At 42.3% G+C, this 60948-nt stretch overlaps 1 protein-coding gene and 1 long non-coding RNA gene across 2 annotated transcripts; both read right to left on the bottom strand.

Moving 5' to 3' along the window:
* Positions 1-26555: 26555 nt before the first annotated feature.
* On the bottom strand, positions 26556-36675 carry LOC123392279. Its single transcript, XR_006606980.1, has 3 exons — positions 36527-36675; positions 36148-36249; positions 26556-27984 (listed from the first exon to the last, which is right to left on the bottom strand). It is a non-coding gene; the product is annotated as an uncharacterized LOC123392279 (long non-coding RNA).
* A 1200-nt stretch (positions 36676-37875) lies between these two features.
* On the bottom strand, positions 37876-57914 carry LOC101693040 (C-C chemokine receptor type 3). The gene is made up of 2 exons (XM_004760810.3): positions 57584-57914; positions 37876-40893 (listed from the first exon to the last, which is right to left on the bottom strand). The coding sequence occupies exon 2, from the start codon at positions 40881-40883 to the stop codon at positions 39801-39803; it is 1083 nt and encodes a 360-aa protein (XP_004760867.1). The 5' UTR covers positions 40884-40893; positions 57584-57914; the 3' UTR covers positions 37876-39800.
* Positions 57915-60948: the final 3034 nt, after the last annotated feature.

The following is a 60948-nucleotide window of genomic DNA, read 5'->3' on the forward strand; positions in this document are numbered from 1 at the left end:
AAGCACACACAAGAGGGGCTAAACCAGAAGTAGTTCATAGGCACGGTGGACTCAATGCAGGAAAATTTAGGTCAGAGGCTGGATGGAAATGAAAAAATAATATTCAAGAAGTTTACAAACTTACAGTCTAGTCTTACAGTTTAGCTTTGGGGGAAAAGACATAAAAGTAGATAAGTAAAAACTTCCAAGGAGAGGAAGCAAAAATATTTTTCCCTGTTCTTCCCACTAAGTATGACTAAAACCCTGATCTTCATATATAAAATATACATAGGGAGACTCTCAAAGTTGCAGAGAAGGCAGACAAGCTTGAGACCTCAGGACTTGTAAGGAACAATACACTGGTGACTTCTCTGGCTTTTCTTTGTGTCTCATATATCCCTGGGTGCTGGAGAAGCTAGAAACCTGGAAATGACAACAGATAGGGACAAAAAATAACTAACTCCAACAAAAGCTGGCTCTCACTAGCCAAAGGACTAGAAAGGCAGAAAAACTTTTATGCATCAAACACTCTACTTCGGCCAAATACCACAGAAAAGCTGTGGCCCCAACCCCACCCATGCAACCAGAGGTCAGTGGGGACCACAAACTTTCACCTTCCACAGGGTGTAACGAGACTGTCCAAACTTCTCCCTTCCTCCCAAGCTGGTGTCATGTCAGAGAAGTTCAGGTAGAAAGCTGGGACTTTCATCCCCAGCAGGTGGAATGAGGCTCATCCATTCCTTCCTGTAGGGTCAGTGGAGACAATGTGAGGAACCTGGACTTCAACTCCCACTCAACAGTAAAAAAAACCATCCTTCCTCTCCCCATTGGGGTGGTGTCAGAGGAGAGTTAGTGCAAAGACAAGATTTCTACCACCACCCATCAGTGACAAGGTCTAGTGGTAATGTGGTGTCAGTGGAGACAGCGTGGGAGAACAGAAATGAGGCACACCCACCCCTCCCATCCAGAATGGTATTAACTGAAACCTAGTAGAAATTCCCAGTTCCACCTGGCAGTATAAGAGTCCCTCTTCCCCTTTGGGTGTCAGTGGAGACCAGAAAAATCTGGACTTCTAGCCCAGAATAAGGTAATGCTCTTTTCTACCAGAGCAATGTCAAAGGAAGACAGCAAAATAGAGCATTTAAATAAGATCCAGAGTCTTATATTATGCTACTTAAAATGTCCAGCTTTCACTAGAATGTCACTTGTCACACCACAGGCCAGTAAAATCTCAACTTGTACAAAAAAATGATGATCAATAGATTCCAACACCGAAATATTTATAAGCAGCCATCATATAAAGGCTTCAAGGAGCAATTATGTACACACTTGAACAGTATGAATAAATCAAATATCTAAGCAAAGACTTAAAAAGTTTAGCAAACAGAGGCACCTGGGTAGCCTTTAGCTCAAGCCATGAGCTCAGTCCTGGGACTGAGTCCTGTATCGGGCTCCCTGCTCAGCAAGCTCCCCCTGCTGCTTCCCACTGTCTGTAATCTCTCTCTCTCAAATAAGTAAATAAATAAAATCTTTTTAAAAAAATTCTCAGCAAAGAAATAGAAGATATAGAGAAGAACTACATGACAGTTCCAGAACTCAAAAGTACAACAACCACAAAACCTTGCTGGAAGGTCTCAACAACACAATGGAAGGAACAGAGGAAAAAAAAAAATCAGTGAACCTGAAGAATAAACAATAGAAATAACCTATACTAAACCACAAAGAGAAAATAGACTGAGAAATAAAGAAAAAAGAACAGGCCTTAAGGACCTGTGGGGGGAAAAATTCTAACATTCACAGCATCAGAGTTCCAAAGCAGAGGATAAAGAAGATGAGGCTGAAAAAAGCACTCAAAGAAATAATGAAAGCTTTATAAAGAATAAAGAAAGCTTTATAAAGTTGGCAAAAGACCTAGTTTGAAATCCACAGATTCAAGAAACTGAGAAAATTGCAAACAAGATAAGCCCCTCAAAATCCATACCAAGGCACATCATTGTCAAACTTCTGAAATTTAAAGACAATATATTTTTTATAAGATTTTATTTATTTATTTGACAGAGAGATCACAAGTAGGCAGAGAAGCAGACAGAGAGAGAGAGAGAGAGAGAGAGAAGCAGTCTCCTTGCCAAGCAGAGAGCCTGATGTGGGGCTTGATCCCAGGACCCAGAGATCACAACCTGAGCCAAAGGCAGAGGCTTATCCCACTGAGCCACCCAAGCACCCCATAAAGACAAAATATCTTGAAAGCAGCTTTATTTGTGGGGGCAAACAACTAGAGTGATAGTGAATTTCTCATCAGAAATCATAAAAGCTCAGGTGAGTGGCACAACATTTTTGATGGCTAAAAACAAAAACAAAAACAAACAAACAATCCTCTATTAATTCAGAATTCTATCCAGTGGAAATATCCTTCAGGAATGAAGGAAAAATCAAGACATATGATGAAAGAAAGAGAGAATTCGTTACCAGCAGAGCACTGTAAGAGAATGACTAAAGGCAATTCTGTAAACAGAAAGGAAATAATAAAATAAGAAATCTTAGAACATTGAAAAGAGGCCAAGAACAATGACAAGAGTGAAAATGTGGGTAAGAACAATACATTTTCCTTCTGATCTTGAGTTTCCTAAATGATGTTTGATGCTCACAGCAGATATTGTAACACTGTTGGATGTGGTTTAAAATATGTAGAGGAAATATTTAAGACAATTTAAATATAAATGGGGAAGGATGAAAGGAAGTTAAAGGAAGTTTCTATACGTCATTTGAACTGGTGAAATGTCAGTACCAGTAAACTGTGTTGTTATGCATGTATCATGTAGTAACTAGAATGACCACCAAAAAAAAAAAAAAAAAAAAAAAAAACCCCACCAAAAAACAAAAAACTGTACAAAAAGAGATACCTTCTAAGGCACCATGGCTAAATCAAAGTGGAATTCTAGAAAAATGTACAAATGCCTCAAGAAAGGCAGGATAAGAAAATAGAGAAATGAGAAACAATAGAAAAAAATAGTAAATAAAATAAATCGCAGGCATAGCACATTAATAATTACATTAAATATAAGTGGCATAAACATACCTATTAAAACACAAAGATAGCTATGATGGATTAAAAAATATGACCCAACTATCTGCTCTCTTAAGACTCTCACTTCTAATATAACAATACATTAAAAATACATGTAGATTGAAAGAAAAAGGACAGAAAAATAGACATCATGCAAGCATCAGCCAAAAGAAGCACTATTGGCTATCTTAATATCAGTCCAAGCAGAGTTCAGAGAAAGAAAATTAACAAGGACAGAGAAGGACATTAACAGGGACAAAGAGGACAGAATAATAAAAGGGACACTCCAGCAAGAAGACACAGAAATCCTAAATGTGTATGTACCAAATCAGAGCCACAAAATAAGCAAAGCAAAGACCAAAAGAAAACCAAAAAGACCAATCTACAATTATATTGGAGAACTCAACATCCTTCTCCCAATAACCGATAGAACAACCAGAGAAAATATGTCCTAGGCCATAAAACAAATCTCAACAAATTTAGAAGAGTTGAAATAATACAGGATGTGTTCTCAGGCCACCACTATGGAATCAAAATAGGAAAATAACAGGAAAATCAACAAATATTTGGAAACTAAGCGATACACTTTCACAAAATCTATGCATCAAAAAGGAGGTCTCTAGGAAAATTAAAAAAAAAAACATTAAACTAAAGGAAAAAGGGAATACAGTGTATTGAAATCTGGGACACTGCTACAGTAGTGCCAAGAAGGAAATCTGTAGCACTAAATGCTTATACTAGAAAAGAAGAGAAATCTCGTACCAAGTATCAAGTATCTAAGCTCCTACCACAAGAAGCTAGAAAAAGAAGAGTTAAATAAACCCAAAGCAAGGAGAAATAAAGAGTAAATATCATAGAAATTAAAAAGAGATAAACAATCAAGAAAATCATTCAAAAACTAGTTCTTCTAAAAGATCAATACCATTGACTCACTCCAATAAGATTAACAAAGAGCAAACATTGTAAAGATGATTCTACAAACATCAGTTTAATTTCCAAGACAAAATGGACCAATTCCTCCAAGAGCACAAACTATCATAATTCACCCAATATGAAATTGATAATTTGAATATTCATATAACTATTAAGGAAATTGAATCAATAATTTAAAAAGTTCTCCAAGAAAGAAATTACCAGGTTCATATAATTTCAGTGGAGAATTAAAACCAATTCTATGCACTCTGTCAAAAAATAGAAAAGGGGGGAACATCTATAATCTTATATTGCTAGAATTACCTTTATACAAAACCAGAAAAGCCCAATACAATAAAAGGTAGCTACAGGCCAATATCTCCAAGGATTATAGACTTAAAAAATCCTTAACAAAATATTAACAAATACAATTTAGCAATATTTGAAAATGACTATTCATCATGACTAAGTGGGGTTTATTGCAGGGACATGAATTTGACTTAATATTTGAAAATCAATCAATGTAACCCACTATATTAATAGGCTAAAAAAATCACATGACCATATCAATAGATACAGAAAAGCATTTAACAAAATTCAACATGCATATGCAGAAAAAAAACACAGAAAACCAGGAATAAAGTAAAACTTCCTCAAATGATGAAGAGCTACTACAAAAAACCTACAGCTAGCGTCACACTTAATGATAAATATCTTAATGCTTTTCCAATAAAGTCAGGAACAAAGTTAAGAATGCTCACTTTTACCACTCTTATTCAGCATTGCACTGGACCTTTTGTCCAATAAAGCAAGAAAAGGAAATAAAAAATATATGGATCCAAAAATAAGAAATAAACTGCCCTATTTGTCGATGATTTGATTATGTACATAGGAAATCTCAAGGAATCTACCAAAAAAAAGAAAGAAAAAAAAACACCTAGAAGTAATAAGTTAGCTCAACATGGTTGCAGTATACCAGATAAGCAAAAAAAATTCAATCATGTTTCTATATACTAACAAGGAACATATGGACACAAAAATTAAAAGTACAATACAATTTTATAATTATTCAAAATGAAATATTTAGGCATAAGTAACAAAACATGCCCAGGATGTATATGCTGAAAACTATAAAATGCTGATGAAAGAGATCAAAAAAGATCTCCATAAATGGAGAGACTTACTGGGCTCATGGATTAGAAGGCTCAACAGCATAATGACCTCAATTATCCCCAAAATGACATACAGGCTTAAAGCACTTCCTTTCAAAATTCCAGTTGGGTTTATTGTAGATATGAAGGAGATTATCCTACACTTTATATGGAAAAACAAAGGAACTAGAATAGCTCTAAGGAAAGATGCACTAGAATAGCTATAACAATTTTGAAAATGAGGAATAAAGTGGAAGGAATTAGTTTACCAGATTTCAAGACTTGCATCACTACAGTATCAATGTTACATGAGTTAGTAGAGATATAGTTACTTAGATAAATGACCCAGAATAAAGAATCCAGAAGTGGACCACACAAATATAACCACTGATTGTAGACAAAGGCACAAAAGCAATTCAGTGGAGAAAGAGTAAACTTTTCAAGGACTAATGCTCAAATTGTTTCATCCACACAAAAGGACCTTTATATCTTATATGAAAATCAACTCAAAATGGATCATAGACTTAAATGTTAAATATAAAATAATATAGATTTAACAAAAAAAAAATCTTTGGGATCTGGGGGTAGGCAGAGTTCTAGACTTGATACTGAAAGACAATCCACAGAAGAAAAAAAATGATAAATTGAGCTTTAAAGAGGTCAAAAACTTTTGGTCTGCAAAAGAGTCTCTTCAAAGGGTGAAAGACAAGTTATAGAGTAGAGAAAATATTTGCAACTCAGGACTAACATGTAGAATATACAAAGAATTCTCAAAACTCAACAGTAGAAAACCAAAGAATCCAATTTTTGAAAGAACAAAACACATTAACAGACATTTCAACAAAGAGGCTATACAGATGGCAAAAAAAAAAAAAAAAACACATGAAAAGATGTTCAATGTTGCTTCCCATTAAGCCATCATGAGCTATCACTACATATAGCCCAAATCAAATGCTGGTGACAATGCAGAAACAGTCCTCAGACCCTGCATTGCTAGTGAGAGCATAAAATTTTACAGCCATCGGGAAAAACATTTGGCAGTTTCTTAAAAAATTAAACATGCAAATACCATGTGGTGCAACTTTTGAATTTCTAGGCATTTATTCCCAAAGGAAAACTTAGGTTCATACCAAAACCTATACATGAATATTCATAGTAGCTTTATTCATGATAGCAAAAAACCGGAAAGCACTCAGATGGCCATCAGTTGTTGAATGGGAAGCACACTGTGGCTCATCCACAGTGTGGATGTAGAATACTACTTAGCAGTAAAGTAGAATACTACTTAGCAGTAAATAGGAATAAACTCTGATACCCCAATATGGACGAATCTCAAGGAAATTATGCTGAGTAAAAGAAACCATTCCAAAAGGTTACATGCTGTATGACTCCATGTACATAACATTCTTTAAATTAAAACATTATAGAAATGGAGACTAGATTAGCAGTTGCCCAGGCTAAGGACTATGGGTAAGGGAGGGATAGGGAGGGAAGGGGTTGGGACTTTAAAAGAGAACACCAGATCCTTGTGGAGATGGAATGGTTTTGTATCTTGACTGTATCCACATCAATGTCCTGGTATGGTATTGTATTTGATTTTTCCTTGAGGTTACCATAAAGGAAATGGTATGTTACCATAAAGGGTAAAGAGTACATAAGATCTTTCCACATTATTTCTTATGACTAACTGCCCCTGAATCTACAATTACCTGAAAATTAAAAAAAAAAAATTTAATTTACAAGAACACATAAGTGGACATGGGGAAATGGAGAGGAGAAGTGAATTGGGGGAAATTGGAAGGGGGAGACAAACCATGAGGGACTGTGGACTCTCAGAAACAAACTGAGGGTTTTGGAGGGGAGGGGGGTGAGAAGTTGGATGAGCTTGGTGGTGGATATTAAGGAGGGCACCTATTGCGTGGAGCACTGGGTGTGGTGCATAAGCAATGAATTCTGGAACACTGAAAAGAACTTTAAAAATTTTTTTTAAATTTTTAAAAAAAGAACACACAAGTAAAAGGATAATTATGAATTTTAAAAATGGATAAAATACATGACTGGGGGTCTGAAAATAAAGAAGTATGCTTTATTAGAATAGCAACTGTCACAAAGTTGAGGGTGAAAAGTGATGATAAAAAAAACAGAATTGGCTGCCTGGGTGGCTCAGTTGGTTAAGCATCTGCCTTCAGCTCAGGTCATGATCCTAGGGTCCTGGGTTTGAGTCCCACAGGGAGCCTTCTTCTCCCTCTGTCTCTGACTCTCTGTCTCTCATGAATAAATAAATAAATAAACAAACAAACAAATAAATAAAATATTAAAAAATAAAATAAAAAAACTTTTAAAAAATTAAAAATAAAAAAGAACAGAATTAAAATTCAAAAACCTATAATAGGCTGGAATAATGGACCAAAATGAATGTGATGAAGTATATTGGATTTTAAGGTAAAGCCCTGTTTTTATACACATAAAAACTATATGCTCAAAAGTTGAAGTAATGAAGTTCTTCTCCTAATCTTGAGAATTTAGGTCCTCTTATTAATTTCAGTGAAAATTTTCTAAGAAACATCAGAATTAAGAAAGTCTTCTTCCCTTTCTTTCTCTACCAGCCCCACCTCTCAGCAACTGTAGAAGGCAAAGTTATGAATCATTATGGAAGTACAAGGGTCAGTTCTATAATGTATTACGTTGAAAACATTCACAAGAATATTGGTCCTACTCCTTTGTCTGTTAAGAAACAGGGTGAGAAAAGTCATTAACCACGATCATCTTTAACTTGTATCATAAAAAGTCATTCTTGCTTTGCATTTCTAACAGATTTTCAAGACATCTAGACTTTAGATGTTACTATAATTGCTATGAAATGTAGCTTGAAGTATCTAATTGTCAAGTTTGTGAAACTGATTCTTTTTTTTTTAAAGATTTTTATTTATTTATTTTGTGAAACTGATTCTATTGCTTCATCATCTGCTGCCCTTAGTAATAATATTCAAACTGGCTTTTCTGATTTCAGAAGGTATAAATACCCATAATGAAAAGGAAACATATAATTTCTTTCTGAGCCAGAAGAGTGTAGAAGGTAAAAGAAACTAATGAGGCAGATAGATTTATTCTATCTATCTAGAGTTATTATATCTAAATCTATTAAGATAGATTTATCTTAAAACATTAAGCATGGTTGGTTATTGTCATGTCATTATCTTACCTCTGGACCTCCAGTTTTATGAAAGAATGACCCTCCTTTTTGTTGAAGTTGTTATTTTGGTTAGCTTTTCTGTTACTTGTGTCTAAAATTATGCTGCTTTAAATGTACTCAGGATGAAATTAATTATTAATTAATTGAAAAAGACTTTTTTTAAAAAGACTTTATATTTAGTAGTTCACAGCAATATGTCTAAGTACATCTTGAATGGAAACAAAGTATGCCCAACCAGTTATTGTGGAAACGTAGCACATCAATAGTCCAGAGAAATTCTTCCAAGGTGTCAGAGAGAAAAGATGGTTTTTAAGCAGATGACCAAAGGAATAATAACATCCAAGTGTTTACATAAAATGACAGTTAACTTTGAGGTTTGATACCCAACTATTTTATCAATCAAGAGTGAAGACAAATTTAAGAGATCTCAAGACATATAAGGATTAAGGAATTTTACTATCTACAAACAATAAGAGAACTATCAAATAAAAATCTATTGGTAAATTTAAATGCTGAAGGGAGAAAACTTGGTTGTTGTTGTTGTTGTTGTTTACAAATGTAAAACAAACAGGGGCGCCTGGGTGGCTCAGTGGGTTAAGCTGCTGCCTTCGGCTCAGGTCATGATCTCAGGGTCCTGGGATCGAGCCCCGCATCGGGCTCTCGGCTCAGCAGGGAGCCTGCTTCCCCCCTCTCTCTCTCTGCCTGCCTCTCTGCCTACTTGTGATCTCTGTCTGTCAAATAAATAAATAAAATCTTTAAAAAAAAACAAAAAAAAACCAAAAAACAAACAAACAAAAAAATAACAAACAAATGTAAAACAAACATAAAAACAACCTGCAAGGCAGTGATGATTATATATAAGGAAGCGATGCTTGATGAGTGAAAAAATTGTACAAAAATCTATGCTGTGTTTAGGCGGAAAATAAAAATATTACATAATTTTAAAATCTGTTGGGAAAATCTGTAAATATGCATGTTTAGGGGTACCTGGGTGGCTCAGTTGTTTGAGTATCTGCCTTCAGTTCAGGTTGCGATCTCAGGGTCCTGGGATTGAGCCCCACTTCGGGCTCCCTGCTCAGTGGGGGGTCTGCTTCTCCCTTTCCCTTTGTCCCTCCCCCCCCTGCTCATGCTCTCTCTCTCTATATCTCAAATAAATAAAATCTTTTAAAAAATGTACATTTAAAAACATAAGAGGAGCTGTGAAGAGAATTAAGTAGGATATCTAGCTTCCAAAATAACATAGGAGAAACAAACAAAACTAAAGACAGGGAAAGAGATTTAAGGATGAGCTAAAGGAAAAAAGCTCATAAATTGAAACAAAATAGGATGGCTAGGGTCATTCTGATTATACTGGTAATCAAAAAATAGAAAAAGTAAATGGATTGACATCATTTATCAAAAGACATAAATTACCCGGCACTGCTTACACAGAACTGTAAGAAAACCACATAGGCTGAAAATAAAGGGTGGGAAAGAGGTATTCTGGGAAAAAATGAACCAAAAAAACATGCTGAAGTAGAATATCAAAATAGAACTTAAAGCGAAATCCATAAGAAAAGAAGAAAACTGTTTAATTTTAAAGGAATGATTAGGAAAGTAATACTCATTTTGTTATATTATAGTTATAATAAACACTATTATATAAGTAATTAGAAATTATCATAATTTTATAGGTTTTTTTTAACTTTCACATTTATTTTTCTAATTGTATTATAATTATTATAAAACATTAAATATTGGGTTTTTATCAGTTCTACACATAAGGTGTTTTCCCATTTTTAAATGAGAAATGAGGCTGCCCCTACAGTCATAAGCCTTTATGGTATTTAATGCTAGAGACCACTAGGCGCCTTGCAGATCAAGAGTTTTGATGATAACAATTTCAAAATCTTGCTCATCACCATCAATGAGAAATTTATTCACTTACACAGGGGATAGAAATTAAAGCAAAATATTTACAAGCAGACAAACTTTTGCAATATTGAAATTATGTTTGAGAAATCGAGCAGTTCTTTCGCTTTCATGAACACAGGTAATGTTGAAATTTCTTGTCATACTGAAATACGAACAACTATCAGAGGCCATCAAGCGCTTTATACTAAGAATTTTAAAAAATGCTGCAGCTTTACTTTACAAATCATAATTACATGGTGAGAACAGACTCCCGTGGCTGGCTTGGATGCCAGTAAAAGGGCGCATTAGCCACAAATGAGCAGAAGTGACCAAAAATGTAAAGTAGAGAGTCAGCGCTGTTGCCTAAAGCTGTGTCGGCGGGAGCCCCAGCAGAGCCTCTCTGTTCCCCAACCTCTACTGGAGCTGTACTCTACCTCCAGGGCCCCTGGAATATGAGGGACCTTTTCTATAATTCTGTAGACCCCTTGTCTTTGATGGGCAGCCATGAGCTCTGCTGGTGATGTGAATGTCCACTGAAGGGCGCCTCCTTGCCCAGGCTCAGCTCATGACCATAGAGCCCAGAAGCTGCAGGAAAGTCATGTGCTTACTGCGCATGGGGTCACCAGGTGAGCTTTCTGGACTGAGAGGCTGACTGCCAGGAACCCCAGATGAGGTTGCTTAGGGTAAGCCATCTGTCCCCACCCATCTGTCTGGAGGGCTGAAGAAATCCATCTCTTGTGACATACCCACAGCGCGTTCATGGCTCACTGGCTGGGAACTTTGATGAAAAGCTGGGCGTGTGCAAGTTCCTAATAGACTTATTGGCAAATGGTATCACACAGACTGCATTCCCTGACTGCAATTTATTGAATTAAAGACCATCCTAGTGTAAATTCTAAACAACATGCTTATTGTTGTTTCCAAAATTCCAAAAACACGTTTTTGGGAATGGCAAAATATATTTCTAAATGCACTGTGAGTTAAAAAGAAAAGCAGAACAAAAATCACCAAGTAACGAGAGTTGAATGAAAATGAAAGCATTGATTTGTAATCCATGCAGTCCGCGATTCAGAAATCCAAAGGATTCTGAAAACTGAAACTTTAGTTCATAACTCACTTGGTGGCAAAAATCTGACCTGAGGCTATTCGATCTTTATTTTCCCACCTCTCGCAAGACAATAAAGGGGAAAAACCAACCAACCAAGAATAAGCATAAATAAGCAATATTAGCAACCACAACCACAAAACATATAACTACATAAAACAGAGAATAACCATCTAAGAGAGTAGTTGGCGTGACTTTCATGCCAATACATTTGGAAATTCAGACAAAATGAATAATTTTCTAGAAAATTGAACATTGCCAGAATCAACTCCTGAAAATTATATTTAAAAAACAAACAAACAAACAAACAGAGGTAACGTTTTAAGAAACTAAATTGTTAAAATTTCTTCTTTACCCCAGCAGATTTCCAGACTAGAAACTACAGATGATCAAGAAACAGGCAAATACGCTGAATTTCCATCATAATCAAGAAAATAGAAACGGAAACAGTATTGGGCTAACACTTCCCACCTGTCTGATTAGTAAAGATTACAAATCTTTAATAGGCAAGTGCTACAGATGATGTGGAGAGCATGCCCTCTCCTGTCAGGTAGGCAGGAGTGTAAATGGACAAATCCATTTGTAGAGCAATTTGGTAATATCTAGAAGATGCACAGATGCTCTGATTCAGCACTTCCATTTTTAAGTATATATCTCACCTGGAGAAATGCAAGAGTGGTGCCCAAGGAACTGCCAGGAGAGCAGCTAGAGTGAGAGGGAGTGGGGAGGGGGTGGGACTGACACTCCGCAGAGGTGGAGTTGGGAGCCACGTTAAGTGGGGGCTGGCGGGCATTGGGTGGGGCTTTGCCTTTTATTGGGGCACCAGGTGGAGAAATAGTGCAGGTTCTGGGGAGTGGAGGGATTGATGTTTTAATGGGATGGCTCTGGCAGCTGCATTGGACATAACCTGTTTAGGCACACAGAAGGGGGAAAGAAGCCCTACCCACGGTGGCATGGCTGCAGCGCAGGTTGGGGGAAGGGCTCAGAGCCTGGGTGCAGCCGGGGCCGCATGACTGATGCTGGGCACATGCATAGCCCTGGCCTTACTCCCACACACTGTCCAGTCGCGTGGCTGAGAAATTTTCAGATATCCTTGTGGTAAACTGGTTTCTCTTGGGACGAACAGCTTTCCTCTCCTGTTCCCCGTGGAAGTGAAGAGGCCACTACTATTTCTGTTGGCTTGATTTCGACCATGTAAGGAGTGGGCGTTTGAGAAGGTTGTCTAAGGGTGAAGTGGTCTGACAATTCCTAGTCCCATAAAGCATGGAGGTGTCTTGGAATGAGGTAAGAAAGCAAATCTTGAAATAGATTATCAAAGTCCCTGAGATTTTCAGAATATTAGTGACAGAAATAGACAAGATGAAATTTTAGAAAGAAATAATAATGATAATAATAGTAAGGAGAGTTTTTGACAGGCCCCACACTGTAGTTGGGGCTCCTTCCTTAGAGCCCATCTGGTCACTCACAGTGTTCTATCACTTTGTTCCAGGATACTGATTCGAAATGGTTGCTTGTATCTCCTAAGTTTGGGACTTTATAAAGAAAATACATGAATTATTTGAAAAGAGCCCAAGTCAAGTTTTGGGGGCTTGGGGGTTTGTTTTGTTTTGTTTTGTTTTAAAATTTTTAAAAGATTTTATTTATTTATTTGACAGACAGAGTTCACAAGTAGGCAGAGAGCCTGGCAGAGAGAGAGAGGAAAGTAGGCTCCTTGCCCAGCAGAGAGCCTGATACGGAGTTTGATCCCAGGACCCTGAGATCATGACCCAAGCAGAAAGCAGAGGCTTAACCTACTGAGCCACCCAGGCGCCCCAGTTTTGTTTTAATTTTAAGTGAATGTGTTGTCGGTTACTTTGAACATACATACATCAAATTACAAATCCCAAAAGGATTTGTATACAACCCAGCAGTGTTCAGGGTACAACCTACACAACTGTTCTTGGACACCCCTCCTCCAATCTACAACTTGATAAAACCCAGCAGTGAAAGCCTCCAGAGATTTCTTGGTTTGGGTTCAGTCCACTTCCTCTTTTATCCTTGTTTTTTTTTTTTTTTTGCTGTTTGCTCACCTCCTTCGGCATCCCACACCCACACATGCCACGATGATCTACCCTAATTCAGAATGGACTTGCCACTTCCTTTTATTAAGGCTGGCACCACGAATATTTTTCTTTTTGTAGTTTCTTAAAGGCCGGACTTTAAAGTAGGTCATTTCCACGGCTCTGTCCACGGTGTCTTAGCTACTTTCCCCCGTGGGACCTGTGAAAGCACAGATCCATTTAAATCTGAGAATTTAGAGGCTTAGCTTTCTGTTGCTATGGCTCTGCAAAACCTCTTCTCCTTCCCTTTCTTAGGAAAGCCTTATGAATATTCTAATTTTGAGGTAGCCTTGAGTTTAGGCTTGCCCGGTTTATGAAAAGCTCTTAAATACAACAGTGGCATCTGAGGCTTGATACTCAGTTGATAATTCTGGCCCAGGATTCCACAAGGTGACACGGTAGATGCAAAACCTTTACACCAGCTCCATTGGCTGGTTCTGTATGGCTCTTAATTATTCCTGCAGCTGTCTCACAGGGTTCTGTTCTATCTGTCTTCTCAGTGACTTTTCTCTTTGACCGAGAGAAGTTCCATTTTTCATCATGATGGGTTGAAGCCTGGGGGCCCAAGCTTCTGTCCTGCCTCTGCTAATGAACGTGAGACATAGGCTGTGGCATGTGGTTCCTTAGGACCTCAGTTTCCCCGACAGTGCAGAGGTCAAGATCAGACTCTCCCAGCCCCACCAGTCCATGGCATTGGGAAGTTGGCTCTTGCTAGGCATCCTGCATTAAAGCAAGAAAAGTCAAGGGGAGCCAACCCCCCTCCCCCGATGGTTTTTCCTCTTGTGTCTTTTCTGCTTATTTCACTATGACTTTTAAGGAAGTGGGGTGATAGATGAGGTTATAGAAATGATCAGTGGGGTTTTTGCACCTTCTCCGAGCCCACCCTGAGAGCAGTTCTTTGCCACATCCTTGCTAAAGCCCAGATGGATAAGCCCACCGGAGAGCTTCTGGTTCCGTAGGTCTGGGGTGGTGGGGCCCTAGACTGCTTTTTTAATGGCATGTGACTGACAGCACTGCCCTGTAGGACTGCACCCAAAGTTTATAACTCCTAAATTTCATTTCCTGACCTCGGCCTCCCATGCACCTGATTGACATTCCAAGCATAGGAGACTCACACTCACTTCCATCCACTTGAGGGGTGGGGGGTGGGAGTGGGAAAAGCCCCTGGACTCCGATGAAGTGACACAGTCTGTCTCTGGTATGGCCACTGAGCTGCTTCCAGAGTGACTTAAATAAGAATTGAGCCTCCTGGTCGGGCCACTCTCTGTGGTAGACACCCCCCATCCCCCAGCCTATGGAAGGGGACTCAGAAGAATCTGCTTTGCAGCTGCAGGGGAGGCAAGGCAGAGGTGGGGAGAGGAGAGAGGAGGCTCCTGTTGTCTTGGGCTCCCGTCTTGGCTGCCTGTGTTCAAGGTCCTGCTGTAGTTCTGTCCTTGGAGGACCTGAGGAGCCCCTGTATCCTTCAAATCTATTCCTCCGTTGGCTGAGATCAGCAGTTTCACATTTTTTAATGCACCTCGGCTTCCCCCAGAGGGCTGGTTAAAATGGGGTGCTACCTCCAGAATTTCTGACTGCGTAGGTCTAGTCAATCCCCCCACCCCCCATCACCAGGTCCTGGTTGTGAGAAGTTAGTCACCCGCCCGAGGTTCCTCTCTCCAAGGGTGCGGAGCAGGGAGGCGAGCCCCCGGCTGCCTGACTCAAGCTCCTGCTCTTAACTACTGCTGGATTTCACTTCCCCCTCCTGCCAGACTGGGTCTGTTGCCACCCTCTGGAGCGCTGGTCTGCCCTGTCATCCTCAGAGGCTGTTCCAAAGTCTCCCTCTCTCAAGAAGCTCCTCTGGATTTCCTAATCTCTGCCCACTCACCGTCCAAACTGTGGATAACGTGGTCCTCAAAGCCTTGCACTTTTTAAAAATTTAAATTCAATTAATTAACATATACTGTAGTATTAATTGCAGGGGTAGAATTCAGGGATTCATCAGTTACATATGACATCCAGTGCTCATTGCAACACATGCCCTCCAGTTACCCCAGCCCCCCAGTCCCCTCCCCTCCAGCAACCCTCAGTTTGTTTCCTAGAGTTGAGAGTCTCCTGTGGTCTCCCTCTCTGATTTCATTTTATTCTATTTTTCCCTCCCTTCTCCATCACCTCACACCAGTCAGAATGGCTAAAATTAACAACTCGGGAAACAACAGATGTTGGCAAGGATGTGGAAAGGGGAACCCTCCTCCACGGTTGGTGGGAATGCAAGCTGGGGCAGCCACTCTGGAAAACAGTTTGGAGGTTCTTCAAAAAATGTTCCTCATCACTAGCCATCAGGGAGATTCAAATTAAAACCACATTGAGATATCACCTTACACCAGTTAGAATGGCCAAAATTAACAAGACAGGAAACAACGTGTGTTGGAGAGGATGTGGAGAAAGGGGAACCCTCTTAGACTGTTGGTGGGAATGCAAGTTGGTGCAGCCACTTTGGAGAACAGTGTGGAGATTCCTTAAGAAATTAAAAATAGAGCTTCCCTATGACCCTGCAATTGCACTACCCCAAAGATACAGATGTAGTGAAAAGAAGGGCCATCTGTACCCCAATGTAGCAGCAATGGCCACGGTTGCCAAACTGTGGAAAGAACCAAGATGCCCTTTAACGGACGAATGGATAAGGAAGATGTGGTCCATATACACTATAGAGTATTATGCCTCCATCAGAAAGGATGAATACCCAACTTTTATATCAACATGGATGGGACTGAGTGAAATGGATTACTCTGAGTGAAATAAGTCAAGCAGATTCAGTTATCATATGGTTTCACTTATTTGTGGAGCATAAGGAAAAACACGGAGGACATATGGAGATGGAGAGGAGAAGGGAGTTGAGGGAAATTGGAGGGGGAGATGAACCTTTAGAGACTATGGACTCTGAAAAACAATCTGAGGGTTTTGAAGGGGCAGGGGGTGGGATGTTGGGCCAGTCTGGTGGTGGGTATTGTGGAGGGCACATATTGCAGGGAGCACTGGGTGTGGTGCATAAACAATAAATTCTAGCACACTGAAAAGTAATTAAAAAAATAAAAAGTTTTTAAAAAAGTTAAAAATAGAGCTACCCTATGACCCAGGAATTCTACTATAGGGATTTACTGGAAGGATACAAAGCTAGTGATCTGAAGGACTACATTCACCCCAATGTTTATAGCAGCAATGTCCACAATAACCAAACTATGGGAAGAGCCCAGATGTCCATCAGGAAATGAATGGAGAAAGAAGATATGGTGTGATATTCCACATAATGGAATATTACACAGCCATCAAAAAGGATGAACGGTTATCATTTGCAACAACATGGATAGAACTAGAGAGTGTTATGCTAAGTGAAAAAAGTCAGTGAGAGAAAGACAATTATCATAGGATTTCATCCCTTGAACCTTATGTTTGCTTGTTTTGCCAGCTCCATTGCATGAGCCTGAGCCTGTGAGCTCCTTGAAAGAGGCTGGTGGTGATCCTTCTTCATATTTGTATTCACCGCCCCTCCCAGCGATGGCTCTAAGCCTTTGATATATCCTGCCTTTGGCAGATGCCTGTTAGGTTGAACTAGAGAAAGAAAGAAAAGGCTTGTTCTTGGTGCAAGCTGTGCCACTGGCAGCCAGCAGGGTGTTTATTAGGAGTGGATGACTCTGGGGGGTAGGGAAGGGCAGGAAGCAGGACTGGGAAAAGGGAGGAGCTAGGCTGCCCTGGAGTCCCAGCTGTCTCCTTGAATGGGCCAAGACAGTGGCGGACTGCTGTCCTGGGAAGGGGGTGGGACTCTTTTCAGCCAAGCGTGTGCCAAGAAGTCTGACAGCTGAGAGCTCTCCACACCAGGGGTCACGAGCCCTTCAGCCTCGTGGGGTGCTTGGGGCGTAGAATCCCCATATGTGGCTCAGCCACCCTCTGGGTCCTAGTGCTCCCTTTCCAGTCCCTGCCACCTGCTTTCTGCATCTTAGACGCATTTCAGGCACTTGAAGTGGTCTCTGGTGTTGGGGAGTACCCCAGCTGACTGCCCCTGGTTGTGAGAGGTTGGTCACCTCTCCTTCTTCCTTGCCAACTGCAAATATGCAACACATGGCCTGGAGCTGCAGGTCACAGATCACGGGTCTTGGACTTGGGGAGCTGATGAAAAGTCTTGGAAAATAGGGAAGGGGTTTTACAAGATATCTTGTGGAGGGAGAAGCATAGGGAGAAGGAAAGATTAACCTCCATCATGCTGGTTCAATTGTCATTTCCATGGGTCCCACAGGACTAAGGAGGTGGCAAGGCAGACAGTGGGCATCAAAGTTGGACAGAGCTGAGTCCGAATCTTGGATTCCTCACTGATAAGCTGTGTGACCTTGCCAAGTCACTTGGCCTTTCTAAGCTTTTGCTTGGAAAAAGATTTAAGGTGACTCGGAAACAGAGGTAACGTCCAGAAAAACAACTCAAGTACATGAACGAGGAAATGAGAGAGAAGAAGCAGATGCTATTGAGTCAGGCCACAGAGGCTGTGCTCCGAGGCTCTACACATTTGCTAGAGGACCTCTGACAGTCTGGATCCCAGTCCAGCAGCCAATAAAAAGAGCCAAACACATCCAGATTCAGATTCTCGGGACTCACAGAATCAAGCAAGGTAGTCCTGGATTCAAGGACAGAAATGTCTCCGTGGGTCTTCTTGGAGAAGACAGGCTCATTGGGGAAGTCTGTTCTGAAGTTTAATGCAAAAGCATCTTAAAAAAAAAAAAAAAAAGGTTAAGTTTGGAAAGTCCCGTCTATCAGACATCCTCCTCGGAGAGTCCCACATCGACGTGTTAAAGGCTCCGTAAATCTCCGAGCGAACAAACCAGGTTCCAGAGCTTCTCGAGCACAGGAGAGTATCTTTGTCTTCTTGCTTCTGTCCTTGTTTCTCTGTAACACCTGCTAACTAGGGCATCATGGCCTGAACCACAACAACTACTGGGGCGATGTGATCAATATTCCTAACAAAATCTACAGAGTCCATATGGCAGTGCGCTGGAAGGAGCCATTTTAAAACGAAACACTCCTCAGTGTAGGTCAGTGATGACACGCCATAGCACAAATCAGGACGGGATATTCGGGAGCTGGTGGGGGTGGGGGGCGTTGCAGATGGAGGGCAGCACCTGCCTGCCTCACACCAGCCTCATTAAATGTGTGCAGATTAATCTCCCCTTTCGGGACCCAGAGGGCAGTCCTCTTGCTAAGGGATTAGGGCCATTCTTAGGATATGAGCTCTTTCTTTCTTTCTGGATTACTGAGTTGAAATTTGTCATTTATGGGTTTCCTCAAGGCAGAAGTAACCATCTGGGACCTAGTGGAGTGGAACCACACACACATTTTTCCTGACAGGAAGGTCCCACGAGTAGGAGAAAGAGAGGCCTGGTGTGGTGGGGTCATTCCTGGGGTGGGGGGAGGGGCTCCTGCAGAAACCCTGGACCTGCTTCTGGAGTGCGGCCAGCACGGGAAGACAGTCTGCGGCCTTGACCTTGGCAGTCCAGGCCCGTTTCTTAGGGCGGGTCAGGTTGGGAGCTTCCACAGAAGCAGGAGGCTGCCTCTCAAAGTCATCCCACTCTCCAGCCATTGTCTTTCCGGGCTTGGGCTGTGGCTCTTCTTGGGTCCAGAGCGTCAGGAAGCAGTGGAGTCCCATGGCCCTCAGGTAGAGGAGAAGACGGACCAGCGTCTCCCGGGAGTGGGACTCAGTGACCTGCCTCGCCTCGGTGGAGGGACGAACTGAAAGTCTAAATCAGTGACGTATGAAACTCCCCTCCCCCACCACCACACCCGGGCTCCTGATAAAAAGTCAGATGTCCAAGGAGAGGTAGACTTTCAAAAAGCAAAGGGAGTGATGAGTCACAGATAATTTAAAACCTGCAAGAAGGAAATGACTTGAAGCAGTATATTCCGCTCCACTATGTCCCAGGCCTGCATGGGACATGAATCTGAGTTTCCAGGGGAAGAACCTGGACACCTGTAGTTAAGCAAGTCTCAGGCAGATCTTGCAACGGGGCGGGGCTGGGGGCTCGCCATCCATCCTGCTCCTATCTCTGCTGTGAAGATGGCTCCTCATTGTTGCTTCATATCTGAAAACCAGAGCCATCTCCTGGCTGAAAACATCCAGTGACGTTTGCTGGGGGCAGCCCTGATGGAGGTGTCCTTCTGAGTTCTCAGGTGCGCAGCGCTCCCATAGGCCTTTGTGGGCTCGCCCTGTTCCCCCATCCCAGGACTTCTCAGCATCTGAGGCCCAGCTTGTCCATGGAGCTTTTGGTAGGACCTCGAACCCCAGGCGCTCTGTCCCTTCCACCTTAGTGTCTAGCAGTGTTTCTCCAACTTGAACGCGCCTACCTGCCATCTGGGGATCTTGCTAAAATGCAGAGTCTGATTCAGTAGATCTGGGGTGGGACTTGAGAGTCAGCCTTTCTGATCAGCTCCCAGGTGAGGCAGACGGTGTGGGTCCACAGACCTCCCGCTGAAGAGGGAGACCCCGGGCCCTGTAGCACTGTTGTTTAGGGCCCTCTGATTGTTCCATGTGGAGAGTAGGTCTTCCATTGCTCCGCCCCTCCTCTCCCTCCCCTTCCCCAGCTCAGTACCACGTCCATGGTCATGCTTGCTCAACCTTGGTGGGTTGGTGAACAGGAGGAGAGCTATCAGAAAATCATAAACCTGGCCCAGTCGGTCTGCAGGGTTCCATGGCCAGGAGGGAAATTCAAGGAAAGCCTCATTGCCCCTCTCTCACCCCTAGGCTGCCTCAATTTTGATTCCTGTCTCTAAATCCCCTCACCCTACTTGTTCTCTGCCCCTTTGTCTTAACTTCTATAGAAGGATTGAAACTAACAACCTTCAATTTTCGGTGCTTAAAGTAGTTTTCTTCTTGCAGGTTTTAAATGATCTGTGTGACTCATCTCTCCCTTTGCTTTTTGAAAGTCTACCTCTCCCGGTCCCCTGCCCATCCCCACACCCACTTACTCCTGGGATGTGTCACCTTGCTTTGTCATGACAACCTCCTCTTCAGGGCACAGAGCCTGTTGTAGCTTCCTCCATCCACACCCTATTAACCCCAGTTCTTGGCTGTTTCCCCACCTGGCCTCAGCTGTCACTCTCTTCTGTTACTGGCTGCCCTTTCTGCAGAAGACCCACACAACCTCCAAGAGGAAGGGGACAATTCACTGGTCCTGGAGGCTCCCCACAAGGGCTGGGACCAGAATGCAGCTTAGAACCTCATGGATTCTTACCACTTCATTGCTGTTCACCTCACCCCATGTCACCGGGCAATGTCCACGTTGTCCTAATTGGCATCTGTGCATCAACCCATAATGGGAGAAAGTGGGGACTGGCCTGGAGCAGGGGTCAGGGAAATGGCTAGACTGCCTAGCTGCCCCCAAAGGAGTGTCATATGGAGCAACTTACCCAATGTCCATGAGGGTATCCTGACCCAGGTCCCAGATTCCACCCAACCAGCTCAGTGCAGGGGTTGGTGCCTGGTGGCTAAAGTTACAGACACCACCTACATGCATATCCCAAACCCACACGATCCGTCCTTTAGGGCCACACTGTGGCTCAGGAATATCAAGAAGGCTGGGGACATCCAGGGCAAGGGGAGAGTGTCCCCCGTAGCTCAGCAGGATTTCAGGGTCCCACATGGATGAACGGGATGTACTCTCAAGCCAGAGCCAGAAAACATGGCTCCGGAGAATTAAGGGGTGTGTGCCAGAGTTTCTCTTTTCCCCGCAGTGAAGACAGCCTGGTACAAGATACAAGACCAGCATTTGAAGGCACACTGTTTCAGGTGGCATTGGTGGAGTTTGGAAGGGGGTATATGCTTTCCCCTTTATATTATTATTTTCAGTATTATTTATGTACTATTTATTATATTATTATTTATTCCTATGTTATTATTTTTTTTAAGTGTGTTGAAAGCGGAGTTGTAATCTGATTGGCGATCTAGCCTGGTTTGCTTTGCTAGAAGCCACTATTTGGGGGGACACCTGCTCTCTGTGGTAGAAAGACAAGCTTCTTATCTCATCAGGTTGTGACTTTCAACAGGTGTTTCTATTGGGTTGTTTATCCTTTTCTTGCACCTTTTTTTAGAACTCTCTACATTGTAGATTTCAACACTTTATTGGACGTGTTAGCTCAAAGGTCTTTCTCAAACAATTATGTTTACACTAGTTTGCGATGGTTCTAGAGAAATTTGAAAAAAATTATGTCATCAGACATGTTTATCTTTCTTTAACAGCATCTGAGTTCCTGGGCCACTATGGGTAGTCTAAGGAAAAGTGATTGATTTTTGTGTGTTCTGGAAGTTTCTTTCGGGTTTTCTAGGTGTCTGGACATGAAAAGTTTTACCAATGTTTTTCCTTGTTGTACTCATCATATTTGTTAGAACCTCTAAGATAATATTAAATTATAATGATGCTGGCAGGTGTGTATATGTGGTTTCTGAATATCATTGGCTTAATTTTAATATTTTACCATTTGGAGGGATATTTTTCGAGGATTTTTGGTAATACATTTCATCTCAAATAGTTCCACGATTTCCCTTATTTTGGAACTAATTGCTGCACTTTTATCCAATAATTCCTCAATTATTACAACAATTTGGGTTTTATCCTTTTATTTTTTAAAAGCTTTTTAAAATCAATTAATGCAATCATTTGGATTTTGTTCTTTAATTTTTTTTTGTTTTACTTATTTATTCATTTAAGCAACCTCTACACCCAGTGTAGAGCTTGAACTCACAACCCTGAGATCAAGCTTTTCCAACTAAACCAGCCAGGCACCCTGGTTTTTGTTTTTTTATTTATTTGTCAACCAAATGTATTAAGAGAATGGAGTTCCTAACTTGTACTACCTTTTCACATTTACATAATATCACTTGACCATATATTATTATCCTTTTGATGCATTGTTGAATTTTATTCAGTCATGTTTGGATTTGTACAAACTTATGTAAGTAAGGTCCATATATATTTGATTCTATCTTTGCAACAGGCTGACCTCACAAAATTAAATAAGAAATTTTCCTTCTTGTTCTATGAGCTGCAAACATTGGAGTATCATTAAAAAAATCTATTCTTAAAAGGTTAGGTAGAACTTAGCTGTGAAAACATCTGGTTCTCATGGGCTTTTTTTTTAAGTAGTTATTACTTCACTTTTCTAATTTTCTATTATTAACTGATCTCTTCATACTTCCCTCTTCTTGGAAGAATTTTGATAATGTAAAACTCTCCAGGTAGTCTCCTGTATCCTCAAGATTTTCAAATGTATTGCCATGATGCTCTAGTAGAATTCACCTATAATCGTACAATTCTTTCCACATTTATAAGTATGTCTCCTTTCTTATCCCTGATGAATGGCCAATTCACAGAAAGGCAAATCAAAATGGCCAAAACAGAACACACACACACACACACACGTGAAAACACACAAAAAGTGTTACATCCAAAGCAAAATACCACTTTATGTCTTAGACTAACCACAATGGGAAGAGTGGGAATGCCCGGGTAAGGAGTTTAGAGGTAGAGGCAGAAGTGGGATCTTTCCTCATACACAGTCTGTGGAAAACATAAATTATTGTGATGGTTTCAGAAATTAATGGGGCAGGGTCTTTCAAACTGAGAACATGTATCCTGTGGCTGCCCCAATCCCATTCTTGACATTGACGCCATAGAGATAAAAGTAGCACAGACTGGTGTTTAAGGATATTTAAGTAGGGGGAAAAAAAAAAGCCTGGAAACTGATTAATTCTAAATACTAGAAAGGTTTAATCAATGAGGGTCCATCCACAGCCTAGAAGTACGATGCCATTAAGAAGAAGGAATTCAAGCTAAATCAGCTGATTTGGAAATTTTTTCTGCGAGGTATTGTTGAATAAGGAAGTCAGTTGCAAAGAGCTATGTATTAGTGATTATAAACAATGGGGGAAAAAAAGCAAAACAAACAATCCTGTGTATTGGTTTGGTGCATTGGGACAGAGAACATGGTCCTCCATGAGATGTGGGGTCTGTAGCTGGGAGGACAGGGAGAGACTGGAGAGACTGGTAGGAAAAAGAAAGAAACAAAAACTATGCTAAAAAGAAAAACATGGGGTGCCTGGGTGACTCAGTGGGTTAGGGCCTCTGCCTTCAGCTCGGGTCCTGATCCCAGGATCCTAGGATCGAGCCCCGTGTCGAGCTCTCTACTCGGCAGGGAGCCTGCTTCCCTTCCTCTCTCTCTCTCTCTGCCTGCCTTTCTGCCTACTTGTGATCTCTGTCGAATTAAAATAAATAAATAAACAAAAACTTTAAAAAATTAAAAAATTTTTAAAAAAAGAAAAACATGCTCTCACCTGTGCAGGTATAATGTAATACCATAAGTGTAAAATTATGTGTGCAAATGTGTTTTTTTTTTTTGAAGATTTTATTTATTTATTTGACACAGAGAGAGAGATCACAAGTAGGCAGAGCAACAGGCAAAGAGAGAAGGAAACGCAGGCTCCCTACTGAGCAGAGAGCCCGATGTGGGGCTCGATCCCAGGACCCTGGGATCATGACGTGAGCCGAAGGCAGAGGCTTAACTCACTGAGCCATCTAGTTGCCACCATATGTGTATTTTTTATGAAGAAACTGGGAGAAAGATGGAGAGTTAAGTATCTATCTGTTGAATGGAGGGAATGCCCATAATTTACCATAAAGTGACAAATTAGCAAGTTGAAGGGGAATAAGTACCATATAGTTATATATCCATGAAAGCAAGCAAAGAGAACTCTGTATGTGTGGATATGCCCGTGATACTGTTTGTATGAGCAAGGGGAGAGTGGAAGGAGAGATGCTCACCTTTGCCATTATCATCTTTATCCATCTCTATATATTAAGATTTCATTTGCTTCAACATGTATATATTATCTTGGTAATCTGAAAACCACCAAAAAAAAAAAAAAAAGGAAAAGAAAGCACAAAAAAAGAAAGAAAAACTAATCTGTAATTATTACTAACATTTTAAAATATAAGTTTCTGGTCCTTTATTATAAAAGGCTGTCAGATACTTACAGATGGGAGTAGGCTGTCCTTTTTTCTTGTGATGTTAACAGGCACTGATGACCATGGCCTGCCTGTACTGATTCATTATGGGTCACAGAGTGGTGATATTAGCATCCTATTGTTTTTCTTGATTTATTAGCTAGACTCCTTCTAGAAAGAGAAACGTCCTCTCCTCTACGAGTTGATTGCAATAATATATTTTTTAAATTTTTTATTATGTTCAGTGAGCCACTGCATGGTACAGTAGTACGTCATTAGTTTTTGATGTAGTGCTTATGCTAAGTGAGTAAGTCAAGCAGAGAAAGAAAATTCCTATATGGTTTCACTCGTATGTGGAACATATGCAATAGTACTTTCAAGGATTCCACTGGTTAGATCATCTTGCTGTGGCAGAAGTCAGTATTTCGTTTTTACACACGCACACACATACACACAAGCACCCCATTCAACACTTGTTCGTCAGAATGTACACATCCTGAAATCACTCTAGGCTGAACAGCATGCTTGACCGTGTCCTTCTTTCTTATCCCACAAGGATTCTACCCTTTCTCTGAATCCGCCATCTCTAGACCAATCCAGTGTCCTCCAAGACCAGATCGAATTTCCTAAAAGAATCCACCCTTCATGTTCACATCAGTTGCATTTCTTCAAAAAACAGCTGATACTGACACTTGGACTCCATAAGATCTTGTTGGAAGGACGTACAGCAAAGTTACAGAATGGAAGCATGAGCTGGGCAGCCTGGTGTCGGGAAGGACAACAACTGAAAACTCTGGGAGGAGGGTCTCAGCCTCTGAAGTTCATGGACATGTTCTCCAGAGCTTTGAGATGACTCAATTCTACCCACCTTTGGCCCCAGAATGGTTTCATTTGAAGGTTCAAAACGATGTTGTTTGAAATTCTTGAATCTGATCATGCAGTGGGGGTTAGCTCCTCAGCCAGGAGCAGAGGGAGCTTCTGGGAGCTGACTGACACCTTTCTGGCCATTCATCACAGTCCACCCATTGGCTACATGCAAACATACGCTTGACCTTTATTCCCGATTATCCAGAGGTGACCCTGGCTAATAGGTCAACTGCAAAGTGTTCAACTCCTCCATGGAGGTGGTGGGGAAATATCCAAAGCTGTTACCCTCTGCTGCACCTAGAGTGAACCTTGAGTTCCCTGTCCAAGCTCTCCCAGGGATACCGATTTCTACTGGAGTGTCACTGTGAGCCTGTTGATAATCCGCAGCCTGGGAACCAAGTGCTAAATGTAACCATAACCAAAATTACTGATATACAATATGGTGAGAAGTAAATAAGGAAGAGAAGCACAGGCAGAAACAAGACTTACTTATTTTTGCAACTGGTATTTAAGACCCTCCTCCACAACTATTTCATATTTCCCTTTCTTTTGGCCACCACCTCCATGGGTGGAGTCCTTTGGAGTGCCCAATCTGTTATTCCTCAGCCCTCTGAGATATCCCTAGATGGTCTATATAGGACCATAGTAATTTCGGTTAACTCTTATTTGGGAATATAATAATATAAGATGCACAAAATGTTTCCCTAGATTTAACATATATAATCTTCCAGAATATGTATCTTTCAGGGGGTGGGGGCATTTCTCTAATTGTGCAAGGAAATGACAGCAAGGTCAGGTGGCATTCTCAGTTTCCATTGAAGGGGAAATTTGGGGGTCACTTGGGCACTAACACCTTGTGACCAGCAGGGTCTAGAGGTGTGAGGACAGGAAGTCACATTTATGAGTGGATCATTAGGTAAAAACATGAGATATGTCATCATCTCTTGCCTATGTCCACCCATCTCCACCTGTGGTTCCTGGACCTATGTCTTCTGGTTCTGGTTCAGAGGCTGGATCCTCTCAATCTCCAAGATCCTGTCTCAGCCACTAACTCAGCTGAATGTTTATGTGTTAAAAAAAAAAAAAATCCAGGGATTTTTGAGGCACACTAACAAAAAGAAGAGTGTTCTCCCAGTACATCTTTAGGCATCTGTTAAGACTTTCCGATACATCTATAGTTCTTGAAATAACCACACAGATGTTGCTCTCCTTTTTTCATTTTAACTCCTTCCGAGTCGCAAGAAACAAAACAGCACATAGAGCTTTTGATGAGTACCCAGGATGGATATAGTTTATGTGAGAATGCAATGCCATTCAAAAACAGGGTTGAGGGGGTGGGTAAACAGCATGGTTAAAAGAATCTAATTTTGACCTCAACTTTGACCTTAGACACTGGAAGGGAAAGCATCTAGATGCGTGCCTCAGTGTCATTTTGGGAATTTCTGAACTTATGGCTGCTCAATGGTCATGGGATAGTGCTGATTCCCATTGGAGAAATGCATGCAACAGAAGCAGAAGCTCATTGCAGATAATTGGATACTCACGGCCAATATAAAGAAGCATTTAGGTGTCACTGAGAGTGAAAAATCTCCTTACTTGCTTTATGTGTTAAAGTCTTGTCAATCAATTGAATCTTTGACTATGGCAAGAACAAAATGTGGCCAAAACTAATGATAACACCAGCTCTCTCTTTTAGGTATGAACATCAAGATGTTTCAAAAGGTTAAACAAATACACAAAATAAAATGAAGTTAAAACAAGGAAGAAGAGAGAATGCATGTCATCTGACAATATAGTAAGCACACTGTGTCAGCTTTCAGTAGACAGATGCATATGAGCATAGAAATAACATTAAAAGGCAGACAAGAAAGAAAAGAGGTCATGGAGATTCAGTGGAATCACACTGACTTCTCTTATGCTTTTACTTTATTTGCCTGTCAAGAGATTTCTTCTATGGATAACAAAAAGTGAATCTGAAAGAAAAAAATATGTATTTAATGGAAAATGTTGACTGGTGCCAAGTGTTGTGTAAGTATCGCAGAGAAGAGAAAATGCAGGGCAATGCAATGAGTGGTTTAGGGATTACAAGCATGGTATGTTTTGTTCACACCTTTCAGAAAGCACCCACAACACAGCATAATGCAGCAGAATTGCTGGGTGTAAGCAAAATGGTAGAAGGCCACTTGTATTCAGGTTTTAGTTGAAGGCAAGCTACATGGCCATCTCCAAAACAGTGAAACTGGTTTGATACACGTTTATTCCAAATGCTCAAACAAATGGCATAGCATCTATGACATGTTAGAAAGGCTGCTTGATCAAAATAAGCGGAATCAGGGGCACCTGGGTGGCTCAGTCACTTAAGCGTCCCACTCTTGATTTCAGTTCAGGTGATGATCTCAGGGTAGTGAGATGGAGCCCCACGCCAGGCTCCACGCCGGGCATGGAGCTTGCTTAGAATTCTCTCTCTCCCTCTGCCCTTCCACTCACCACCCACCCTGGTCTCTTTCTCAAAAAAAGAAAAAAGAAAGAAAGTGTAACCATACACTTGACAGATAACAGTACTGGCATAGAACCCAAGTTGCTTGTGGAAAAATAGCTGATTTACTGGAAACCTTTGAAGAAGTCATCTTGAAAGCACAAGTATTTTGGACTCCACATGCTGTAAGGTCCTGCTGTCCTTCCACTCCAGAGCTGTGTGTGCAATGAGGGCTGAAATGCAGACAGAATCTGAGACAATTTTTTAAAAATATTGAATGCTGGTCACATTGCTTCAAGGCACAGTATTAGACTAAAGATTTAAGAATAAAGTTTTCTCAAGCACTTGTAGGGAACCCCAAGTGCATGGGGAAATATTAGAAATTTAAAAATGAAAGTGAAGGTGATCATTGCAATCCTGTGTCTTCGCTTGTGTTTTTCAGAAGGCAAAGCCCAAGGTCCAGGCTTCTGTGCCAGAACCTCATCAAGGTATGTGACCTCAGGTGGCAGAGGTGAGGGATGGGGTGGTAAACAGGGAGGGAGCAAGGAGTACAAGGGTGCTCTGTGGCCCCTGCAATGGGTATTGGAAGCTGAGGTGCTTCTTAGGATTGTCCATCTGGGGGTTAGATGAATATTTAACTACACCAGTTGCTCTCTCCCATTGGTCAAATCTCCTCCCACTGGACAACGAGTCCCCTGCATTTGCAGCTTACACAAGTGTGGGTGTCTTGTGTGAAGGAAGCATCCTGGGCTAGGTGGTGAGAGGCATGGCCCTGAGCCGGACCAGGTGCCACCAGACTGCACCTGTTGTGAGGTGGACTGGAGCCCCCAGCAGAAAAAGCTGAGATTGGAATTGGCTCTTAAGAGGTATTTAGATAGTCAGCTTCTGAGAATACTGTTCCAAAGGCATCTTTTTCAAACACTGCTCAGTGAAATTGCATTATAACTGGTGATGGTATCTTTAATTCCAGGAGTTGAGGAAGAGATAAATCTTGGTTGATGACCACGAGAGATAAAGAAAGGAAAGTTTAGTAATTTGGTGATGATGGCACTTCCATGGGCACTTCCCCCCAAATGGCACAGCAAACACAAAACCTTCCACCTCCACCAACCTCGGTTGGAGGCAGTAACTGTATAGCATCTTAATGTGCCACGTACTGACCACAGGAGCCATGGAACACTGATGGTGCAGAGGAGTGATTATCTCTGCACCATGATGTCAGACTTTAAGAAGTAGAGCACTCATTTTGAAGAATACAACTGGAGTGATAATTATACGTTTTGATTTGTTCTTCAATCTCAGCATTTTTTTTTTTTTAGCAATTTTATTCTTTGGTGATGCCCATCCATTCAGGCCTTAGATATGGCTAGGTATTGAGTCTCAGCTAACACTGGACCATTCAGCATTTACCTAGAAGGTGCAGTTGGTTGGCTTCTAATTTAATATTATCCTAATAATCTAATAATATTTTAGTGACCTTACTGGGCACTGTTTGCTTGGTGTTTGGGCTACTGAGAACCATGTGGTCAAGTGTGTTTTCATCTCCATCAATTGTCGGGGCCTTCGTCAAGTGGGCAATAATGAATTCTGTTATGGCTTAATCTCACTCTCCTACTTTTATTTTCTTTTTGCTCTCATTTCCTCATCTAGTAACACCAAATACCTTAAAAGTACTTTTTGTGAAAATTGTAACAATGTATCATTAAGAAATACTTCTCCCCACTCCTGCACATGCCACTGAGGCAACCACTGGCACTCCTACTGGCCATTTCTCCTGGAGCTTACCTACTTCATGTATCATGGTGTATCAATTTTAGACATTTTTTTTTATTGATTTCCTGTTCTTGTAGATGAGGGTTTTGCTCCCTCTCACTTCCTTCCCCTCCCTGCCCCTTCTCAGTAGGGTTATTTTCCAGTTTCTGGTTGAGTCAATACTTAGCATTCACGTTATTATGACTACATTAATAACATTCACTGTGGAGCCAATGTGTTGTGTTCCTGGAATTGGTAGCAAATTCTTCCCCACCCCCTCCCTAAACTGATAAGGGTTTTTTTTGGCACCTGCCACTACTTTTCCAAAATGATCCAATTTGATCTATTATTGCCTAGCAATAATTTTTCAGAGTGCTCAAACCTCACAAATTCTATGTTATTTCTCAAGACTGATCTGGACGGATCGCTCCAGGGGTCCTGAAGTTCCCTTTGCTGCTCTCCTATGTTGAACCCCATTTCTGGGATCCTGGGACCCTCTCTTTTTCACTTACTCCCTCACATTGCTGAAGCATATATGTTGTCTCTTCTTGAGAAATGTTCAAGTCCTTACATGTCTCAAGGTATCTGTTCTCTCCCTTCACACTTGATTCTTTACTTGGGCTCTGAATAGATTTCCAGTTTGAACACAACTTTGTCTGAACACTGCGCAGTCGCTGCCCCACCATCTTTCATCAGTCAGCATTGTTGAGGGTCTGACACTAGGTACATTTCAGTCCCCCCCCCTTTTTTTTAAAGGATTTTATATATTTATTTGACAGACAGAGATTACAAGTAGGCAGAGAGGCAGGCGGAGGGGCAGGGGGAAGGCAGGCTCCCTGCTGAGCCGAGAGACAGATGCGGGGCTCGATTCCAGGACCCTGGGATCATGACCTGAGCCAAAGGCAAAGGCTTTAACCCACTGAGCCACACAGGCACCCCTCAGTCCCTTTTTATTGCCCATTTCTTTTTCTTGTTAAAAGCTCTCAATGGACATGTCTATCCATGCTGTTCTAGAAGTTCATAAGGGTGTGTTTGGAGAGAGTCCGTGTCTATTTATTGAGCTGGGCACCTGGTGCCCCCCTCATTCAAGAGAGTACTGTACTTCTGTTCTGGAAACTTCTCCTGGCTCACTATTACCAAGGTGACATGATAATATGCTTTACAGTGGTTTTTTTTTTTTTTTCCTATTCTATTCCAAACTCCTTTTGTCAAATTTTGGACACCATCCTACATGCCACCCCCTCTTCTTTCCTATGACCAACTTCTGATTTTTTCCTTTTTTCTCTTATTGCACAGTGGTTAAGCATGTGGACTCTAAAGCCAGGTTTTAGTTCTGATTATTACTATTGTCTGTTCAGTTTGTTTTTCTACTCAGCTTTATCTTTCAAGCCTTTTGTTAACTTTTTAAATACAGTTTCTAACATTATAATTTTATTTTCCAAGAATGTTTTCCAATTTCTTTTTTTTTTTTAAGATTTATTTATTTATTTGAGAGACAGTGTGTATGCACACATACAGAGGGGGAAGGCACAGAGGGAGAGGGAGAGAATCTCAAGCAGACTCCACGCTGAGTGCAGAGTCCTGCCCTCAGAGGGGTTCCATCTCATGACCCCAAGATCATGACCTGGCTGAAACCAAGAGGTGGAGGCTTAACCAACTGAGTCACCCACGCACCTTATGTTTTCCAATTTGTACCTACCTGCCTACCTAGTTATCTCTCTCTCTCTCCCTTTTATCTTTGCTTTAGAAATCCAACCCTTTTTTTTTCCTCTGAAAATGTATATTATGTGATTTTGGGTTTTTGTTTGTTTGTTTGTTTGTTCGTTGTTATACCTTCGTATTTCTCTCTCCTCTGAGTTCCTAGTGGCTCTCTTCTGTGTAGGCAGTTGTCTTCAAATGTCTGCGTTCCATTTATATTTAAGATGCCACACCACCACTGATTAAAAGCACTGAGTGGGTGGGTTTGTCCCCTGCTGGGCTTTACCATGGGTGATGGGAAGCTGATCTTTATGTTGGGGGACCCCTTGAACATCAGTACTTGTAGGTGTCTTTCTCTGGGGTCATTTATTTCTGCAGAGAAGAATCCTCTAACCTCCTAGTTGAGGGGCTAATGCCTGACTGCAGAGTTTTTAAAGGTGGGACTGAAGAAGGGGGCTGGCAGTCTCAATATTTGGCACAAGGTCCATTTGGGAAAGACTGGGCCCGAGTCTCAATATAGTAAAGCTCTTCCTCAAAGATATGTGGTTTCAAGAGGCCCTGGCTTTATGAAGACTCATTTCTGAGAATTTGAAGAAACCATATTCTCTACTAAAGTATCTCAAGATTGGTCTGGCTTTTTTTTTTTTTTTCCAGAACTGAAAATTTCTTGAGTAAGATATGATTTAATTTCTGGGGTTCCTATGATAAACAAGCCCTTCAGTCCTAATTACCACCCTTTTCAGACAGCTTTTATATTGGTAAGACCTGTTGTTTCTGGCAGATAAAACATGCAGGCTTTGTTATGTTCTCTACCTCAAGGTCAAAGTTGTATTTCAATTATAGCCCCTCCCACTTACCATTCTAGATGACTTGTGTTCTGTGCTCTAGAGAGAATGAGAGTGAGGTAGATTGGCCAGAATCAATGAGGTGGAGGTAATATGCTCTAGTCTTCCTCTAAGTTATTCCAAGGGATCCCTGACCTTTCACACTCACCTAGCATGAACGAGTGTTTGGTCCAAATCTATATTAGTCTAATCAGCTAACTCTTAGAACCCCAGACATTGAACTCAGTACTTCTGATGAGTGCACACATCCATAAATTCAGCTCAACTCAAAATTCTACTCTGCCCACTTTTATTTAGCACTCCAAATCCAAACCCAGATATTTTTGATATAAACAATTAAACAATTTCTCTAATTTCTTCTGGAATTTTCTTCCCGACTCTGATTTTGCATTTTATTTTCTGGCCTATGTGAAATTAAAATCCTATGGAGCACAAGCATGAGGAGTGCATCATGGGGTGAACTGTTAACTTTATCGTTTTAAGGACAAGAGGAGAGAGAGAGAGCTGTAGGAGGCAGTGAACCAGAAGGCAATGGAGGATGGACGTTTCCCAGGCCCTTGGCATCCTTCCAGATATCCCCATTCCCCCCAGGTTCTCTGTTTGTCTCCACACATACTCTAAGAGTCACACATGTTTTTTGGCAAATGTGCACATTCAATGCATATTATAATTAAGACAGCTGCCAATTTAGGCTCTCCACTGGTTTCCAACATTCTTAACCAGGCAGCTGCAAGTAATAGAGTTTCTTTCCAACATGGTCCCAGAAAGGCTCTAAGTTTTACTCTAACTTGAAGATTAAAATTTCAGTGTTTGGGGTATTTCCCCCTTACTTAAGGTGCTTGGTGCTTTCGGAAACACCCATCCTACCTTCTGGTTCTGCCAGGCTTCATCTTCTTTAGATTGGTGAATGATAACATCTTCCTTCCCCCCCCCCCACACCACCCACTGCTGGCCGGGCTCTGTCATTGGTGGTTGACTAATTGTTTCATTACCAGATCACATAGGTTGCCACCTTCCCACTCTGGGACATCGGTACGAACTTCACCTCTGTGGAAGTCTCTTGTCGGCAGCCTGCTCCCTAGCATTCCCTTCCACCTCCATTAATTTTCTTAATGGATAAACAGCCCCAGCTTCAGCTACAAATGACTGCATGGGTATGGTCTGGACAACTACCACAAAGGAAAAGGGAAGGGAAGGAAGGGCCACCTGGCCTCAGGAGATCATGCAGCCTCTCTCTGGGCATGAAAGAATCAATCCTTCTCAATAGAGTTTTCGAATTCCAAGTGGCCTTGCTTATGTCAGGCTAGGGTCAAAAGCCCTTGAATCAAACAAATCAAGAGGACCTGAGAGGATCCTGACAATGGTCATCATGAGCCAGGCAGACAACCCGCATCCCCCCCCCCCTGCCCCCGCCGTTTGTGTCTGGTGCAGTGTTGCCGCTGACAGGGCACATTCACACCTGTAGCTTGAAGGTTCTTAATTCAAGCCTCCCACTGTCTTTGCTTCCAGACCTCTCACTCCTAATCTTCCCAATTTCTCCATTCCATACCCACTGTTAGTCTTTGCTCCCTAAATATTTCCCCTCATCCCAAGGCGCTCTTGCTTAGACACTTTCCCCAGCTCTCCTCGGGGTTTGGCTTCCTGCCTTTAAGATGCCATCTCCTGCCTCCTTCTCCAGGAAGTCCTCCCAGAATGCTTACTTGACACTATTTTTTTCTCTTTTTGCCAACTTCTTTTCCTGCGTTATATATCGTATCCTGTGTCACGCACGGTGCCTACAGGAAACAGCTGACATATTCAAATTGGGCAATTTGAGGAGAGTTTTAAAAAAGGTCCATTTACAAAGGCAACAGCAGGTGAGTGGAGACTGCAAACCCGCGCCCCCCACCCAAGTAAGATGAGTAGCAGCGGAGCTCATTACCAGCTGTAAAGGGGTAAAGGGTGGGGGAAACCATGTAGAGAGGTCCACCAAGGGTGGTTGGGGTTCACCTGGCTCCCAGTGCTGCTTCAGGAGGGACTGGAGGGAATAAACACTCAGACCTCACTCTGCCCCTTTCTTCCAACCTCCTGCAGGGGCTCCCAATGGGATCAATCCAGACAGCAAGATAGAGTGTTGGCCACCTCCATGCAGGGCAGCTTCTCGGACACAGGGCAGGGTGGAGAAAGGTACAGAGTGGATCCAAGAGCATTGGCCAGGACGTCCTGTACATTCTTTGATTAGATAGAGCATTATCTTCTCGCGGCCAGCCACCAAGCCTTTGTTTTATCTTTCCTTTCACTGCCTCTTCCGCCCCCACCCCCATAAAGACTAGGACGCTGTAGATGTTCCGTAAAAGTGACCAGCTGGGGTTTGGGAGATGAACAGCCTCCAGACTGAACAACACAGCATGGGCTCCATCCATTCTCCCTCGCCCTGGGCCACAGGTGCTGCTGTTGTGATCATTAGATTTCAGAACACAGATGGGACCACACACACCAGCAGCCGAGGGCCTCTGGGTATTAAAAGATCCAGCACAGGCACTAGCAATTTTGTTTCCACCCGGCAAACAGCTGCATGTTTCATCAGGAGCAGCCTCTGCTATTCTCTTTTTCTCTGTTCTCTTTTATTCACATGCGTTTTTGACATACACATATCGTTAGGCTTAGGCTTGGCCCTCTGGAATAAGATTTGGATTTTGGTTTGGGAGGAGGTGGTGGAATTTCGTAAGCCTTGAACTATAAACAGTTTGCCAGCATCTACATCAAGGAGCTAGGTTTAGCCCAGATCATAATAAATCAGCCCCAGTTTTCCTTTCTGGGGCACTCACTGCATTGCACAATTCCTAGGGATGTAAATGGCATCCCCTAACGTTTTGCCGCACAGTTGGACCACATCAGATGGAGGCATTCCTGAGCTTCTTGCTGTAATATCCAGCCTAGCACACAGACATCTTCCCCGCTTACTGAATGAACCCACGGGGCCGGCTGCGCCTCCCGCATGGGCGGACGCCCCCTGGTGTTCATATTTCCCACTGCACCTGTGACCGAAGCCTGTGTTAGCATGCCGGGAAAGCTTGAGCTTCTGCTTATGGGGGTCAATTTGCCAGGACCCCGAAGTAAACCAGGAAAAATTTTGTCCTCTCTGAAAACTGAGAGTCTTTCCTCAGTTCCAAAAGTTTAGATTGCAAGAGGCAGCCATTCTGTGGATAGCACTGGGGCAGTGGTCCGTGGACCCTAAGGAGGCTGGATCCCATACTCGGAGCCTTTTTAATCTGCGTGACTCATCTCAAGGTCCTGGTGGGTGCCACTGGCCTCATTCTTACAGGCTTGAGGTGAGACACGGGCACCCATCTCTTCCCCTACAGGGGAGGGGGCACCAGCAGCCTTCTACAAAGAACCCCTTTTCAAATATCTCCCTATTTTCATCAATGCAATCTCTTTGTTCCCAATATAGTTGGCCAGGGGGGTCCTATAGAGTCATAAAACCTGTCTTTAAAGTTCCTGTGTAAGTTCTGCTTATACTCTGCTTTGCAATACAGCATCTATGGAGTTCTGCTGTCTCAGTAAATCTTTCAGTGTGCCATCCTAGTACACATGTCAGCCTTTTGCGTTGGAGACCAACACTGGGCCACTACACCCCCTAACCCTATGTTGTGTATGGAGCCGCTCTGGCTAAATAGGCCCTTACAGTGTATTTTGAACAGCTTCCAGGGTCAAGGTCGGACTAGCCTGGGCATTTAAGCAGCTTATATACAGGACTCATATCTCAAGTCCTCCCCCGCAATCTGGTCTCCCTTGTCGTGGCATGGTCTATCAGACCCCCAGATCCTGTGCAGCAGTGTGGATGTTCGGGGTCAGGGAGATTCTTCTGTATAGGACAAGGAGATAAATCATTTTAGGATCTGCAGGCAGTACAGTATCTGCCACAATTCTTCTACTCTTTCATCATCATGCAAAAGAACCACAGATAATTTATAAGCCTAAGAGCATGGCTGTCTTCCCATGGAACTTTATTTACAGAGCAGGCAGTGGGCTGTGTTTGGCTCATGGGTCACAATTCACGGACCCCTGGAAGAGATCAGTGGATGGAGAAAGATGACCGTAACCATACTGGGAACTTACCTGGGTGGAAATGGAAGAAAATGCTGGTGAATTTCTTGTAAACCCACAGCTATGAAGGACAGGAACCTGCTTTGTTAAGCATCAGACTTTCGAACTTTAGCTCTGGAATTTGAAAGAAATCTCAGAAACTCAAACTGGAAAAGGATCATCTTTTTTAAACTAGTAGCGTGTGATGCTCGGCATGAAGGAGGAGGCGCAGGGAAGTCAGCGCTGAGGTGTGTCCAAGGCCACCTGCCATTGTCAAGGTCACCCCAGGCTTGCAGCAGAAGGTTCTCCCTATTGTACTTTTGCGCCTTTGTGCCGTCCCACAAATTGACCCACCTGTCTGGACACCACTCTCAGGGCCACCTGTTGTTTTATGGAAAAGTTGTTAACAAACCTGTTCAAAAATGCAGCCAATGTGTTATTCCTCAAGCCTTCTCTGAGTGCGCCCATCTGGCTTCCAACCACCAGCAGCCACATTGCGTTGCCTGGGAGATTTCTGCAAAGCCGGAAGGACTTCTCCGCCAGAGCCAGTCAGGCCAGAACTGCCTGGGGAATTAACACCCTCCCCCCCCCCCCCCCCGCCAGGGGCTGCCATTAGCCAATGACTGCCAGGGATGCAGTATAAATACCCAACCTCTTCGTGCCTCCAATGGGATTGCCAAGTGTGAGTTACACTGTTGCCAGGAGTTTTCTAGTGGTTTTGAGTTCCAGTCACTGCCAGTGGAAGTACTTCATAATGAACCCTTTGATGGTATCTTTCCTGTTTCTGTCTTACTTCCCCGCGCTCCCTACTGGATTTCCCTGCACTTTCCAAATAAATTCTTTGCTCTCCAATTCTCGCTCAGGATCTGCTCTGGGGGGAAGCCAACCTAAGCAAAATGTGACTTTCTCTGGGTACTTTTCTTCAATGCTCCCTTCTACTCCCTACTGCCGGAGAAAGCACCCATTGTGTTTCATTATAATCACTGACTTCGGATGAGTCTCTTCCAGCGAACAGCGAGCGAGTTTTCTAGAAGTGGGTCTTATTCATCTTTGCATCACTGGTATTTTCCCTAGTCTGTCGTGCAGGGTTCAAGATGTGTGTTTGCTGGCTAATGAAAGCTGATGTGTAGGTAGAATAGATGCAAAGGGGCAAGGCGGCCGAGGTCAGTGCTGCACCCTTGGCCCCATATAACCGCTACAAGCCACTTGTGGCTATTTCAGTTAAAATTGAAAGAAATTAGAAATCCAGTTCCTCAGTCACAGGGGCCACATTTCAAGGGCTATATGTGGTTAGTAGGTGATCCTACTGGACAACACAGATATAGAACATTTCTCTCTCTCTCTCTCTCTCTTTTTTTTTTTTTAGTATTTTATTTATTTACTTGACAGAGAGAGAAAACACAGACAGGGGGAGTGGGAGAGGGAGAAGCAGGCTTCCCACTGAGAGCAGGGAGTCCTATGCAGGGTTTGATCCCAGGACCCTGGGATCATGACCTGAGCCAAAGGCAGATGCTTAATGACTAAGCCACCCAGCTGCCCCCAAAACATTTCTATCCCTGTAGTTAGTTCTATTGGACAGCATGGGGCCAAAGGGCCAAACGGAGGATACTGAATCTGTGATTTGGTTATGTGCCAATCTGTGAGGGTCCCAACGCTCTAAAGGTTTCAGGGATCTGGATATATGACCAAGTATCTATATCTTGCACCTGTGCCCACCTGAGGACAGACACTACTTCACCAGACAAGAGAAACACAGTGATGTATAGTTAAGTCTTCAGATGATTGCTTTATTTACATTCTGGCTGAAACCACAAAAAAGACAAAAGATACTTCAGAGTTCCCAATGCCCTTTTGGCTGGTAGAATGGATACCACATCAGAAGAAAAGCCTAGCTTTTTTTTTTTTTTTTAAATACATAATTCTAAAGTGTTGTTTATGTTTTTAATTGCTAACCTGTTCCCATAGTTCAAAAGCCAAAAGGCACAAGGGTATTCAGAAAAAAGTCACACTTCTACTCTCCATCCTCCTCCCTCCCTAAAGATAACCAAACATCGCTGTTTCTTTTACTATTTTTTTAAGGAGGAATGAACCCAAACACCGCGAATAATCTGTTTATCCCCTCCCCCTTTTTTTCTTTTTAACATAGGATACATGCTGTTTTTGTCTTTGCTTTTTTTCCAGTCAATTTTAGATCACTCCTGGGGCTTTGACCTTTCCTTCACCGCTGTCTCTTGGCTGAATTCCTCTCCAGGTTCTTCTGGCACCTCTCTTATTACCCACTGATCTCTCCTTGCCTCACATGTGCCCTTCTCTTCTAACCAGCTCCCTGCATGGTTCTGGGGTCTCTATTTCATCCTGTGTTACCGGATTTGTCTTCCTAACGCGCCATGGTGATTATTCTCCTCCCCTGCTCTAAACCCTTCAGTAGCTCCCTTTGTCTTCTCAAAAAAGCCCACGATGCTTGCCTGAAATCCGTGGCCCATCCCAACCTGCCTCCCACCCTCCTGTCCATCACGTTCATGACCCCTCCCCCCCTCACCTTTGTAATGGGCATCCCACTGGTTTCAAGTGTCTTTCCCGAATCCTCTCCGTTTCCAAATCCTGCCCTTTTTTCAAAGACCTACTCAAAAGCCACTTCTTCCATGAAGTCTTCCTCCCTCAGATTCCAACTAAAAATGGTCTCTCCCTTCCTGGCCCAGGGAGAGCACTGAGGATGTTTCTTTTTGTTCTGGAGTTATTTGTTTCTGTCTCACACCCTCTAGCAGATGTTTTACAGGGCAAGGACTAGTGTTTATCTTACACATTTTCTGCATCCTTCACTTAACTTAAAGCAATGTTGGTGCATCCTGTCTATATCACTTGGTACACAGTTGTTGAATGAATGGTAAGCCTGGTGTGGAAGAGGACAGTGTCTACACATTTCAGGGCTCCAAGAAGTCTCAGTGAGCGAGGTCTTTATTCTCTCTACTGAAAATATCAAATTGCTCTTCTTTTACTGAGTTGCTCATAAGAAATCTGGTCATTTGGTATAAACAGGAAATCCATTTACTAATAAACACACTTGAAAAGGGGGGGCACCTGGCTGACTCAGTAGGCAGATCATGCAACTCTTGATCTCCAGGTTGTGAGTTTAAGCCCCACATTGGGTGGAAATTATTTAAAAATAAAATCCTTAAAAAAAAAAAAAGTACTAGGAACAGGGATGACATGCCATTATGCTGCTTGAGAGTACATATACATTAAAAAAAAGAAAAAGCCTTTTCATCAAGCAAAGAGAGAGCTAGTCATGTTAAAAGGATTGTGATTGAGATATTGTATTTTGTGAAATATGTTTCATTTATGCAATAGCTGGCTGAAGTTAAGGTTTAAATTTAAAAGGATTTACCTGTAGGTAGTTGTGTGTTGTAACTCTCTAACACTCAGGGGCATTACAATGTATATAACTCTTCAGAGAACCAAACAAAGTTCTATCTTTTGTGCTAGAGAGTAAGTGAACGGACTAGCCAGCAACCCCAGGTAATGCCTGGGCCACGCATATATACTGACCCCATTGTGTATATATTTTAATGTCTTTAAGAGTTTCAGCATTGAGCTGGAAGTTTAAGGGCCGGTGTTGAGGTCAATGTGGTCGATATAATGCTTCTGCTCCTTGGGTCCAGCACATTAGGTCATTTTCCACATGTGTCTTAAAATACAAATGAGAATTCCTGTTCCCCTGTTGATGGGGATACAGAGAAGCTGACTCTGTCTGACTTCTCGCTGGGAAGGAACGGGATGTATTTTCTCAGGTAGGTGACCACGTGCCTGCGGAAGAAGTGGCAGAGATGCTCCTGGAACCTCTCCCCGACGAAGGCATAGATGACGGGGTTGACGCAGCAGTGCGTGTAGGCGATCACCTCCGTCACCTGCATGGCCACGTCCAGATGCTTGCTCTGCTCACAGTTTGTCTCAAAGAAGATTGTTTGAAAAGCAGAGAGGAGGAGGACCAGGTTGTAGGGTGTCCAGAAAACGAAAAAGACCACCATGATGACAAAAATGAGCCGGATGGCCTTGTACTTTTTCTTACCGGGGCATCTCAGCAGTGTTTTAATGATTCCGGAGTAGCAGACAACCATGATGAGCACAGGCAGAGCAAGACCCAAGATATTCATTCTCAGGGCATGGAAAAGCTTCCATCTATCTTCTTGGTTTTTTGGGTAGAGAGGCAAGCAGACACGTTGGGAGTCCTCCTTTTGGGACTCATGGAAGATAAATTCAGGGACAGTTGCTAGCCCTGCCAGGACCCAGGTTAGAACACTCATGACGACACCGAAAGTGACAGTCCGGGCTCGTAAGGCAAACACGGCGTGGACAATGGCCAGGTACCGGTCTATGGTCAGCAGGATGATGAAAAAGATCTCACTATATAAGCCCATGTAATAAAGCCCAGAGATGAATTTACACATGAAGGAACCAAAAACCCACTCATTCCACATAACATAGTGAATCCAGAATACCAGAGAGATTAGAAAGAGCAAGTCAGAAATGGCCAAATTGAGCAGGAAGATGTTGGTCATAATCCGGAGCCTCTTATATTTTGTGAGGATGACCACCACCACCACATTGCCCAGCAGACCAACCACGAACACCAGGGAGTACAGCGGAGGCAAGAACTGGGCTCCCAGCTCCCTGATGTTGACTTTTTCACATGGCACTGAATCCTCATAGTCGAACACTGTGGTCTCAACAGACACATCCACGCTCTTCATCACGGCTGTGAGGGTCTCCATTATTTTGTTCCTGTGATAGACAGATCGACAACAACAAACACCAACCGCACAATTAAGGCACAATAACCCTGAGTAAGCCACACCCACTGATTTACCCATTTGCCCACCAAATTACATGTGATTAAACAGCCTAGACATGTAAAGTTTCTTCAGCACGTATTTCAAAGGTACGTGGGAGAGTGGGAGGAGCGAGGTGTCAGGAACAACAGATGGGAAGTTTTGAAAGTCAGCGCAATTCATATGGGAAAAGTAAAAGAAATGTGTGGTGAAGAATGGGAATGCTGACTTCTGCAAGCATTGGAGGGAGGAAATACAGAGCCGGGGGAAAAAGCAGGCTGGGGAATGAGAACAATAATATTATACTGGTTTTTATTGCTGTATCTTTTCAGGCATTTTGAGTTTTATGTTTCATAGTTTATATATGACTTTCAAAAACATCTTCCTTATCCCCTCCAACACATGTTGTTTCCTGTCTTGCTAATTTTGGCCATTCTAACTGGTGAAAGGTGATATCTCAATGTGGTTTTTTTTTGTTTTTTTTGTTTTTTGTTTTTTTTTTTTTTTTTTTGGAGAACAGTGTGGAGATTCCTTGAGAAATAAAAAATAGAGCTTCCCTATGACCCTGCCATTGCACTACTGGGTATTTACCCCAAAGATACAGCTGTAGTGAAAAGAAGGGCCATCTGTACCCCAATGTTTATAGCAGCAATGGCCATGATCGCCAAACTGTGGAAAGAAGCAAGATGCCCTTCAACGGACGAATGGATAAGGAAGATGTGGTCCATATACACTATGGAGTATTATGCCTCCATCAGAAAGGATGAATACCCAATTTTTGTAGCAACATGGACAGGACTGGAAGAGATTATGCTGAGTGAAATAAGTCAAGCAGAGAGAGTCAAGTATCATATGGTTTCACTTATTTATGGAGCATAACAAATAGCATGGAGGACATGGGGAGTTAGAGAGGAGAAGGGAGTTGGGGGAAATTGGAAGGGGGGGGTGAACCATGAGAGACTATGGACTCTGAAAAACAATCTGAGGGTTTTGAAGGGGTTGGGGGTGGGAGGTCGGGGTACCAGGTGGTGGGTATTATAGAGGGCATGGATTGCATGGAGCACTGGGTATGGTGCAAAAATAATAAATACTGTTATGCTGAAAATAAATAAAAAATAAATTAAAAAAAAAAGCATCTTCCTTACTTAAAGACTACATGCTAATAATAATAATAATAATAGTGATTGTTATTATTACAAATAACTTCCCCTCTGTGTGGCCCCTTAACAAGGCACTGTTCATCATAGCTGATGGGGAAATTGAACCTTCAAGAAATTTAGTAATTTACCCCAAATCCTCTAACAAGTAAATATACAAGTTCAGGCTAGGTCTTCAGTATCTATGAACAAGTCTTTTCTTACTAGATTCTAGTGCAGTGGTTTTTAAGTTCAACTTTTGAAGACTTCATTATTGTAATTATTATTAACTAGTGTGACCATTACAGTTCTAAGCACCAGTAACCTAGGCTCCTGCCCTTTACCTGCTCCCGATGATGCTGAGATAAGCCAGTCCTGTGCCAACAGCAAACACCTTGGAGTTCCTCCTTCATAAAGGGACTGAGTGGGAGGGATAGGACAATGGAATTCCTTAGCGGATTCAATAATTTTTAGACTGGGATCCCTAGGTCCAGTGGCTGCCTTTCTTAAGATTGCAGACTTTACTGGAGAAGAAAGTGTTCCGCAGAGGGCAGTGAGTCCCTGCACTGTTTCCTTGGAAGACGTTCTACTGATTTCCTCTGAGGAAGGGACAAGTGTGAAGACATGCATATCTGTCAGTGGACATTTCTCAAGGTAAGGGTTAGAAATGCAATAATTGGAGCCAAAGGCAAGACACTATCTTTGCTTCTTAATAAAATACTGGGACCGCCTCCCCACGCCCACGTGGTCAGCACCTCTCAGGGTCCTGTGTAGCCAAAGTGAGAATGGACAGGGGCAGGAGCTGTTCCCAGCCATTCCTCTCCCCAGCTGTAGGACTTGGACGAGAACTTAACTTTGAGCCCATTTATTCATCCCCAAAAGGCAGATCTTGATACCACTTGAAGTTATGTTCAGGATCAAATAAGATTAAAAAAAAAAAATCTGTAAAACTGGTAGGAAGTAGGACTGAAAGAAAAGCAACGAGAAGTCATTTCATATAAAATTAGTTAAGGAATTCAGGTCTCTTGGATAGAACCTGATCTATTTCAGTGGCTCCATCCTGATACATCCCGCTGATCAGTAACACATCCAGGCTTTTGTGGTGGAAGACAGGATTGAAAACAACTGATTTCTATGATCTTATCAGCATTCTTATTACTAACAGTATAATCCAGAGTCGCTGAAAAAAAAAAAAAAAAAAAACACCCTTTCTTTTGTCTGTTACATAGTTAACAATCACAGAGAGCATCCCTCTCCAAACTTTAGTCACTAAAGAAAAAGAAAAAAAAAAAGAACAGAACTGCTCGCTCCAGAGAGCAAAAGTATAATACTCTCTACTTGTTTCTATTATCTTTCCTTTTCTCTGAGACAGATATAAACACAAGTCAAAGTAAAAAACAAAAAACAAAAAACAAAAAAAAAACAAAACTCACTAAGGTTTTGTTTAACTTGATGGTCATGTCTTGAATTCATGTGTCACTTTCAATATGACCACCAGAAAATTACAGAATCTTTTTGGGGGCTCTAGAGTGCAACGAACAGGGAAACATGCAGGTTCTCTGGCGTCAGAAGCCAAGTCCTTGACTACTAGTTACGTGGGTTCAATGATATGAAAACGGAAATGGTTTTCAGTCCAAATCAAAATGACTATTTCAGTGTGAAATAGTTAAGAGGTTTGAAGTAAGCTCTTAAAAATCCTTTTTTTTTTTTTTTTTTTTTGCATTTTGGAAATATAGTACAATAAGAGTAAGCAGACAGACAGCACCGATAATAAAGAGAGGCAAAAAACATAAAAGTAAAAACCACCCCAAATTTCCCCATGGAGTCTACTACTAGTAACATTTCTCTATGCAGATATGCATACATGGATACATGTTTTACCCAGAAAATGAGCTCATATGACTTTAGCTGGTTCACTAAAATCACTCACAGGACAACCCGACTGTGCATGCAAATAAATTTCTTTAGTCTCCAAAACAATTTGATCTTACCAACTTTCCGCTGGGAAGCTGGAAAAAGGATTCACAGAGTTTAGTCCAAGAGGGTGTAAACTTAGCCTGAAGCATTCATTTGAAGGGTGGTTAGGGTTTTGCTCATTCTCTTTACATTGCCAGCTTATTTATTTGGGTTTCTGATCTTTTCTCATTAGTCCTTTCTAAGATGGCAGGGGAGATATGGGGGAGGGGCAAGCCCAGGCAGAGAGGAAAGAGGGTGCCTTGGTCTCCTGTTGGTCCTGTTTATGCGGCTGGTGTCTGCTGAGGAAGGACAACCCCATGCCAACCCCGAACTTTTGGCTGGCATCTGCTGCTTTGTGGCTAATGGCCTCATGGTCCATTCATTCTCCGTTGTGCCTGGGCATAGCGACCTCTCCAGCTCTGGCTGGAATGGAGCACTGTTTCTGTTCCTGCCACATCATTAGGCTGCTGGCCCAGGCTGAGAATCTTCTGAATTGGCAGGAACCTAGACAGCCATACTGCTCCTTGACTCCACATCCTCACCAGGTGCAAACTAAGGGACACTCAAGGGTACAAACTAAATTATTTTTCTGCCTGACTACCGTTAACCATGCTGGCCACCCATGAGGGTAAGGAAGTGACTTGCAGAGAGACATCCTCTCAGAGGGTCCCCCTCAATTTATCAAACAGGGTTATACCCCCCCCAATTCTGGTCAAAACCTGGATGGGAAAGATAGGAACCCATAAGCATGACTGCTTCCTTCTGTGACATTTGACTCTTCTCTCACAATTCCTGGAGTCAGAAGGAGAGGAGCCCTCCGCCCTGCCCCCTCCCCCGGCCCCCCAAATCTCTAATTTTTACTGTGTAAAATGTAATGTATACCCTCCAGGGAAACAAGCAGAGTTTTACATTCACCAATTTAAAATTTTAATGACTGTTGCAAAGTGGAATTGAAAATGAACAACTAGAATTAGAGATGCTTCTTTTTTTTTTTTTTTTAAGATTTTATTTATTTATTTGTGAGAGAGAATGAGCAGGGAAAAGGGGCAGAGGGAGAGAGAGAGAAGCAAACTCTCTGTAGAGCAGGATGCCCAACACAAGGTTCAATCCTATGACCCAGAGATCATGACCTGAGCCGAAACCCAGAATCTGACCCTTAACTGACTGAGCTGCCCAGGTGCCCCTAGAGAAGCTTCTTTAGAAAATAGATTGAAGGGTACCTGGGTGGCTCAATGGGTTGAGCCTCTGCCTTCAGCTCAGGTCATGATCCCGGGGTCCTGGGATTGAGCCCTCCATCGGGCTCTCTGCTCAGCAGGGAGCCTGCTTCCCCCTCTCTCTCTTTGCCTGCCTCTCTGCCTACTTGTGATCTCTCTTTCTGTCAAATAAATAAATAAAATATTTTTTAAAAAATAGAAAATAGATTGAAATTTGGAATGTCATTTTAATCACCGAAAAAAAAAAAAAAAGTAAATGATGCCCAAATGATGCCCCCCCCCCCTCCAGTGCTGGTGAGATTGGAGTGACCCTGGAGCAATTATGTATTCTGGATACAACATAACTGGGTTCAGTAAGTTTAGGAAGTCTTGCACAGAACAAGAACCAATGAGATACACATGGCTTTGACACAGGGGTTCTACTCTGAGGAATTTACCCTAAGGGGATGAAGCCCCCCAAACCAAACCAGCATGTTCACTGTGGCCTCATTTTCATCATGGAGAGAAATAAAGAAATGAAAAGAGTTTAAATGTTTGACAGTGAAGGAGACTTTGGATAAATCGCAGTCCACTTACTGCAACAGATTATTATGTAGTCATTAATAAAACTAGTTTTAGAGGGGCGCCTGGATGGTTCAGTCAGTTAAGCATCCGCTTCAGCTCAGGTCATGATCTAAAGGTCCTGGGATCGAGCCCTGCATCGGGAATCCCTGCTCAGTGGGGAGGCTGCTTCTCCCTCCATCTACCTCTCCCTGCCACCCCTTCCCCTCTTTCTCACTCTCTCTCAAATATATAAAATCTTTCAAAAAAAAAAAAAAAAAGAAAGAAAGAAAAGAAAAACAACTAGTTTTGAAGGGGCACCTGAGTGGCTCAGTCCATTCAACTTAAGTGTCAGACTACTCTTGGTTTCAGCTCAGGTCATGATTTGAGATCCCGAGATTGAACCCAGTGTTGAACTCTGCGCTGGGTGTGGAACCTGCTTAAGATTCTCTCTCTTCCTCTCCCCCTGCCCCACTTTTTCCCTCTCTTAAAAAAAAAAAAATGGCAATGGGCAAATAATGAAAATAGTTGTAGAAGGGAAGTGGATGATCATGTTTAAAGTTGCAAGATGTGGAATTTTTCTATATCCCCTTAGCCATTAAACTGTAATAAAAAGCCAGTACCTTCCAGGAGACACTGCTGGGGAGATGGCAAACACATTTTCTAAAGGTAACTAGGTTGAAAGTGTGGGCAAATTTCAAGATGAAGGTTTAGTCATCATAACCTGAAACCACAAATTTGAGATCTAAGAAACTTGAAGTGGAACTCCCACGCTAGGTAGAGCGTTTGAATTTTGTTTTAAAGATCTTAACGTTTGGCTCTTGTCGATCTTGGGTGGCGTTAAGGTGAAACCACCAGACCGGGGGAGGGGAGATTTCTCTCAGAAATTTCTCTTTAGGTCTTGAGACCTGAACTGGCCAGCTTCCACGGAAGACTGAGAAGCCCTTCAGATGACCTGGTGTGCACAAGCTTGTGGATGTGTGGGCTGTGTAGACACTGGCTCCCAGATTATCTCGGGTGTAACACTGTGACTGGCTTCCAGATTATCTCGGGTGTAACACTGTGACTCCCACATTTTCCTCCTTCTACTCTGTGCATCTTAGTGCTTTTGGCAGATGCTGAAGTAAGAGGATAACCACGGGGCCCTGCACTTCTCTTGCTGGCCCCAGGCCTTCAACCTATGTGACTGGACTCTGCGTTAAGATGTCCCTGAGGAAAATGGGTTTACAGTAATTCACACCTCTCTGCCTTTGAAGAAGGGGAGACCATTTCCCTGCACCCTTGAACCACCTTCTCAGATGCAAGCTGGACCTTCCCCTAATGAGTCAGCTCAGAGAGGCCTGTTAAAATCCAAAGCCATCCCAAGTAAAACCAGTGAGCTGTGACCCCAACCCCTTTGTCTTGAGCGCCAGCCCTCATGGTACTTCTGAATGAAAGAAATACTCATTTTCCAGCCTAGATCAAATAATGCATGATATGGTCAAATTCTTTGATGCATTTCTTTCCTTATTGTCAACAACCCCCTGCTAAGGGACAAAATAGTGGGAAGAAAATGGCCTCTGCATTCTGGAAGTTTGTTTTCTTTTCACATAACCAATGTGAGGTAAGAGTCAATGATAACTGAGCCTTCCTTAGGCCAAGTGCTTTCCATATGTCTGCTTCATCTCACAACTTCACAAGGTAGGTTTATATATTCCCATTTTATAGATGAGCAAACAGAGGCTTGGCAAGTCTTGGTCACTCACCTGAAGCTATTCTGTGCACGGCAGAGATGAGACTTGATCCTGTGCCCTTTTGCCCTAAAGCCTACACTGTCACTGCCTTGGGGTTCCATTTAATAAGGACCTCCACATCCCAAGATTGCATGAATGTTTATATGTATATATATTTTGGTATCTTTGTGGTTCAATATCTCATGCGTATAAATCTCTAATCCTTTTAAATTCAGTTTGATCTAAGGCATGAAGTACATTTCCATTTTTTTCTCTATAAATGGGTGAATAACATCACTTTTGTTATATATTCTTTAGTATTCCTGATTCTGTTTGTGTCCTTTACATTCTACACCTCTACATCTCTTGTTTTGGTGCCGGAAACGCTCTGTTCACTATTTGGATGTATTAGGTCTTTTATGTGGATTGTCTGCTTATGCGGCTCTTTCATTATTCATTTCCAAATATGTCTTATCTGTTAGAGCCTTCTGTCCTATTAGATAAACCTTAGAATCATTTGGTTCATTACTTATAAAGGTAAAATTTTGAGTGGAATTGTATTACATTTATAAATAAATTTGGGGAGAATTGATAACTTAACCATATCAAGTTTTCATTATTTGGGAACATGATCTGTGTACTTATTGTATTTATTGCTGTTCTTTTAGTTCTCAGTCTCACACATTTTTTTATTGTTTTTATCTCTCTGGTTTTGGGTTTTTTCTGAGGTTACGCAAATGAGATATTTTTTTTTCCCTAACGAGTTTTCTGAACAATGCTTGGTATGTAGGAAAGAAATTTTTTTTTTTTTAAACTGGTCACCCTACTGATTTTTAAAAATAATTTCCTTTAGGACTTTTAAATAATCACATCAGCTGTGAAATAGGGCTAACATCATAACCTTCTTGTTCATATTCCTCCTTGGTTTTTCTCACCTTATGTCTTTGGTTGGAATTTCCATAGCAATGTTAAGTAACAGTGGTTCCTGATTTTAATGGGACAGGATCCTCCCCCCCCACGCCCAGTCTTTCAAAGGCCTCAAGGCACGGACTAATTAACAGGCCTTCATTGTCCTTTAAGATGGTTTAAAATTGATCAAAGATCTTAAGAATTTTAGTAAGGCTCTCCAAGAGTGGACGGCAATTTAAAAACAAAATCATTGGACAGAAGCCTGAAAAAAATTAAAACAGGAGGCTTTCTGAATACTTGTGGTCTTCAGAGGAATGAAAGAATTAACATTTTTTGAGTCACGCCTGTTTAAGGTTCTTCCCTAGAAACATATTTCACATGATTACTTATCACGACAGCCGTGGGAGGTAAATGTTTTTATTATTCTTGTTGCTGAAACAAAACTGAGCTCAGGAAAAAAAAAAAAAAAAAAAAAAAACTGAGCTCAGAGCAATTCCATAACTTATGATCACACAGAGAGCAAATGGCTAAGTTGGGACTTGAGTCCAGAAACTTGACTCAAAGAAACCTAGGCTCTCTGTAGCCACACCTGCCCATCAGCTCCTACCCACTAGGTGAGGACCTTCAGTGTGGCAGTGAACACCTTTCTCAGTTTCAGCATCACTTCCGCACTGTGGACATGCACTGTACATGGAAGTCATGACCCCCCTCCAACAGTTCCCCTCACCCCCACACCCCCCTTGGCGTCAATGCTAGAGCCTGGGGTCTGTCCATGGCAGTCAAAGCCAGAGACACTCTGAGCTGATCTTTTGCAATATTTCTTGGGCTTGTCTGAATGCTTTTAGAAGTTAATTTCAACAAGCTCTAGTCAGATGGACAGAAAAAGGTACTGCTAATTTAAGATCCATTTTATAACAAAACCTCACTGAAGTGGAAATCCATTATGCTGCTAATGAAGAGTGTTGATCCTTGGCAGTAAAGGGAGGTTGGTTAAAACCAGGCATGTCTGATAGAAGACCACATGGGGAATGATATCCCAGTTCAGTAGTGAAGTCACTAATCTGGATTCTATGTTTGTGTGCATGTGTATATGTGTGTGTAAGTGCTTTGTCTCTTTGAAGGGATCATCCTCTCAGGTGAACTTGATAAATCATCCAAAGAATATGGAGAGGAGACCAGGTGTGACTGCCTTCGGGTTTGGTGTCACAGCCTGCTACCCTGACTCTACCTGCCCATCTGGAAGAGCCCTGTCCACAGGTGACTCCCAGTGGTGATCATTCCTGTAAAAACCACCTGGTGTTAAGATCATGTCTTGTGCCCAAGACCCTAGATACTTTTTTAAAAAAGATTTTATTTATTTATTTGACAGAGAGAGGACAGAGAGAGAGGGAACACAAGCAAGGGGTGTGGGAGAGGGAAAAGCAGGCTTCCCTGAGCAGGGAGCCCGAGGCGGGGCTCAATCCCAGGACCCTGGGATCATGACCTGAGCAGAAGGCAGATGCTTAATGAATGAGCCACCCAGGTGCCCCAAGACCCTAGATACTTTTGACTCCATTGGTATCTGGTGCTAAGAGAATCTGTAAGATTTTCTTTCTTATATATCTTTCGTCCTCATCAGTGCAGGATAATAATTTATTACTGTGTCTGATGAAATCACTATGTGACCTAGAGCAAGGAACTTAACCACTCTATGCCTCAGAATTCTCATGTGCAACATGGTGATGAGAAGAGTTACTGCCTCGTGGGGTTCCTCAGCCATTCATTCAACAATTACTTATAAGCACCTATGACAGGCAAGGGGACACAGGCAACATCAGGGAACAGAACAGACCAAACTTCCTGACTTCATGGAACTTATTTTCTAGTTGAGGACCCAGAGAATAAATAACTAAAAATGACAGGGTCTCAGATGGACATGAGTGCTACAGAGAGAGATGAAGTAGGGGGAGATAGAGAAAGATGATAGGGTGGAGTCAGATGTGGGCAATTTTAAATTGAAGGAGGGGTCAATACAGAACCCACTGAGGTGACATTTGAGAAAAAACTTGGGAGAAGTGAGGGAATGAGTTGTACAGGTATCTGAGGGATGAGAGCCCTTGGCACAGATACAGCAAGTACAAATGTCCTGAGATGGCAGGCGTCTAGACATATTCTTAGAAGAGCAAGAAGCCCAGTGTGGCCAGAGGAGGAGTGAGGGGTGAGTATATCTAGAGAAGGTTTCAGAGAGATGTAGGGGAGAGATGGGCAGGGGTTCAGTGTAGCTGTGCATCCCCTGAATAATTTTGGCTTTTCCCTGAATGGGGTAGGGACCAATGGAGAGTTTCCATTAAAGCTGTGACATGATCCAATTTATGTTTTGTAAAAACTTTTCTGGCTGCCGTGTGGAGACAGACTATGGAATTAAAGTTAGAAACAGGGGACCAATAAAGAGGTTGACATGATAATCCAGGCAAGACATGACACTGGATTGGACATGGTAGTAAGAGTAGAAAGGTGAGAAGTAGACAGATTGAGCATAAATGCAGAAGGTAGCACCAAAGGATATGTTAACAGATTGGATGTGAGTGAGAAATGGTCAAAGCTGAGAAGCTCCAAGAGTCTTGACCTACACGACTGGAAGGATGGAGTTGCCACCAGCTATAGCTATAGTAAAGAAGCCTGGGGCATGTCAAGTCTGAGTGTCATCCAAGTGGAGACGTCTAGCAAGTAGGTAGTTGGATATATGACTCCAGAGGTGAGCTCTTGGTTAAGATCTAAAGTGGACAGGTGTTGTCATATTGATGGTGTTTGAAGTCATGAAATGAGTGTAGATAGTAAAGGATGGCATTCTCAGGTATGTCAAAAATCAGAGGTCAGAGGAACAAGGACACAGCAAGAGAGTCTCAGAAGGAGTGGACAATAGGAGGAAAACCAGAAGAGCGGGCATCTCAGAAGCCAAGTGAAGATGGTGTCAAGGAGGGAAAAGCGGTGTGAGGATAACATGAACTAACACATATGAGAACATCTAGAGCACAGAGCCAGGCAAGCCTATGTCAGCTCTTCTCCCACCCCCCACCCATCGACCTTTATCTTTCAGTTCTCAAGCCTTTCCCAAATTTCTTAGATTCTTGTCCAGTGTAGTATAATATGACTTCAGAGGAGCAAGTGTCTCTTCCACCTAAACAGAAATGCTTATCTTTCCACAAATATCTAGTCAGTAGTCCATTACCCAAGGTTCTAGAAAACCTACAATGATTGGCATCCAATAATTTGTTTTAACCAGATATTTCAGTCTTCATTAAAATCTTTAGTTACTCTAAATGAAGAGTTTGAATTTCTACAAACAAGTCTGGATCTCAACCAAATTAAATAACCTAATGGGAACCCTAGATTATATTAATCCATGTACTCATTGATGTACCCAATGGGGAGCTATCAGAGGTCCCATTATCTTTCACAAAGATAATGTGGGTGATATGTAGAGATAGAGATAGAGATAGAAAGATAGAGAGAGAGAGATATAGATGAATTCTCAGAAAACTGAGGACAACCAAAAATCAAGGAGAGTTCTACTGGACACTTCATTCTGACCACCTTAGGATGCTAAGAAATGATCACTTCCCATAATCTGCATAGAACACTTCCATTAACTTAATCTATATTTGTATGAAAGAAGTTGTTTTCTTTATAAGAGGAACATTTTTATTTCAAATTACATGTGATTTATGATAGAAAAGGGAATACACACAATCCTATGGTTCAAAACATAGTACTGTGAGAAGATACACAGTAAGAAGTCTCATCCTACTTCATCCCTGTACACCTCTTCTGCATCAACAGCTGTGAGGGGTCTAAGATCTTATCTTACCCGCAAGCTAACAAGCAAGGCTGCCACTTTTTCACAGATACCAGAAAAAGGCACATGACAATTAGATAAGGACAAAGGACCTACAGCAGGCGTGTAGCTAGATGTCCTCATTGGTTCTTCATGCTGCCAAGTTGCACAGGGGCCATGTGGAGTGGCCTGGGGAGTGGGGAGTCCCTGAACACAACAGGATTGGCTCACAGATGAACAATCTGAGTGTAGGAACCCCCAATCTTCTACACTGGGCTGATCACAAATCCGCCCACTCTTGGCCTGGGAGGGAAACATTTCCATTTGCAACTGTAAGCCAATATAAATGTATCTTCTAATCTTACCCTGTCGGTTGCATAAAAACAAAGCATTACATTCATCATCCTGCACCTTGCTTTTTCCGCTTCACAACTTAAGTTTTTCTTATTCTTTGTTACTGCTGTCGAGAATCCATTGTGTGGATACACCAGTTTATTTAGCCAGTCCCCTACAAACAGGTACTCTTTGTTATTTCAAATAATGATGCCATTGATGATCTTACACAGGAAGTTTTTTTTTGTTTTTTTTTCAAAAAACAGGGATTAAAAAAAAAAAATCAGAGATCCCTGGGTGGGGTTGTAGGGTAAGCGTCTGACTCCTGGTTTCTGCTCAGGTTATGATTTCAGTATCATGAGCCCCAGGTCAGGCTCCATACTGAGAGCAGAGTCTGCTTGAGGTCCTCTCTCCCTTTCCTTCTGCCCCTCCCACTGGTGCTTTCTCTCTCTCCCTCTCTAAAAAAAATAAAGAAATCTTTAAAAAATAAATAAAAATTTTAAAAACCCCATCACACACTAACTTTATGGTCAGCTAGAGTTACAGGTTAGCATGTGATGGGATTTTCAAGTAGTCTGAGACTACATCCAGAGCACTGTCCTAGGTCCCAGACAAGACATTTAATGTGAACACTGACCAACTGAAACATAGGGGAGAGGAAACCCCACCCGAAAAAGATGAGTTGAAGAAGCCAGAGGTATCCATCTACCCAGGAGAAAAGATACTGCAGGTAGGAAAGAGAGCAAATACTGGGGTGTATATGAAAATCAGAATCGGATTCACAGTGCTGCCCTCCAGAACCCATAGGAGGTCGTTCCTAGAGGCAAACTGAAACACTACATAAGAAAGAACATGAGCGGGATTACCCAAAATGAAAGGATGTCTTGGGAGAGGCCAAACAAACTGGGCTTGGAGGCATCCAAGCAGAGGCTCAGTGGCTGCCTGGCAGGGACATTGCAGAAGGGGATTTCCATGGTGAGAAGAAGTTCAACTCCAGCAGTGGTTATCGGCCCAGGCTGCACACGGAAACCATGCGGGAGCTTTTGAAATCCCGATGCTAGGCTATACACCTGAGCAGGTAAACCAGAATTTCTGGAGATGGGATCCAGACCACAGTGACTCTTAAATCTCCCCCATTCTTGGATGAAGTGACATGAAGTCTCTTCTAAACTTTATGACTCTGTTCCCTGTCTCTGAGATACATACTCTCCAACCTCCTTAAGCTTAGGTGAGGAGAAAATGGGAAATTCAGGGGTGGACTAAAGAATGTCAACACTGTGACACAGCAAGTGAATTCAGTTTTAGTCTGTGCTAGTAGATCATCCAGAACAAGAGAAATCTACCTACCAGACTCTCCACCCACTTCTCTACCCAGCTCCCCCTCCCCCTTCATTTATCCATCCAATTACCTATCCAACTAGCTACTCAAATTGCTTCCCACCTATGCAGTTAAGCCAGAACTCCCTCCCCTTTCACCTTTTTGTTTTGCTTTGTTTTACAGAGAAACTGGAGTCGGCAGAAAAAAATAATTACCTGGCAGAGCACCAACCAATAGAACTTTTCAGCAGTGATGGTAGCGTTCTGCATCTGTGTTGTCCAACAAGGCACTACTAACCGTGCAGCTGTTGGACATTTGAAATGCGGCTAGTGCTGTTGAGAAACTGAACTTTTCATTTTATTGAAACTTAGTGAGTTTAAATTCAAGTAGCCACATGTGGCAAGTAGTCACCATATGGGATAGTGTGGAACTGGTGACTAATATCCGTATAATATGCCCAACAATTAATAGCTGCTTAATAAACACTTCTGAAATGGACAGAAGGATGGACCAGAATAATTTTCATTCTGCTTTTTACTATGCAGACTACACTTTTGAAGTATTAGGTTCTGTCCCAGGTACCCCATTTTAAGGGAGCTAGTATCCATCTGGAGTACAAGATAGACTAGGATGATAAAGGTCCAGAAACATCATAACAGCAACTATAATTGACAGAATTTGGAATGTTTTGTATGAAAAATACAAGTCTTCTAACTCTCAGATTAATTTTAGTTCCTTTTTTTTTTTTTGTCTTGTATTTGTATCTCTTTGGTCTGGACCAAATTTTCTAATTTTTTTTTTTTAAAGATCTAATGTATTTATTTGACAGAAAAGAGCAAGCAGAAGCAGGTAGAACAGCAGGCAGAGGGAGAGGGAGAAGCAGGCTCCCCACTGAGCAAAGAGCCAACATGGGCTGAGCCAAAGGCAGATGCCCAACCGACTGGGCCACCCAGGCAGCCATCTTATTTTTTAAATTACATTACATTTAATTTAATTAATATTTAAATGGGGCAATTTTTAAGGTCCCTTTGCGATAGACTGATAACTTTTCCTGCAGAAGAAGAGGTTGACTCCCTAGAGCATAGCAATCTGACAGCATTGGAGGACATCGCATTCAGTCCCACATGGGCAAGGATTGTGTGGGAAGAGAATGGGATGCTTGGTGAGCCGGGAAGCTCCCTCCCTGGAACCACACACGAACCTCTCAAGCTTGAAATCGTGAATAAATACAGTCTTCTTGCCAGCTGAAGACCCAACCCAGCACTGTATTTTAGGGCAGCCAGTGGACTTCCACAACCACTAATCATTATCATTAGTTACTAGAGCTAAGGCTATACTCCATTCTTGGAATGTGGCCAGTTCATTTTAAGTGACTTGGTTTTATCTACCTGCCAAGTGGTTTTGGATATTTTTACCAACTTCTTTGTAAAAGATTAGATTTACTCCTTATAGTTCAACATTAGGTGTTTCAAACGTGGTTGAATTTTCATTGGGTACAGGCTGACATGTTATTTAGTTGAAAGAGATGATTGTGAGGAATATGTTTTCATAGGGAAGGCATGACTATGTAATCAAAATAACATGGTTGGGGGGGGGCGTGTTCAGCATGAACAGAGGTCTCAGCTCCCCGGCTACTGGTACTGGTACTGGTACTGGACCACGTTCACCTGAGTCATGGAGAAAGAACCATTGTCTCTGCCTCTTTTCTAGGTACCATGTTTGTTAGAATGGATATCACACTTCTATATCAGTTTTCGTGTTCTGATATTTTCAGTTGCATATTCTGTACCTTATTCCATGTTGTTAATAATTATTTGAAAATGTAATCTGTAGGGGCACCTGGGTGGCTCAGTGGGTTAAAGCCTCTGCCTTCGGCTCAGGTCATGATCCCAGGGTCCTGGGATCGAGCCCCACATCAGGCTCTCTGCTCCATGGGGAGCCTGCTTCCCCTTCTCTCTCTGCCTGCCTCTCTGCCTAGTTGTGATCTCTGTCTGTCAAATAAATAAATAAAATCTTAAAAAAAAAAAAAAAGAAAATGTAATTTGTAGAAGTTCCTGGGTGGCATCTAACTTTTAACTCTTGGTCTAGGTTTAGGTCATGATCTCAAGGTCCTAGGCTTCATGCTCAGTGTGGAGTCTGCTTGAGATTCTCTCTCCCTCTCCCTCTACCCTTCTTACCTGTTCTCTCTCTCTCAAATAAATAAATATTTTTAAAAGGTATAATTTGTTAAGATTCCAAAAATTATACAGATATCCATGGTTATACAATCATTGTCTTATTTTTGTGTGACCAAGTTGTCCCAGATATACAATTTATATATAATGCTGCAATGAACATCGTTGTGGTTTTAAAATTATTTCCTTAAAGTAGATTTCCCAAAGTGCAATTTCTACCTATGATCATATTTCTGAGTCTGTTGATGCATTTTGCTATATTGTTTCCAGAAAGTATGTAGCAATGTATATATTTTCTTGGCACTCATAGAGATTGGTGTGGGTCTCAGCAAGCATCCATCAACACCAAGAAATCAGAAAAGAAAAAAAAACTGGCCAATTATATGGGTGAAAATGATGCCGTTATTGTGTAACTAATATTTATTTAATTACCGAGAAATTTTTTAACTGTAGTTAGTAGTCATTTGTGTTTCCTTTTCTATGAATTATCAGTTTGTGCCCTTTACCCATTTCATTCCCCTGAGTACATCTGCTTTTTTCTTATTGAGTCATACAATGCTTCCCCCAGGAAAATAACTCAGTCTGCATGGTTGAATGTCACCCTCGCCACCTTCTGAAAAGAGTGACAAATACACCTATCGCTTCCACGTACCAAAGACACCATTTTCCCATCGTCCTTCCCGGAGACACTTGTCAAACAACAGTTAGCTTCCATCCCCATAAATCCAAGTTTTCCAAAAGATTAGGAAGGACTTCTACCCCTGTCCTCTAGTTACAGGTCCAGGAAAAACAAATAGTCAACCTTGTAAATCCAGACGCAAAGACCAAATCAGTTGATTAACGGGTTCATCTCAGAGCCTTAGAGTGGATTTTCAATGAACACTTAAAAAAATACACACACACACACAACATACAAATATATGTAATAATATATAAATTAATTAATATATGTTATTAATATATAATATAATAATATAATATATAATATTATATATATTAATAATATAATAATATTATATATTATTATATATAATTAATATATAAATGTATTTATATACCCACTGACTGTTTCGTACAAGTGAATATCCATAAACACAAAACTATGAAGTGTAATCCTTTTGGGGTTCTCACATTCTCAACAGTTGGGAATTTATGAAAGCATAGTGAACACACCAGGCACAAAGCCATGGGCATGTTGACTACAGAGGTATAAAGCACCAAGGTGGGATGACTGGGAGTAGCAAGCACATCCTGGTAACGGGTGGGAGAAAAGAAGGGAAAATGGGAGAAAAGCAGAAGAAAATGGACATATGTCACAACAAACTCTCCCAGTTTAACCCCACATTACCTACTAAATCACGGTGGGGGCCCCTCTCCTCTGCCTCCTCAACCCAAGAGCACCTGCCTAGACCCCTCTCTCCAACTCCTTGTTCTTAGAAACCCGACAGTCTACCCAGAAATCAGGTCTAAATAAACAACATCTATCCCATTTAATAAGTTCTTGCCCAGATGAGAACAGAAAGAAGACAAGCGGTACCTGCTACTTTAACAAAGTCCGTTATGCATCCAGTGACAGCTAAGTCTCACCACTTGAAATGAAGATACCATCTGATCAGAGACATTTGTAAGGTAGGAAACAATACGGCTTCCTCTTTTAAACAGACCAGCTGCTCAGGTTTTGCAAGTTTTCAGAAGATATCAAGTTTGGTACAGTTCTTCTTTTCTACCATTGACATGACATTCTAGAGCACTCAGTTGAGTAATCCTTGAGATGAATGCTGCTGATGTTGAACAGTTATTTTAGGGGTTCTGCATTCTCTTGGCCTTGTTCTTTTATGTTTATGTTTATGTTTTTAGAGATAGTTCTCGAATAAGCATTGCCTTGACCTGGGGGAGGCAGAGTAAGAAGTAAAATCGAGTGACAGATGGTGACTACAGCTGGCAGATGGTGGTGAGCTTTGTAACGTATAGAATTGTTGAATCACTATGTTGTACCCATGAAACTGATTGTATGTCAGTTGCTCTTTGATACTGAAAGAAATTTTTTTTAAATATTTTATTTATTTATTTGAGGGATAGAATGAGTGAGAGAGAGCAAGCATGAGCAGGGAGAAGACCAGAGGGAGAGAGAGAAGCAGACTCCCCACTGAGCAGGGATCCCGACTTGGGGCTTGATCCTGGCACTTCAGGATCATGACCTAGGCCCAACCAACTGAGCCACCCAGCTGCCCCCATACTAAAAAGATGGGGTTTTTTATTGTTTCTTTTTTTTTAATTGCACCCAAATGCTATTTTTTTAAACTTCTTTTTATTTTTTTATAAACATGTAAGGTATTATTAGCCCCAGGGGTACAGGTCTGTGAATCACTAGGTTTACACACTTCACAGCTCTCACCATAGCACATACCCTCCCCAATGTCCATAACCCAACCACCCTCTCCCTACCCCCCTACCCCCGGCAACCCTCAGTTTGTTTTGTGAGATTAAGAGTCTCTTATGGTTTGTCTCCCTCCCAATCCCATCTTGTTTCATTTATTCTTTTCCTACCCCCCAAACCCCCCACATTGCATAACCACTTCCTCATATCAGGGAGATCATATGATATTGTCTTTCTCCGATTGACTTATTTTGCTAAGCATAATACCCTCTAGTTCCATCCACGTTGTCACAAATGTTAAGATTCCATTTCTTTTGATGGCTGCATAGTATTCCATTGTATTTATATACCACATTAAAAAGATATTTTTTAATAAAACCAGAATTTTCTTGTCCAAAGGAACACATAGACTGTGGGATAACCAAATTATTCTACAGAACTCAACAGGAGACTTTGATGAGTCAAGGTAGAGCCCATGGCTGGATGTCCCAAGAAGACCCGAGAAAGCCTTCCAGCTGTGGCTCCCTTGAACGCAGCATAACTTTGTGTTCATCATTAGGTCTTGCTGGACCTCAGCCTCCTCATCTGTGAATCATAGGGTAGACATGGAAACAACTAGAATATGGGAAAAAGCTCTGTGGAATATATAAGGCTAAGCAAACATAAGCTGTGAGTAGAATACCACTGTGCGATGTGCCTGTTCTGAGTGCTGATGTGTCCAGGAGACCTTTCATGAGGCTGGGCACAGAGCACGTGTCACCCAACATTTGTGGGAAGAGATCTGATAAACTGGCGAAGTGGACGCGCCAGTAAAATTCACCAAACATCTTTTACACATTTGCTATGTACGCAGGGCTATGCCACATGCTTGAAAGAATAAAGATAAATAAATTAAAAAAAAAAAAAACGATAAAGAAAAGATAAGTGAAAAAGCAAGGACTCTGCCAAAGAGGGCACACGGGCTTCCTGGAGGCTGGAGTTTGAGGGAGCTTGACAGCCAGCATTCAGGGTCAGGTGGGTCCTAGAAGCCCTGCCGGAGAAGAGTTAGAGGAGCTAGAAGCTTCTTTTCTGAAGAAGAAGATAGGAAGTTGTTGTACATTATAATGGAGTTGGCCTTTCTCTTGGGCTCTCTGCCCCAGACAGCTAGAAATCTCAGCAGGGTGTCCTGCGGGGGTAGGGGGCATCTTGGGAGCTCCAGAAGAAGCTGGGGATGCATAGCCTGGGGCGCTGTGCACTCACCCCTGTGAGGGCAGCTCCCTGGAACTCGGGGCCAGCCCCTCCCCCATCACCCCTTGCCCTGCCTCGCCTCCCCTGCACACCAACGGCACTAGGTGAATACCCATTGAACAAGTCAAAGAGTACACATTTTTGTAATTGTTCTGGGGAAAACATTCACAACAGCCGTGTTTTGGGGTTCAAAAAAGAAAGAAAACTGTGTCATTATTGTAGAAACCTAATAGAAACAGAAGAGGAAAGCAATCTACACGTACATGAAGGGGAAGAGAAGGTAATAAATGAGAACAAGGCAACGTTATGTCAAATTGGGTACTTTTGACATACGACCTCGCTCGCTGGGGAAGCCGGGTGGAGACAGCCAGGCTGGGGTCCAGACGGAGAGGCCTAGGTGGAGGGTCCTCCCCTCTGCCATATTTATAGGGCAAATGACAGGGTTTGAAGTTACACATTTGTTGCAGATGTGCAGTTTGGAGTAAGCTGCATTTCTGTATTATCACCCTTCTAGACTTTCAAGGAGCCTGGACTATGGGCGTGTGTATGTCTGTACCCCACTCCTGGATTCCATGCCTGGAGCAGGAGGCGATATGAGACCAGATGTGTAGTTCTTCCAGAACAGAAGGGCCATTTCTGAGCTGGAGGCCAGATAATATATTTTAAATAACCCAGGCCTCCCAAGGTCACTGACACAGCAAGAGTCTCATAAACAACATTTCTCAAGCTGCTTGTGTACGTGCAAGGCCAGGTGGTCTGGTACGTGGCACAAATCACAGAAACAGCCATCCATATAGAGCAGTCATGCAAATTCCATTTGAGAATAGGGATAACTCTCTCTGCATGTTGGGGGCTGGATTGGAAAATCCCAGGATTTCCAGCTGCATTTCTCAGGACTCTCTTTCTGCTCCAAGTCCCCCCCCACCCATTCACGCCCCATGGGGGACTCAGAGCTGCTTGAGACAGTCTCACCGTCTCTCCCCTCTGCTGGTGTGCGCCCCAACTGCCGTCAAGGTCCAGCTCCCCTAGGAGGATCTCCCTTTCTGCTTAGGATGACTGGACTCCGAGGCCAGGTGGCTGGCACTGGGCTTGCCTTCCTCCTCTGCGAACAGCACACGTGGATGGGAGCATCAGGCGAGATAGCCCATGAAAGTGCCAACCACAGTGTCTGCTTGTGGGAAAGGCCCAGCCACGGCTGACCAGGACTACAGTGTCTCTCCCCGGAGCGAGCGCTTGGTTCTCACCTCCTCCGTGGAACTTCTGCAGCATTTATGGCTGACCTAGACTTCTGGTGCTCA

This window comes from Mustela putorius, unplaced genomic scaffold (genome assembly GCF_011764305.1).
Source record: "Mustela putorius furo isolate JIRA1106 unplaced genomic scaffold, ASM1176430v1.1 tig00000095_pilon_pilon_pilon, whole genome shotgun sequence".
In the NCBI taxonomy this organism is placed as follows: domain Eukaryota; kingdom Metazoa; phylum Chordata; class Mammalia; order Carnivora; family Mustelidae; genus Mustela; species Mustela putorius.

Coding starts and splice junctions, on each gene's coding strand:
- LOC101693040 (XM_004760810.3), bottom strand. CDS start 40,883: ATGGAGACCCTCACAGCCGTGATGAAGAGCGTGGATGTGTCTGTTGAG.